This window comes from Parasteatoda tepidariorum, chromosome 9, assembly GCF_043381705.1.
Source record: "Parasteatoda tepidariorum isolate YZ-2023 chromosome 9, CAS_Ptep_4.0, whole genome shotgun sequence".
In the NCBI taxonomy this organism is placed as follows: Eukaryota; Metazoa; Arthropoda; class Arachnida; order Araneae; family Theridiidae; genus Parasteatoda; species Parasteatoda tepidariorum.
In genome coordinates, this window is record NC_092212.1 from 30,110,819 (window position 1) to 30,177,539 (window position 66,721).

The 66,721-nt window shown below is 28.1% G+C and overlaps 5 protein-coding genes across 9 annotated transcripts in view; 2 read left to right on the forward strand and 3 right to left on the reverse strand.

Annotated features, from left to right (window-relative positions):
- Positions 1–5,752: 5,752 nt before the first annotated feature.
- LOC107438273 (post-GPI attachment to proteins factor 2-like) lies at positions 5,753–6,753 on the reverse strand. Its single transcript, XM_043050389.2, has one exon. It carries the CDS (start codon positions 6,606–6,608, stop codon positions 5,895–5,897), a length of 714 nt encoding a protein of 237 aa, XP_042906323.1. The 5' UTR covers positions 6,609–6,753; the 3' UTR covers positions 5,753–5,894.
- Positions 6,754–6,962: 209 nt separating this feature from the next.
- Positions 6,963–23,090, forward strand: LOC107438292 (uncharacterized protein C19orf47). Of its 2 annotated transcripts, XM_016050533.3 has the most exons (10): positions 6,963–7,321; positions 7,764–7,966; positions 10,004–10,061; positions 10,139–10,213; positions 12,297–12,473; positions 14,439–14,506; positions 15,793–15,988; positions 17,600–17,770; positions 20,807–20,948; positions 22,657–23,090. In XM_016050533.3, the coding sequence occupies exons 1-10, from the start codon at positions 7,306–7,308 to the stop codon at positions 22,658–22,660; spliced, it is 1,110 nt and encodes a 369-aa protein (XP_015906019.1). In that variant the 5' UTR covers positions 6,963–7,305; the 3' UTR covers positions 22,661–23,090. The 2 variants fall into 2 exon arrangements, with proteins under 2 accessions (XP_015906019.1, XP_071041248.1); XM_071185147.1 differs by lacking the exon at positions 10,139–10,213 and having other exon boundaries at positions 7,161–7,321.
- LOC107438283 (steryl-sulfatase) lies at positions 22,399–29,407 on the reverse strand. The gene is made up of 5 exons (XM_016050521.3): positions 28,958–29,407; positions 27,029–27,151; positions 25,010–25,699; positions 23,965–24,246; positions 22,399–23,051 (listed from the first exon to the last, which is right to left on the reverse strand). The coding sequence occupies exons 1-5, from the start codon at positions 29,220–29,222 to the stop codon at positions 22,699–22,701; spliced, it is 1,713 nt and encodes a 570-aa protein (XP_015906007.2). The 5' UTR covers positions 29,223–29,407; the 3' UTR covers positions 22,399–22,698.
- Positions 29,408–29,743: 336 nt separating this feature from the next.
- LOC107438297 (upstream transcription factor usf) lies at positions 29,744–46,909 on the forward strand. Of its 3 annotated transcripts, none has more exons than XM_016050553.3 (9): positions 29,744–29,961; positions 34,005–34,064; positions 35,708–35,833; positions 37,153–37,199; positions 37,283–37,456; positions 39,197–39,340; positions 40,365–40,459; positions 41,819–42,057; positions 44,341–46,909. In XM_016050553.3, exons 3-8 carry the CDS (start codon positions 35,715–35,717, stop codon positions 42,047–42,049), a joined length of 810 nt encoding a protein of 269 aa, XP_015906039.1. In that variant the 5' UTR covers positions 29,744–29,961; positions 34,005–34,064; positions 35,708–35,714; the 3' UTR covers positions 42,050–42,057; positions 44,341–46,909. The 3 variants fall into 3 exon arrangements, with proteins under 3 accessions (XP_015906039.1, XP_015906030.1, XP_015906049.1); XM_016050544.3 differs by having other exon boundaries at positions 29,755–30,117; XM_016050563.3 differs by lacking the exon at positions 29,744–29,961 and adding an exon at positions 30,044–30,271.
- Positions 46,910–53,081: 6,172 nt separating this feature from the next.
- Positions 53,082–66,721, reverse strand: part of LOC107438310 (Bifunctional lysine-specific demethylase and histidyl-hydroxylase NO66) — a 40,403-nt gene continuing 26,763 nt past the window's right edge. For both annotated transcript variants that reach the window (XM_043050392.2, XM_043050391.2), the window contains exons 13-18: positions 65,495–65,578; positions 63,879–63,983; positions 60,849–60,990; positions 59,417–59,534; positions 56,087–56,288; positions 53,082–53,322 (exon numbers count right to left, since the gene is read on the reverse strand). In XM_043050392.2, the coding sequence (XP_042906326.1) occupies positions 53,212–53,322; positions 56,087–56,288; positions 59,417–59,534; positions 60,849–60,990; positions 63,879–63,983; positions 65,495–65,578 (762 nt within the window). In that variant the 3' untranslated portion in view covers positions 53,082–53,211. The remainder of the gene's footprint in view (positions 53,323–56,086; positions 56,289–59,416; positions 59,535–60,848; positions 60,991–63,878; positions 63,984–65,494; positions 65,579–66,721) is intronic.

Below are 66,721 nucleotides of genomic sequence, written 5' to 3' on the forward strand. Positions count from 1 at the left end.
ATTTTTTGTACGCTATTGCGACACTTTAATTTCGAATATCGCATTCAAATACATCATTTTTTTACACTCTTTTTGTGGGATTTTGATAGGGGTTTTTTTTTCTGGTAGTTATAACTACGCTTTTCCCCATGATTTAAAAAAAAATCCTGATATTTTAAATACTATAGCTTGACAGCACGTGAGTTTTGAATAGCGCATTAAAATAATTACTTTTTACTAGAGCTCCTGAATTCGCGTATCGAGTAAGGAGCCTTACTTTTTACATGCTTGATTTGTGCCGTTTTTAACATAAATATAAGAGGTTTTTCGAACGTGTTTCTTTCCCGTTATTGCTGCATTTTTACTTGTGATTTTGAATATCCTGATATTTCAACACTATATTGCAACTCGTGTAATTCGATTCTGTTTGATGTGTAAATTTATATTAAACGCGGTTCCTTTTACAAAAAAATTATTCAAAACACATGCCTATTACTTTAGTACCATGAACACGAGCAAATTTATCAACACACACCGAACCTATTCTTTTTGTTTTCACATGATTTCAAAATCACATATCGCGATTCGTATTTACGCGTTTTAAAAATCATACTAGTGAGTCTTTTCGCAATTTGAAATCCACAGATCTCGATACGTATTCACGCGATTTGAAAACCACGCATCCACTTTTTATTTACGTAATTGAAAAATCACACATAGCAATTCGTATTCAAACAATTTAAAAATAAAACACCGCTATTTGTATTCACGTGATTTAAAAACCTGGAAAGGAAGAACACCATCTAAGACTGATTCCAAAACTTATTAAGTTATTTACCCTAAGATTAATACACACTGCCTACAACAGCTTCTGTCAAAAGACTGTTTTCCACAATGAATTTGGCACGCTCAAAACTACGGAGCAGTCTTAAAACAAAATCATTAAATTTTTATTTAATGGCTCAAAAAAGTGATCACATGACCAAGTAGAAAAATTTTGCAAATTGCAGGATAACCATGAAGAAATTTTTTAAACCACTTTCTACCTACTTGGACCATTTTATATCATTTATGATGATATGCCGGGAAATGATTCGTATATCATTAAATTTTAACTAAAAAAAATGTGATCAAGATAAGTTTCGTGAAGTAATGTAAATTTTAATTAATTACCAATACATAAATGTATTAATTTTAAATAGTAAATGTCATGTTAAAAAGTATTGGTCATAAAGAGTTGAAAACAATTATCACATTAGTTTTTTTTTTTTTTTATTATTATTATTATTGAGGAAAATAGTTCTTTCAAAATTAATGTTTTCTTTCCTTCCTTTTCTTCCCTATCTCAAACCCCGCTTCTTTAATTAATTTAAAATAAATGTTTTAAAGTTAAAGAATATTCTCTACTAAATGTTGAATCTTATTTTCAGCTCAAGTTGTTTGGTTTTAATTTTAGTAATTTTTAACCCTATAAACTTTCTTTAAATCAAAGTATTTAACTTGCACTAATATTAGTAACTAGAATATTTATTAATTTTTTTTTAATTTAAGTCTATGAAATAATTTTTTAATGTTAAAATTTATGTTTAAATGGACCTTTATATTATGTAATGTATGATAAAAAAAACATGAATTTTCCCATAGTTTTTAATTATTTCAATTTATCTAAATATTATTTTCTGAGAAACTGAATCTGATTTTCTGATTCTGTTTTTTTTTCTTTCTAAGTAATCAGTTTTGCAGTTTCTAACTTTAAGCATTTAAAAGTATTTAATTTTATACCAACATATTACAAGGTTAACCGACAAAAAGTATTTAGCGCATAGAACAATGATGTTTAGATAACAATTACTACATATCTATATTTACTGTCATGTCTGTCTAAATACCTTGGCATGCAGGCTTTCGTTGTTCAATCTGCAGCGCATGTGCCCCTTCACTCAAAAAGGTTGTGCACCCCTATTTTATTATAATATAATAAAATATATTGTTTAATTCACATAATAGTGGGCTTATATAAAACCATCTTATTCAAAATTTGATGTAAGCCTTCTATTATATAAATTTTTTTAATTGATGTTTCAGTCCAAGAAAATTATTTAACTATAAAGCTTATTCTTTTAAGCTCTGAAACCTTTCTGAGCTATAGTTAATCTTCAAGGATCAATTATATTTAAGATTAAATTAATCAATTATATTAAACTAAAAAATATTTTTTAAATATCACATCTCTAGACATCACTTACATTTAGTCAATAATCATAATTTTTCCAAACAATATTTCTAAAAATATATTGCATGTGATTTGACATTTCTAGTTTATTTTTTTGTCAATTTAAATAATCTTTATTAAAAATATTTTTCAAAACAATTTATTATATAATTCTTTTAACTACCTTGTCTTGTTACAAATGTAAATAAATTCAAAATTTTATAAACTTTACTAATCCTGAAAAGTTTATATTTAAAAATATAATTTGAGAAAGCATTTTTTATTCATTGAAAATATGTACTAATAAATTCTTTGAATAAATAATCGTGACAAAAAGCTTGCCATTTATTTAATATTTCTGTTTAATAAAACCAAAGGATAAAAACTTCACAATTTTCAATTCTTCACACAAAATAACACATTAAAAACCATAAAAACATTAACGCATAGTAATTAAATGCACTTAAGTAGTTCAATGAAAAATTACAAATAAACTTATTGATGTAGGACATATTTAATATCATCCAATTTACAATTCTACTTATACAAAGGAATGAAAGTATATATATATACATAAAAAAAGTTAAGATTTTTATTCACAAAGGAATAACTAGGAAATTTGTATAGATTGGGCTATAGCCCCTTAGCCTATCCCAAATATCCAAATCTAATATAAATACATAGCAGTTTTCTATTGTATTAGTTATTTAAAACTGAAAATGCTGAAATCAAATAATAATTACAGGATGATAAAGAAAATGCTAACGCCGCCCCTACCAGTTTCACCAATGTATAAAAGGAACAACCAGCAATCTAATCTACATTGCTAACATTCTAAAAACAAATAAAATATATTACAAATACTAAACAAATGGAATAAGTAAATATTTAGAAAATATATCATTTATCAAAGGAGAAGACCAACAATTTTCATTTTTGAGATCCAGAAAAAGTTTTTTTGAAAGACAAGAAGATTATTAAAGTCCTAAAACTTTTGTCTACACAAACATCACACCTTGAGATTAATGTATTAAAAAGACTGATTTTAATAAGTAAATGGAACACTTAATGATTATAGTTACTTTGAAAATGGAGAAATTGATACATATGATACGATTTTTTAAAAACATAAACATATTAAACTTTTTTTTCTTTCCAAATTTGCGACTTTGTTAAACAGAACTTTGTTAAACATTCTTTAGCTTGAACATATTCATTGCGAACTTTAATATGACAAAAAACAGGATTTCCCATGTGATTTATATATATATATATATTTTTTAAAAAGATGGTTATTTTAAATTTCACTAACCCCATGAAAAAGTTTTATTATGGTTTAATTAAAAGTTTTATAAAAGTTTAATTATAACTTAATGTTGTCATACATAAATAGCAAGCAATTCATGGGAAATCAGATGGAGTTGTCCTAAAATATAAAATGAACAAATGGTTAAGAAAGAAATACTGGGCTAATAAAAATATATTAAAGAATAAAAATAATAAAGAAAGAATAAAAATATATTTCATTATTATAATAGTCTAATACGGAAAATATTTCTTAGAAGAGAACTGAACTGTCAATTGTTTTGGAACAACTTACAGAACAAACACTTAATTCTCTCATGCAGAACTCTCCAGAGCTCTTTGACCGAAGAAAACACTTAGCTATATCTACTAATACAGAAGACTGGTTTAAATTAACGAAATATGGGACTACAGCTATGGATATTGTAAAAACTAGTTTGAAAAAAGTTTACAAGAGAGAAGTAATGAAACAAAAATTTAGAATTGACAAGAAAAAATATATATACATTTGATAATTCGATTGCATTAATTTGTAATTTAAATAATTCATAATGTCATAAATTTATAGTTATCAATAAATAATTTGTTTGCAATATTTGTTAACTTTGTACCCCATGGCAGAATCGCAGCGACACGACGACATTGTCGCCGAATGTTACCGAGTTCTTGCAGAAAAATTTTAGTTTTCTTTTCTGCAGAAAAGAAAACTAAAATACATAAAATTTGAATCATGCACTTAAATAATCACTTTTTGGAATGCTCAATTTACACGGATAATATTGAAAATCGATGTAATGTTTCGGTTGTATTTATGGCAATTATTGACATTGATTTTCACATGGTTTTTAAGTATCCAGATATATTTTAAACAATATGGAAAATACGAATCGTGCATTTTTTTAAGGCAATGATTCTATAAAGTGTTTATTTTTTAAGGCAATGATTCTATAAATTTTTTGGCAGATATTGCAATTGATTTCTTCATAGTTTTTAAATCCAATATTTTTCATACGATATTATTATTACAACAGCCTAATCTTGAAACGAAACAAGCATTTGAGGAGTCTGATTAGAGCGATTACACCTACGAATTTCATGATTTTTAATTATTTTTTATTGTGATGATTACTTACAAAATGCTACATAGTAAATAATTAGTGCGTCCCCACAAACAAAATGCCAGAATATCACCCATAATATTAGAATAAAAAATTATTTCATGTTCAATAAAAAAAATTATAAATAGTTTTTTTTTGTTTGTAACCACAGCATTGTTGTTATTTTAAATTAGTAACATATGTGTTTGTTACTATTAAAAGTATCTTGCAGAAAGATATTGGGGTTAGAGAGTTTTGTCGCAGATAGTTTGAAAAACTTCGACCCCAGGGACTTTGTAATGGCAGAAAATAGTACTGAATTGTATGCATAATTTTTTTTTTTTACTGTTGAAATTGATGATGAAAGATAATGAAGATTTCAATTAATACAAAAAAAGTAAGAAGTATAAATTAAAAGCTCACATTCCAAATTTTTATAACATCTTAGATCTTTTTCTAAAAAGAAAATTTTTAAAAATAAGAAAAAATAAAAAAAATTAAAGGCAATTATGTTAATTACTTTAAAAAACTTATATTTTTAAAATTTTTGAGATGATCTTTGTGTAAATAACTATGCAAGAGTCCAAATCTAATTCTCTAGTGTACTTACCTCCACATCTCAGACACTTCATGGACCTCTAACATATAGCTATCATGCCATACACCATAGCCAGGTCACCCTTTGAGTCATGCAAATTTAATATACAATTTCAAATACTTTACTTATTTAGAGTACACACCATATACACATTTTACGATTCAGAAGTAAAGTTTCTGGTCTGGCTTATAGTTACGGCAGATTTTGGGTTGGTCTATATTTAGCTTTGATGTATAGGTTGAAAAAATGTCTTTCTTTTCTAATACACCCTTACCCCAAAATTTATTAATTAGTTAACAGCAGCCTTTTTTGGAATATTAATTCTTGTATCTACAAAAAAAATTAAATCTATTTTAAATTATTTCATTCATATTACATGTGCAACAAATTATTTGTTTGTGACAAAAATGGTTGATTTAGTTCTTGTAAAGATTCAAATTAAACTATTAAATTTATATCAAGATTCTCTACATGAAATTTATGTATTAAATTGATCATTATTTACTAGTTTGCATGTTCATATTTACATCCATATCTATCACATAATTTATCATTATTGAGAAATAGGTATTTAAACAAGATATAATAAATAAATAAAAAATTACATTATTAAATAAACAACAGTTCAACTTTAAAGATATTTAAGTACATGTTCAGACAGAGGTATCTTTTTTGTAATTAAGTATAAATAATTTGATAGACATTAGCATGTTGCAACAATAAGATATTGATTAGAAAAATCATAAATAGCTGTAAAATGATAGCATATATTTGAAAGTACCACAACATATTCTGACAATGCAAATAGTGTATACATTCCAGATTCACAATACCAATTATGTCGAAAATAGAAATAGACAGATAAACTGAAAGCAAATAAATTGATTGACAGCAACAATAATTTTAAGCGAACAGATTTTTTCTCAGTTTTTGTAAGCAAATGATGCATTCTGTACTTCAAAATCGCATAAGTTAAAGTCATAGATACCAGTGCAGACAAGACAAACATGACAAAAAATTTCTGGTGAGCAGGAAAGTTTTCAGTAGACGAAACAAAAGATAAGCTAATTAAACAGATTATTTCAATATTCTGAAATAAATATGTTAGATATACAATATTAATCCACTTAGCTTCATTAATAATATTTCGAAAATGATTGTAGTACATAAGTGCGACTAAGAATCTAGGAGCACAATGCAGAGCAATACCGACTTGCCACACGTATCTTTGTAGATTATAACTTCCAATAGCAGTACTGATTGAAGGTAAGAAATTCTGGACATTGCAATGAGTTCTAGTTGTCTCGTCGAAATTTTTCAGAAGTGACCAACAAACGCAAAAGAAGAAACTAGCTGATGGAAGTAGTGCGACAATAGTCCAGAATATTTTAAAGGGTATTTTAATTACATATCCCATTGCGAAATAATAGATAAAAGCTGGCAGGAACTAATACAGCGTATCCAAACTGTTAAAAAGATTTCTCCATCAAAAGTTAGAGCATTTATTATACAAAGTTTGCATATTTCGACAGATTTGCTTGCACTTTAAAAATTGGGTTTTGTAGCAAATTTCACGATACAGAACGAAAGATCTGTAAGAGCGATCAAAAAGTACATTAATTAAAGAGCATAACTTCAAAATAAATCGTTCAAAATGAACAGACGAAATCTAAAGTAGAAGTTGTAGTTNAAGCGATAACGATGAAAACGATGATGTAATCGACCAATCAAATGCCTCTATTTATTAAAAAGGCGGTCAGCCAAGCAACAGCCTATGTAAAAAATATTTTTTAGTAAAACTTGAATGAGTGTGGCTGTTTTTCAGTATGAAGCATTTTTTTTAAATTTAAATTAACATTATGAAGGAAAATTATTTAATTTTTAAAGTTGTGATTTTATTTTTTTTCTTAAATATTTTTCATAATTCGGCAACAGAGATCAATGTAGTCAAAGTTATTCGTATTTGTGTATTTTGATCTCATATTTCGGCAATTTGTTGCTAAATTCACAATTTTACGTCTCAAATTAAAATAAAATTTATCCGTTCACCTCTTTCTGACATGAATATTTGCATTTAACTGATTTATTTAAAGCTTAAAAAAAGGGAAACCAAAATGTCTAGAGTTATAGGTACGCTTGCATGATCATAAAAAACTTGTGTGTTTGTTTCTATATGATTTCTAAATGTGTTTTTTACTTCAAAGCTGATTTTTATGCTCTCATACTTTTCAAAATTATGATGATAAACTTACATTTATTTGCATCTATACTTTTATTTAAAATGTGCCTATATTAGGTGGGATCAGAGAGGAATACTGATTCTTATGAAAACATGTGAAATATGCCATCTCCTAGTTTAATTGTTTCTTTAATAACATTTCTATACCATGAAAAAGAGAAGTTTTTATTTTTTAAAGGGGCCAATATATTATGATGCAAACTTTTTCTGGCCAGCTTACCCTTGTTTTAACTGCCATATTCTTTATGTATGACAGTTATCAAAAAGAAAATAGTCATTACTACTTGCATACTAATTAGTGTATATAACTACTTAATTTATTTTTGTTTTCAGATACATCACAATGGATAACCTTCTTCTCAAAAGCTGGCTTGCCAGCAAATGTTGCTGCAAATTATGCACTTATATTTTCGGATAATCGAATTCAATTGGACATGCTGTTAGATTTGTCCAAAGAATACCTGTATGATATGGGAATTAAAATTATGGGAGATGTTATAGCTATCCTACGATACGCTAAAGAGTTTCACACTCAGGTAAAACCATTTATTATGCAGTTACTAGTAGTTTTAATATCGCTCAGAGCATTAATTTAATAGTTCGGAGTAAAGAGTTATTAATTTTTCTGTAGCATTAATTTAGTTTTAAGCTGCATTAGAATTTCTTGCTGCTGATTTTGCAACTTTGAATGTTGAAGTAGCTATTCTTTATTCAATTTTAAAGGATTTTTTTTAATTATAACTGTTCAAGTTTTTAATTTTTACTGTACTTTATTTTAAAAGCATTATGATTATGAATTAACTAAATATTATATTTTCTTCACTGAAATCTACTAATTAAAATATTTAATTTATTTATGAAAATGTATGTAATTTATAATAAAATTAAACTTAACTAGATTAGTAACTTAACTGCTACATATCAGACTGTCTCAAATTGTATATTGAAAATTAATTTTCTACTAGGAATTTAGTGACTAATATGAATAAATATAACTTCAATTCCGAAATTTGCTAAAAAGCAGAACAATTTTATCCCTAACTTCTCTAAATTATTATTTTTTAAATGTCAAAAAATGTTTCATTTTTAAATTTCTATGAGTGATTATTTTAATTTGAAACTCATTCGTCATAATATCATATTAAAGCGTTTTAAATTAAAAATAAACACATGAAAATGGTCCAAAAAATTATCAGGAAACATTGATTTATGGTGGGTTTGTCACAATTCAAGAACATTAATAAGTCATTCGTTTTAAAATTTCAAAATTTAAGAAAAAGCATGTTGAAATTGCCGAAAAATATTGGCTTTAAAAATACATTTCAAAATGACTAAAGAAATTATCAAAAAATTTTATGGGTTTATGATGGACTTGTAACTATACAAGCACTACAAAAAGTGATTACTCTAATTCAAAACTTGAGTATTGTCAGAAATATGGTCGATTTGCTATTTAGAAGTGTCAGTATGTCATTGTTCTGATTCAAAACTCGTGTATGGTTAGATCATTTATGGAAATTTTAAAAAAATATATAAATATCCGAAAAAAAGATAAATAACTGCTGAAAAAATTATTGAAAAATGACGTGAGTAATTATAAATGTAATTTGTTGATAGATATATATGTAACAGAAGAAGAAAAACTTTCTCTGGGTCCTTTATTCATGATCAAATTTTTTGAAACTAAAAGGAATTTTAGGTTCACTAAGTAACTACAACTTTCACTTCCATGTTGCTAAAATTTATACATTAGTCTTCCATATTGTATAACAATGAACCAAAATTTTCAAACTTGTATGTTATAAATTGAGACATACTATTATTTTGCTTAAAATTTAGCATGTGTATTACTATAGTTAATATCATAAAAATGTTTTGTGTAATTAATTTTATAATTGAACATCACTTATTTTTCTTTTATACATATGTACTTTGTACATAATTTCATTGTCCTGTGCTACTTATGTAGAATTTCAGCTTTTTTTTACTTTTTGCCAATCTTATCTCCGTATAAATGCCAAGTATAACTATTGTTATTTAGTTTTTAAAAAGCTAATTATTTCATAAAATATGCTTATTGCTTTTTCATTTTGTATGTAATAGATCTTGTAAACAGCTGAAATAAGTTCTGAAAGCAATAAAAAAGAATATGTACGTTTCTGAAATTTCATCAGATATAGATTTCTTTGCAGTGCACTCTATTGGAATTTTTTTTTTTTCTGGTAAATTTTGGCTCTAAGCATTTCTTTGTTATTTTGAAATTCTTTAATCTGTGTTAAACAATTGAAATTCAAGTTCAACCTGCAATTGATATGATAATATCCTTATGATTTTAGACTAATACTGAATACATTTTTTCCTTAGTATACTTCTATAGTAGTTATACTGATGTATTTATTGAAGCTCAGAAAGTAAGATTTAAGAACAACTATAATATTTAGATATGTTTAGAAAAAAAAGACATGAAGATCATATTGAGAAGATAAAATTTATAAACCTAAAAAGTAGAAAAATGTTAAATTAAGTTATTGAAATTTATTAATTTTGTAAAGAAAAAATGTAAATTTTTTTAGTTATCTAAAGAAAGGATGTTTGGCGGATCTAAAATGGTGACTCCTAACAAAACAGCAGGTAAATATAGTTTCTTACTTTACTTCTGACATTTGTTTCTTACATTTATTTATCTCTGAGTTATTTTTATTTATCAGTTGCTGAAAGAATGGTCGGGCATTACACAAGGCGTTTTGCACCTGTTCAACCGCCTCCTATTCATTCTAGACTAAGTATTGCATTTTTTACTTCCATGTTAATTTATTTTTATTTTTTTGACTATTTTAATTTTCATTGCAAAATAAGTTAAAATCTTTTGAACTCAAAATGAAGTACTAATTTGTAAATTAATTAGTATAATATTGACTTCAAGGGTTCTCTTTTAAAGTGTGTTCTACTGAAAAAAAACACCTGATTTTGTGCCATAATTCACTACAAAGAAAAACAATGATGTGAATGAGCACAAACAAAACTCATTTCTATTCATTATAAAATGTATCATCATATATTCCGGTGTATTACTCCTCTTTTCAAATCCCTAAAATTGTATGAAAATTTAAAGGTTGAATTATACACTGGTAATAAAATCGGAGTTGATTGTGACCCATCAATCAGTTATAAACAAAGAGATTGATATGAATAACTGAATTTATGCCTTACAAAAACTGTTTTTAATATGCTATATGCGATTAATTTTGAAACTTCTCATATCACATTTTCTCCATATAATCTCCATATAATAATTTATTATATAATTCTCTATATAATAAAATCTCGTTTTCTCTATAAAGAGCAAAAACTGAAAGAAGATAACTTGACAAAATTTTGTAGTGTTAATAACTTTTTTTATATATTTTTAAGTTTTGAAAATTTTCAGGCTTAGATTTTTCAGCAGTCAACTTAACACCGATATACAGAAACTTTTCAAACGCCTAATCAAATATAGAGGGTCAACTTATACATCACTATATATGATAATGAGGTGAACCTGGTTTAGATACCAGCAATGGTTGGTTGATACGAATTCTGCACCTGACTCCTACCCCAGTGCGAACATAATGAATCCTCAGTGGTAGGCAGATAATGGGTTTGAATCCCCTTGCCGTCAGGCTAACCATGGGAGTTTTGGTGGTTTTTCTCTCCGTGTAACGCAAATGCAGGTTAGTTCCATCAAAAAGTCGCTCCTGATGGCAAATTTCTCCCAATATGTGATCCAAGAGTTCCATGTCTTCTGAATTAGGTTCAAAATTACAAGGCAAATCCAAAATTTGGTCGGCTGTTCAATGATGGTTATAAAATAAAATAGTATTAGAAGACTGCTCTGTAATAGATTCTACCTCATCCTCATCTGATGGGTCCCTCAAATAATCATCTTCACCGCCATCCCAAATATTTGAAATTTCCCTCTTTTTAAATAAATTTTGCCATAAGCTAGAAATTTTATTTTCTTTTTTTCAGCGGTTAACTTACACACCCAACATACCAGAGATTTACTATCTTGTTTTCAAAAATAGGATGTCGATTAATACACTGTAATATTTTGTAATTCAAATTAAGAGTAAATTAGCCTGATGTAATGAGCCAATTTTTGAATGTGTTCTCCTTCCATTTTCTAACCAAAAAATTTATATAGAAAAATTACATAACTTGCAGAAGAAATTTTATTGTTTTCAAAATTAATTTCAATGAACTTTTAAATCACATTGCAGTGATTCCACTTGCATGCTATTGTGTATCAGATACACTAAAAACTATTGATAGGATTCAAAGAAAGCAAAACTGCGTGATTCTAAAAAGGAATAAATGAAAAATATTGCTCAATAGATTTTTTAGACAAAAGATAGTAAAAAAAAAAAAAAAAACAATTTTAAAAAATGAGAATTAAATTTCTTTTTTATTAACTATATTTACTTATTTTATTAACATACTATTTATAACCATATTTACTTGTTTACTTATAAAATATAACTATATTTTTTATTAACCATGTATCTTTCAAGTATAGTTTCATATACAGTGTAGCCACTTTTCATCCAATATAGATCGGAATTTTTATTGCCGTATATTAAAAGCCATTCTATTAACAATATTAAAAAATCAGGACATCCCATTATTTATTATAAGTAGCTTATAGCCAAACTGCTGCCAAGGTAAAATTGCTGTTAGGGTTTTAGTGCTGTAGGCCAATTGTTTACAAAGTGAAGTGCATTTTCTATTATTTGTGAAGTTAACGTGTAATTAAAAAAAAATTGATTATTTTTTCTTACAGCCTATTATTTAGCATAATTTAAACGTTATACAATGTCTTTTCAATAGCACCTCCTCAGAAGCCAAATCTGATTAGTTTAAAGAGGAAAAATACCGAAGACACTGTAGTGAAGAAAGCCAGAAGAGTTCCTGCTGAAGAAGAAGGAGCTTATAAAATTAAAATGCCATCAGGAACCACTGCAAAAACTCGTCAGATCTTACAGCAACAACAAAAACTCCCCCTGGGTAATTAAGTTTAAAATTATGTATTATATGTATGAATATTTTATTTCTATTGAAATCGTGAGATAGTTTCTTAATAAGCATATAACATTTTCAAAAATTAATTAATATCCAATCACTTAAAATAAAATTTAACTCGATACAAATTTAACCCTTAATGAAAAGTATTCTTATTTGCTCGAGATGATATTTTTTTTTATTATTTGTTTTATCCTGTTCTAAATTCCTTGTGATCGGGGATTTCAAGGTGAATTTAATTTCATTTCAAATTGAATTACATTATAATAAAGCGTATTATTTTTCAAAAGAGTATCAAACGCAAAGTAATGTCTGTATACAAAGAAAAATTGCAGCTAATAAATCCTTTAATTAAATTTAGTCATATAAATAACCAAAGAAATTTTTTTTTTATTATAATATTTTTCAATTATTTTTATGGTCATCCCATAACTTAGGATTTGATTGTTAACAAAAACTTACAATTTCAAAAGGTCAATGGGAAAAATACAGATTGATAAAGAAAAAGAGAACTATTGGCTTAAAAAATTGAAATGCTTCCAAACTCTAACAAAGAAGAATGTAGAGTTTAGTTGAAAGTTTCATAAGAATTAAAATTTTCCATGCGCATCTATTTTCAATTAAAAGTGGGCAGGTGATTGTTAAAAAACTTTGTTTTCATAGAATTGAGCTTGCATCCAATCAGCATTCTCTGACACAGAAATAAAATGCCTAGAGGTGGAAAAATGATGTTTTCTAAAGGCTATTCCAATTTTAAGTAAATATATTTTTGACAATCTCCTTCCGCCCTTGTCCACAAAAATAAACAAATCACTAATCCCCTCCATCCTTACATAAGAAAATCCTCATTCCCTTCCCTTTGTTTATTGTTTTTAGGTACCAGTGCACCAGTCCAGGAGGTGCACTCAACATTCGGTGCAACCGCAAGGACCAGACTGCCCTTACCAGGCTTATCAGCGGCCACCTTAAGTCCCTTTCTTTTGAGGGTAGTATTAAAATCTACCCTAACTGCCCCAGGTGCCACAACATGCAGGCTTCCCCCCAACATATACTGGACTGTCTNTTCCGCCCTTGTCCACAAAAATAAACAAATCACTAATCCCCTCCATCCTTACATAAGAAAATCCTCACTCCCTTCCCTTTGTTTATTGTTTTTAAACAATGAGAAAGATATAGTAATATCAATAGTAAATGTCAAAGTTTAAAAACTTTGACATTTACTGTAACAATCTAATTTTAGAATGATGCTGAGTCAACCTTGCCCGGCCCGAGGGTCGAACCAGGGGCCTGTGGCACGACAGCACGAAGCGCTACCGCTCAGCCACCGGGCGTCATTCAGAAAAAAAAGAGGAAGAAAACAGACTTCTTTATCGGCTCGGTTAACAGAAACCTTGGTTAACCAAGGTTCTACTGTAATTGAAATTGAACGGCCCCATAATAGTAGCTCACACACTATAATTACGTAAAATATTACCTGTAGTTTTGAAACATTCTAGAACATGATGGTATTACTTGCTTTGTGTCAGACATAACAGTGGAACTAAACAAATAGTGAACCCCTTAAAGGACAACTAATACCAAAAGCCTCTTGGAATGCATTTCAAAGTGGACATATACACATTGCATTCTTTTGTAAAAAGTTTTTCTGAATTATTTTTATTTATAACTTGTAGTTTTTCATTTTTAACAATATTTACAGGATATTTTGAAATCGGTACCCAAAATTCTTGTTAAATTTTCATACATGTTTATTGTTGATGCAGTGTGTGAACCTAATAATTTTTTTCCATGTGTGTGCATGTGCACATAATTTTTTAAATAAAAAAATATCTGTAAGTTAAGTATTTATTAAACTATATTTTATGGGTACATATTTGTTTTTCTGATTCTGCCGTAATATTAACAACTTTGATTCATATCAGCTTTCATTATCTTTTTATATATTTTTAGGGGCTAAAAGATCTGTTTTCTCTCGTCTTGGTGACAGTGCTGTCAGCAGTTCTACAGATACTGCTAAAGTAATATAAATTTGTTTAAATTCATCATGATAACTATTTTAGTTTCTAAGTGCAAATGGTATTGTTTTTTTTTTCATTTCATTTTAAACGAATAATTTTAAATAATGTAATCAAAGTATATGAAACTGACATGTTGTATCAATATGTCTGTTTCTAGTTTCTATACTATAAATTATACTTAAAATAAATCTGTCAAAATAAAAAAGGCATAAACAGTAAAATGTGTATTAGTTTTGATTGTTTTTCTATTTACATACTCTGATTGTATCAGAATTTTTCACCATTTAATAATGTAGCTTTCAAAATTGGCAAATTAGTACCTCACATTATTGAATAAGAAAAAGAGGACAAGAGGAGAATACTTCACATTCTGCAAATTTTCTCTAATGCATAACACATAAAGATGCAATGTGAAAGAAAAATGTATATTTTTCTCTCATTTTATTTTCAATTACTACAGTGTTTCCCCAACTTATGACTTTCGTGTACCCTTTCTAAATTTTTCGTAACGCTTTGTACCACTAATAAAAAATTAATGTATTTTTTACTTTAAAAAATTCACAAAAGTTAAAAATCACAACTGGCTGTTGACACCACTAATTATTAACTGTTAACTCTGCAAAAAGTAGCCAATAGAAAAATACATAATGGTAAATATTCATGGCTAGCTTTGTTTTGAAATTTGTTTTTGAAATTTTCGTTTGTTGCAAGAACGCGTACCCCCTAAACTGTTCCCGTATCCCTAGGGGGTACGCCTACCACACTTTGGGAAACACTGAATTACTATATTGCTCACATCCTGTAAAGGTTCCATTGATGAACCTAATTTCTTTATAAATTAGTCCCTAAAAATGCATGATATTCTACTTACATACTTAATTTTTACTACAAGTTTATTAATTACAAATTTGTGTTCATTGTAACCTTTTAACCCTAAGTTGTGTAGTCTACACATCATCTGACATTTTAAGCTACATTAATTTTTTTAATTCTTGATTTCAAAGCATTTATAATTAAGTACTACTAATCTGTATCCAAATATTGCCAAGATCATATGTAAAGATAGGTATATCTGATTGCTTACATCTAAATTTTGAAGAGTATATGGTGTATTTCTTTCATTTGTTCTAAAAACAATGTTAATCTGTGGTAGTTTTTGCCATGATTAATAATTTCAGCCCTAAAAAATATTCATGTTTTACTTGATTAAAATTTAATTTTTTTAAAAATTTCTAGGTATTAAATGGAATTCATGAAATTTATAAATGTAATAATTTTTTTGTTAGAGTGCAGTTAAAACAAATGCATCGTCTGTTTTTGAACGTCTTGGACCTAATAAAATGAGCTCAGATGAAATCCCAACTTCTACAGTATTTAGTGATATTGATTTGCAAAAGAGGAATACTCCCCTTCCTTACAAAGGTGTCTTAAAAATGACTGTTGGTAAAAAACGAACAGTTGTTTCTACTTCACCAATGAAAGGTAAAGTTTTGTATATTGATATTCATTTGTATGAACAGAATTGTTTAACTAACGGAATTTTTTTTACTTTTTTATTTCTTTTCTTATGCTTAATAATTACACCAATATTAACTGTGTATTAAATATTGCATTTCTTAATCTGAACATTTGCTTTGTTTCACATGTATCTAAATTTTTTACTTTCTTAATATTTTAATTTTTGAAACTTGTTCGTCTTACCTAAACATCGTCTAGCAGTTTAATTTATTCTTAGTAATAATAATATTAAATATTATTGTAGTATTATTTAAATTTGTGAAAAGAAAAAAAACTTCTCTCTCTTTTGCGCTTAAGATTGTCAAATATGCTTGACTTGTCTTACAAAAAATTATTTATCTGTATGAAAATATTTATATTTTAATATCTTCAAGGTTATTATTTATTGTCATTAATATCAAGGTCATATATATAGTTGATTATAACTTACATTTTTTTATTATTACTGTATTAGTTATTATAATTATCACTGAATATAAGTGGGTTATCACTATAATATATCACTCTAAGAGTTTATATATCACTTTTAAACCTTTGAAAACTACTGAATGACTAATGATTGATCAATTCTTNTCTATTAGTTATTATAATTATCACTGAATATAAGTGGGTTATCACTATAATATATCACTCATAAGAGTTTATAAGAGTCACTTATAAGAGTTTATATATCACTTTTAAACCTTTGAAAACTACTGAATGACTAATGATTGATCAATTCTTGATGAAAGCTCAAATTGTTTTATTTATATGGCATATTTTTTTATATACATATTTTTAGTCAACTTTTTTTTTCTTAAATAATCTGTTGTAATCTGAATAATACTAACTTTTTAAAATCCAAATTTCTGTTAAATCAAGGATTAATGAATATGATAATAATATTCTAAGATTATTGTGATTGATAAGAAAAATCTATGATGACTGATCTACCTCTACCTCTAAAAATACTAATACCTCTTAAAAAATATGTAACATGTAATAAAAGTCTAATACCTCTTAAAAATGAGCCCTGGGCAACAGCCCCATATGCCCCTGCCTTAGTCAGGCTCTGTCTGTCGTTATATATTTCTGTACTCTTTTCTGTACAGTTCTTTGGTTTCGGAAGTTGTAAAGATGACTCAATCACCGTACAATGGACAAATCTCTAATTTCTTAACTAAGTTTGCTAAAAAAAAACTAAGTTTAAGGATATCAAAGACTTTAAAAATATAAAAATTGAATGAAGAGTTTCCCTAAAGGAGACTCTTAAAGTGTTTCTGCCTTAACAACTGGGTAACAAGCTGCATTACACCAGGAGGAGATTACTTCAAAGCATATTAAATTCGTTATGTAATTCTTTTTCATATTTTTGTTAGTTATTAGATCAGTCCTAAAAGTTAATAATAGCTCGTTGTATTGCATTTCAGAACTTTGGATTATTTATATTACTAGTTTCAGTTAATAGCTTTTAGGCTATCTGTTAATGATTTATTTTCTCATTATATATGTTGAATCATGTGTATTATGTAATAAATATTTAATTTGTTTTATGTTTCTTATAACACAGTTGTTGATATCTTGTATCTCTTTCAGGAAATGTACGTGCCAGAACTGTCATAAAGCCTCGCCAAGAGAAACTTCCGAACATCAATATCACTAAAACTATTCGAATAAACCAAATAAATTCAATTCTTGCTACCAGAAAGGAATCAGCTCAAACTTTAAAAAGGCTTGGAGCAGGATCAAAGTCTCAGGGTCTTTTTGGTAATTTACATTATTTCTTATGTTATTTTTTTCTCTGAACATGTATATATTAACTTAATATTTTTGATTCGTAGTGATGAATAATTAAGCAAAAATTAATGATATAGTGAAGTTATTAACTTCATATTATTAATTTGTAGTGATGAATAATTTAGCAAAAATTAATTATATACAGTGTAACGTCCCATATCCAGACGTCCCTTTCCCGGAAGGGTCGATTTCCTGGACACTTTTTAACAATCAAAATAAACAAACATCTCTCCATCTTCCCCTTTCCTTAAAAAAAAAAAAAGGTCTTTTGACACATTTTCTCTTTTTCTAGCTTGCACTGAACCTCTGATTTATGCATCGAACCCATAAATCACCAGAAAGGGGAAGTGAAGATCTACCAAGACCATTGAGTGACCGTTAGTGACGCTCCTCCCTTGGAATGTAGGAAAAAGAGGGAGATTTGTTTTCAAAAGACCGCAACTGAGTCCCCTCCCCCCCTCCTTTCCCATGCAGGTGGCTAGTAAAAGAGGCATTTCCTGGAACCTTTTTATTGAAAGAAGAAATACTGTGGAAACGGGGTAAGCGTTAAGGTGGAGGGGGAGTCAAAATGGAAAATTTGAATAGGTCTAAAAGGATACACGTCCTTGAGAAACAAAACATTCGTTCTTCCCCATACCATGTAATATTTAGGAGGCGGGGGGAGAGGGGGTAACGTTCTTTCTTTAGCAGATTCTTTTAGTCATAGAAGAAAAAATAAAGAGAATCTGATCAGCGTGCCCCGCCTTTATGCTTGATTGATAGCCAATGATTGGAGAGAAAACAATAATTTGTTACTTCCCCACCCTCAACTTAAATGATCTCCTCTTTACACTTATTTTCTTTCATAAATAAGGAGGAAATGAATTTTTCTCCTCCTCCTACCCACCTTAATGAATGACGGGAATTTCCCTTTCTTGCTTGAATCATTCTAGTTAAAAATGACGGATTATTATTTTCATATGTCAATATTTTTTCGTTTTCTATATTTTAAGCAATTTTTTATTCTAATATTAAAACATTATTCCCTTTAAAAATAATGTTTATTTATTTTTTGTTTCTTAGATATAGATCATTTAAAGCTTTGTTCCAGAATGACATNTTTTAAGGAATAATTTTTTTTTTTTAATATTTCATATTTTATTGATTAGATATTCTAACATTAAAACATTATTCCCTTTAAAAATAATGTTTATTTATTTTTTGTTTCTTAGATTTAGATCATTTAAAGCTTTGTTCCAGAATGACATGAATTTCCCCTTCCTGCTTGAATCGTTCTAGTTCAAAATGGCGGATTAATATTTTCGTAACCTTTAATTTTTTTTCGTTTTCCATATTTTCAGCAATAATATTTTTTTTCTAATATTTTATATTTTATTGATTAGATATTCTAATGCTGAAACATTATTCCCCTTGAAAATAATGTTTATTTATTTTTTGCTTCTTAGATTCAGATCATTTATTAAATCATTTTAAGCTTTGTTTACCTTGGGGGGTCAATTATACGGAAAAATCTATTATACGAACTTCTGGAAGTCCCACCGATTCCGGATGCGCGACTTTACACTGTAGTGTAGTTATTAATTTCATAAGTTTATATAAGTTATTTATTGTTGTTGTTGTTTCTAATGTAACTTGCCACACTAGCAAGCCTGCTTGGTGAAACCAAGCAAATTTAAGGCAGAGGGTGCGTTTGTTTTTCAGTGACGCAATCTATGGCCAAGAAATCGTCTTCAGCCACACACACGTCATATCCGTTTATAGGGCGGACCCATTCATTCATCCACAGATTGTAATTTTTGACCTGGATCAAAGCACGATCGATCTTCAATACAGTACCCCCAGAGCTATTGATTTGTTATGGAAGCATGGAGGACTTTGCGACTCCACAGATTTAATGTGCATCAGTCACGGGGAGTCTTCGTCTGGCGTGTTTCGAACCCACAAACTCTCGGGCATGTGCCCGGCACCCTACTGAATGGAAGTAAAAAATTTTAAAAAGAATTATCCTGCATGGCTTAAAAGGTGAATGAAGAATTTTTTATCATCTGAACTATTACGGCAAGAGTTGAAAGTGATATCTAATCTAATCTAATACGGATCCTAGAAAGGTTAGAAAACATTTTTAAAGAAATTTTAGGAAGGTAAGATCTTTTGTTAGTCTATTGTGCAAAATGGCTAACAAATAGAATTGAATATACTTGCTATTGTAGTGAAGAAGCAAATTTATGACAGATTCAAAAAAAAGAAAGAAAAAAAAATCAAAAGACGCTGGAGTTCCAATTAGTACATTGTCAACAATTCTTAAGAATAAAAGTAATATAGCAGTATTTTTTGCTTTGATGCTTTAAAAAAAATTATCTTCAAAGTTAATGTCCAAGAGCACATTTGAAGCCAATTGTCCATTTAGAAAGGGCAATAAATAAAATACCATCCATTTCAAGTAAAGAAACATTAATGGAATCTTTTTATTAAAGAATTATTTCTTGTACATGCTGTTTTTTATGGGTTACTTTTTTTAAAAAAAAAGTATGTAAAAAAGTTCTTTATTCTGCTATTGGCAACAAGTAATTTTTGATAACTCAAGTATGGATTTTTAAAATTAAATGACAATGAAGTGTTAGTAGCAAATTTGTCAAAAAACTATTGAAGCAACTGTTTTTTTTTAAATTCTTTTACTGAATTATGAAAAATTTGTACACTGCCTTTCAAAGAATGGCATGGTTTTGTTAAAATTAGTCCAATATTAGTCATGAGTAAATATTTTTGTAAATTATGATGCTCATTCTTATTAAAACAAAGAGTTGAATTAGTGTAAATGTAATAAAAAAGTTTCAATTTATTCTGTATTTCTTGCACATTGGTAATTTTTTTCAGCAAATATGTGTATATGAATGATAATCTTGGTACTTTTACCTGTCAGATTTTCATGAAATTATATTCCTAAATTAAACTCTCATCACCAAACATGTTTTTATGAGTAACGTCAAATAATTTTATTTAAAATAGGTGGAGCTATATCTCATAGACTTGGTGTAAAAGGCAGGTTAGGAGGTCAAGTTTCCAATTCAAATGCTCGAAACAAGATATTACTTTCAAAAGTCAAGCTACCAAAAAAAGGCTCCTCTAATGTTTTCGACAGGTTAGGAAGGTAAAAAGAGTTCCTTACTTATCCTATGTTTCTTCAACAGTATCTATTTCTTGTTGATTCGTTTTATTTAAATTTGCTATTATTCTTTTGTTAGTTTTCTATATCTCAAATTAAGTCAAATATTCATTTCCATCCAAACATCTCAGTGTATGTAATTTTCAAACCATCAAACTTTATCACAGCTTTTCTTGGCATTATTCATGTTCATAATATAGACAGGGTGTGTAGCATTTTTAAAAAGTGCTTATTTTCAATTTTCTATTTTTAAAAGCCCTTAAATGTGCTTTTTTCATTGGGTGTTTTTAAAAATTGCTTAATTTTCCCTTTTTCAAATTGAGATTTTTTCTTTACTATGTTGATTTTCGCTACGAACTATGCAAAAAAAAAACAGTTCACATTGTTCTATTCAACTTTTTCACAATTAATTCAACTCCAATCTATTTCGGCGTACCGTCGGTCCGTAGTGTATGAACTGACAAAACAATACCTGACAAACAATACCAAAAAGTCAAAAACAATACCAAAAGTTTTTTTTGACATGACGGTTAAAACAAGATAAAACCGTCAATTGTCAAAAACTTTTCAACCCTGCCTAATTAGGATATTTTTTAAAGTGCTTAAAAATATTTTTTGAGTGCTTAAAAGGTGCTTATTTTTTGTTTAATAATTTGGCTACGCACCCTGATAGATTTTCGCTGTATCAGAAATACCTAAAATTCCAAGATAATTTTAAATGCCTTATCATTAAAATCTTGTTGATTTGATCAAGTAACTGTTTTTGCTTTTGCACATATCCTTATAAATCAAACAATATCTACTCTCTTCTGTGAAGCTTCGATAATAGGAATATTTATCTTAAAAAGTTCCAGTTTATGTGTTTTTAGTGCTTTAACTATAAATTATAGTTTTAACTAAACTATGTGTGCCTATCATTGTTAACTAATCTTATAACAGGTAATGCTTATTTCATTATATTTTTGGCCAAATGATTTGTTCTTGTATGTCATTTCTTATAAATAATTTCTCTAAAATCTATTGTTGGTATTATTAAAATGGAAAAAACTGAATAAAAATTTTTAGGCTTTTAAGAATTTCCTCGAAATTGTATGCATGTTATGCACTCTCTAGAGGTTTTAAAATTATTCCTAAAAACGCTTTTACAGAATAACCTAGGTTGGATTTTTATTAAAGTTGCTTCTCATCATTCTTAATTAGCTTAACTCATAACTTAGAATAGTTTGCCTCTGAGAATTATCAAGCCTGTATTCATAGCCTATATCCATAATGTCAAATACAGAGAGAGAAAAAACTTTTTTTTGGGAACATTTTTCTTTTTTATTATTTGGTACTAAAATGCCCACAATAAAAAATTGGGAGTTATGAGTTTTGATAACTACTCAAACATTCTGCTATATGATTTATTCTTTTTACTTGGTCAAGAACTCAGACATAAAAATAAAAGTTTTTTATTCTCTAAATAAAATACATCAAATTTATTGTATAAAAAAATTTCTTATTGGCAACTATTTTAATTTGTGTACTTTATTGTAAATATATCACAGAATGCTTAATTGATTTTGATCTTTCCATCTAATTTTTATAAGTAGTTTTAAAGATTGATTAAAAAGATAAATTACACACATTATTTAATCAAAATATAATTTTTAAACTGTAGTCGCAATAAATCCTTTTTAAATCTCTTTCTTAGGTAGTTTATCTGGAATGTACAAATTTACACTGGATTTTATTTTTACTGTACAAGAGACGATATAGCATCTTTTTCATTGCATCTGCAATATGGAAAGTTGCAACAAGGCTGAAGCCATGGTTTCCAGATAGTATTCGAGAAACTGAACTGGCTTGGCACATATTCAACTTCTCTCTCATGTTTTAACTTTGCTTTTTCCGCATTTGATAGAATTTTATAGTAATTCTGATTTATTTCTGATGAGTTTTTCTCCGATGGGTCATCTGTGATGTCATACAACAGTGGATTTTGGTGATGAACAACATGATCTCCAAAGCAATGGCACACATATTGACATCGTTCAGTTCCAGGAATAAATTTCGGTGTAGTCCAGTGTATTTTCCATACTTTTTGTTCTGTAAGAAAACATTGTTTAATAAAAAATGTCCCATTTATATTTGGATGTGATTTCTTTATGTAGAAGTGTTTGTTTGATTTTCTCAACTTTGCCGTATGTTCAACTTTATTGTATTTTTTTACTGGATAAATTGTTATTGAAATTTTTATTTAGTTTAATGGAATTGTAATAAAATTTTTTATTTATAACAGCAATTTAAGGGGGGAAAACATTTAGTGACACTTAACATCCTATTTAAATTTTAAAACTTTATTTTTTTATGTCTAAACGGTTTCCTAAAGTACAATATGAATAAAACAAAATTGAAACATGCAAAATAGAATGAGAAAAAATAAGAACAAGCTAGGAAGAAATATGTTATGTAATACAGACGAAGCTTGGCCCATGCTTCCCACATATTTCGCTTTCCCTTATGTGTTGTCTTTTAACGGTACAATCACCAACGCTATTCTTCTTAGATGGTTAAAAATACCCATTTAGATAGGCCCTGGTATCTGCTAGTTTTAAAAACTTTTGTTCAGAAATTGTACCGACATTTTGGAAATATATTAAAGTTCTTCGGTTTGAGCAGAAAAACTACTCCTGGTGATAATGAAGCAGAAAATGAGGCTTTGTTTCATGTTTAAAAAAAAAAATGTCTCAAACATCACGTATGCTGTTTATGCATCAGTTGATAAAAATTTAAAAACTTCTGGAGTTGTAGGTTGGATGAATAGTTGCAAAAACTGAAGAAGTGCTAAATAATATCAATGAAGATGGCAAAACAGATCAAACCCAATGCAAACTATTTATTGGTACTGTTAGTAACTAAGACTTGTTAACTCTTATTTATTTACACTGAAACCATGTTATATAATTTTAATGATTTTGAAAGACCTATGTTGTAACTAAGAACAATAAAAAAAAATTACCTTCTTGTTGAATATAAGTTGCAGCATGAATAGTTTGCCCACAGTAATGGAAGAGAAATTTGTGTGGAGTCTTAGTAACTCTGTCTGTTAACATAGGAACCAAAGATTTTCCATCTATCAAACGATCTTTAGGTGGAGATATGTCTGCCAATTCTAAAATAGTGGGGAAAATATCCATTTGTGATGTTGTAGAACTTATTTCTCCAGTTCTAATAGCACCTGGCCAAGAAATGATACCGGGAACTCTAATTCCACCTTCCATGCCACCCATCATTTTGCCACCTAAAAGTTGAAAGTCCAAAGATTTTTCCTTTAAATAAATAAAGATTAGTGACGAAAATAATTAGAGGCCTCATTGAATGAAAATGATTAACCCACATCTTATTAAAAAAAAATCACTCACCATATGTTAATAATTATATCTAATAAATAACACAACTTTAACAGTTAGGAATAATTTTAACTGTTAAAGTTTTGTTCATTTCTGGCCAGTGTTTTCTATGTTGATTATAATAATGCAGAAAAATGTCAGAATGAAAAAAATCCAGTTGATTTATAAAAATTAAAAAATATTTTTTTCGCCATATTTGAAAAGTTAGTTTAACACCACAATGTTTTTAAGCTCATAAAAATTGAGAATTAATAATTGAATTTAAGATAAAAATTCTCACCAAATTGCTTATTTGCTAAAATTAATAACCTTTATTTTAAATATTTGTATATTTTATAGTCTAGTCAATTATTTTCAACAATATATATAAGCATTTTGATTTCAGATGTTCAATTTTTGTTTTGTTTTTTTCCTTTTAGATGAAAGAATTTATTCAAAGTTACATAATGTGGCTGGCATCTAAACTGTGAACGAATGTTCACCTAAATGTTTATTGACTAATAATTGCAGGTGTTTATAAAAATATGAAATTTTTCCTTCTTCCCTGATCAATAAACATCTCTTGCAAACTTTAAATGATAAATGTAAAAAAGTATAACTACCAGTTTTTGAAAGCCAGACAGTTATATTGTTCAAAGTGTATCAAATCCTTACCTCTAAGAACACCATTATAACCTCCTTCTCTCTGCCCATCTCTCCCTATTTCTTCAATATGTCCTCCATTGTCAGATGAAAAATAAATGAAAGTGTTATTCAGCATATTATATCTTTCTAAATCAAGAACTATTTCACCGACAGCCCAATCCAGCTCCTCAATGTTGTCACCATATCGTCCATGCTTACTCTTCCCTGCAAACTCATTTGAACAGAATAAAGCAGTATGAACATGAACAAATGGCACGTAAAGAAAAAAAGGATTTTCTTCTTCAGATTGCTTTTCCAGAAAACTTCTCACTTCCCTTACAAAACGCTGAGTCAGTCCTTGTAACTGAACTGGTTGTTCTATCACATTTAAGTTCTGCATTAAAATACCATTCAAAGTTTTCAGGTTCAATAAAAATGTGACAACTAATGCTGGAGTTATCGTGAACAGTAGCAGGATAAAGATTGAAAAATTTTTGTGTTTTTTAAAAAGGAATATGAATAAAGTGAATCCAGAAATAGGAACGAGTGATATATAGGAATAAAAATTAGGTACATAAGCTGTGATGACACTTTCACCATCATTCCCCAAATCTTTAAAATTGGACAATGGTAAACCATAAAAGTAATCAAAGCCATGGTTTAGTGGATGGTGACAGCCATCTCCCTTTTTTATACAATCATTTCCCAGGTGCCATTTACCTGAAATGATAACAAAATCAGTATTCCTTACATAATTCTAAAGAAATACCAAAATTTAGTATGAATATATTAAATGTCATACCAAATGTGAATTTATATCTAAGATGTTATAATAAAAATGCTTAGAACAAATCATTTTTGAAGTGTGCACTATCATTTGTTCAGTTACTGAAGACTATCGAGTGTAGTCAGTTTATTAATCATTACCTGTAAATTTCAAATGAGCTCATTATCATTAGTTCACCTAGAGAGGGTTAATAACTAATTTAAGAAAGAAAAAAAAAAGATTGATATTTACAGAATATAATTTACTACTTGTAACGAAATTGCTTATTGTTTTACATTAAATACTCAACAGAATGAATTTTATAACTAGTAGCTTGAATAAATTTTTATAATAACTTACAAATCTAGAAAATGTTCTAGAACTAGAATATATTTTTCTAAAATATATATTTATTTGTATGTTGCGGATAATTTAAATTTCAGGTTGTGACACTTTAATTTTCAGAACCACTTGTGAAATAGTTAAAATTTTAATAATACTTTTAAAATATTCCACAAACTCTTATTGAAAGCAACAAATTACTGTGTTAATATGGATGCCTCATTCTCAACCCTATTACCATGGACTTCTCCATACAGATTTTCTTTGCAAACTTTAGAGTTATGTGAGCATGTTTTTCTCCAAAGTTATCATCAAAAGCTGTGGTAGCTCAGGGGATAGAAAATTCACCTTCCAATGAGGTAACCCAGGTTCGAATCCCAATGGTGCCTGGTTGATAGGAATTCTGCTTCCAGCTCACACCAACCACAATATAGACGAAAAATATGTAGGTCATAGGATCATGGGTCAGACAAACTGTGGGAGGTTTTTGTGGTTTTACCGTCCATGTAACACAAATGCGAGATATTTCTATTAAAAAGTGGTTTACAATTACTAGTCTGTCCCAATACTCGATCCAGGAGTTCTCTTGTATTTAGGGCTGGGTTCAAAATTACAAGGCTACCGAGTTGAAAATTGGTAGTCGCAAATTCAGAATTGAGTCGGCTGTTCAACGCCAGTTATGAAGTAAATAAAAAGTCAACTTCACTGTATGGGTGCTATTGATATGTCTCAGTATGCCATGAGGGAAAATAACTTACTCCCTGAGGTTGAGGAAAAGGAAATTAAGTTTTATTATGTCAAAGAATAAATCTTTTTTTCCCCTTCCTATTGAACCTATTAAGTCTTTATCTAATTCCAAATTAACTCTCTAGATAGTTATGGAATTAAACAAAGCAGTATTTGGACATTTAAAATGAAAATATTTTTTTATTTTATTCTACCAATAATAGCTGTATTGTATTCTTTTTTCTTCAATGCTTTGGCAATGGTGATTTCATTCTCTGGAAGTCCTCCACTAGCTGCAATAAAGAAGAAAACTTTGTTCCTGTCAGTACTCTCCATTCCTAAAATAAAAAATTACATTAGAAAGTGAACCTCACTGTTAGAGCAGTTAAAAGTTGTTTTATATAATTAACAAAATTATTTCATTTCATTAGAAAATTGCAATGAAAATATTGTATATCTTTGTTAGGAAATAGGAAATGAAAGTGTTTTTCTTCTTTTGAACTTGTTAGAAAACTTAGAAGCAATTTTATGTTCATAACAAATTTACTTAATTCTGTAACTGTCAAGTACAATTCTAGTTATGAAGAGGACCTGTTTGCTTTATTGCTCAAGTATTGCAGGCATAGATATGTCATTTTTGTTAGATAGGTGGACCATGTCCTCCAAGTCAGTATCATTTATATGTATACAACAATTTTTTCTAATTCTTAATAAAATAAAATTCACTATTTAAAATTCAAATCAATGAAATAAACTACTTCAAGGATGGTCAAGTGCATTTATAATATGTCTCAGGTCCACCCAGGTCTATAACTAGTCACTGTAATGTGTTAAGTAGTTTTAATATAGGTTTCTGAATTTATTTTTTGAGAGGAGAGAATAAAAATTATATCTGCAATACAGTTACTATAGTTCTCTAACTTACATAAAAAATTGAAACTATTTTTCTATGAAGAAACAGCACTCAACAGGTATGTTTTGAGCAATTTTCAAAGGGTTAAAAGATACAAATAAAATTTATCGATGAAATTATTCTTTATAAAAATTTAAAAAAATTAAAAACTGGAGACAGATTGAGTACCAATATTTTAAACCCTGATCTAATTCTTAACAATTTAAAATCAGATTGACAAAGTTAAAATCTGTCATGGACTTAACATTCTGATGTCTTTAATGAAAAGGCAGTAATCAAATTCTGCTTTTATTATTGCTTTTTTTATTAGATTCCTATTATTGATTTTATGGTATTACAACACAGTTAAATGATTGGGGATATCTGCATCTAATATCCATATTGTAGTCATTTGATTTTATGTACTAACTATGTACCAAAGGATGTTTATACTTGTAAATATTGTAAAAAATTCATATACTATACTTCTTTTCACTATATAAATATATGTATAATAGTGTCATGCCCAGGAGTCGTTACAATTTATATCCTTTGAGTTGTTTTAGTTAGTAGTCTGTTTTAGTTTCTGGGAATATTTCAGCATTGTGATGTATACCACATTAATCGCCAGGCTTTGGCTATTTCTGAACTATGACCTGCAAGTAACTAAATATAAATTTTTTTTAAAAAACACCATAGAAGGGGACAGATTTGCAAAGTATAACTTATAGCCACCTCAGGGTAAACTTTTACATGCTTTTTTGCAAAAATTTGCAAGATTATAATACATTTGGTGTTTTGGCGAATTAAGTTATCATGACCGTTCACAATGCGGAAATATTCTCTTTTCGCATGCAACTACCATGTTTGGGGAAGATTTCCAAATTGTGATATGCAGTAGAATAAAGCGATCAGAGCGAAACTAACGAGTAACAAAAAAGAAGGAAAAAAAACATCACAGAAGGTGACCAACTAGAAGGGTATAACTTGTATCCACCCCCAGGCAAATCTCTAATTTTTATTAAAGAAAATTTGCAAGTTTAAAATCCATTTAACGCCTCGGCGATTGCAGTTGGCATGATATATTACGATACGGAAACATCCACAAAAAAAAAATAATGTTTTCAGGCTGGCACCTGTTTCTCAAAATCTGTTTTATCTCGAAACTAACGGACTGCTTTTATATCTTTGGATAGCAGCATTCTAATCATATTTTAAGTCAATTTCTTTTGCGTAGCTTTGTGCTACTCACCAGATCGAATAGGATATCTTCCGGTAAGAAGGGCCGCTCTGCTAGGAGTACAGACAGCAGCAGCAGTTAAATGGTGAGTTAATTTTAAACCATTTTCCGACAATTTATCAATATTTGGTGTTTTAATTGTATGATTTCCAAAGCAACCAACATCACCGTATCCTAAATCATCTGCAAGAAATATAACAAAATTTGGCAAACTCTTAGCTGCAGTTGCTAGCCTAAATAAAAAGTAAAAGCTTGTAAGTATCACTTGTGTCTTCATTTTTAAGTAATTGTAAAAATTAATTCTACTTATTTGCAAATATTTCCTTATTACAAAAAATAAACATTTTTCATAAAGATAAGCTACATAGAAATAAAGTATATTTCAAAAATTTCTGAGCAGACAAAGTTCTTGTTTATTTATTTATAGCTTAATGCTTTTTTTATTAGTTTTCAACGGTCTACTTTTGTACTATCAAAGCTTGTTCTTGAAAGCTTTTTTTTAGGAAACTTCCGGTCAGCTGACGCTGAGAAAGTCAAGAAGAAGAGCGTCAGAAAAACATTTACCACTGCTGACCTGCATAAATCATGTGAATAAAGTGCCAGGTATTTGACTTAAACAACGAATTTTGATTTTTAAATTAAAAAAAAGTTATCTCATGTTTCATTTAGCCAGCCAAATGCCTCACCAGCTAGCAGAGTCAGACACTTAGAGTGCAGAATTTTTGAACTAAGCTAGACACTCATTTTAATCCATATTATCATTCAGTTTTGACTCTATATAAAATTATTAGAATCTTTGTTTATAAAAAGAAAAAAATTCTTTAAAAAAAGTGGCAGTGGTGATGAAGATATAGTGCTTAAGGAAATACCAATCTAATTCTGTATTATTTATTTAATTGACTTTTTGTTCATTTAATATCATTCCTAAACAAAAAATTTAGCCACTAATACCTAAAACTATATAATCGACTCTCTCCATAGAATTCACTCATTGCCAAATGTGTCTCTTCGACTTGGTAAGTACTTGCAAGCGCCATATTGTCACATGTTCATTTTTGCGACTCACATGACCTGTTGTTTGGCCCCGTGATCACTACCACATTACTTCCTGGCAAATTCAAAATATTTACTCCTGATCACATGGATATGCTCGATGAAGAATTAGATGCCAGGTAAGTATTAATAATGTGTTTTCTAAAGAGCAGTTGAATATTCAGAGCATAAGCAATCACACTTCCAATGCAACCATCACAAAAATTAACGTTCATGACGATTGGTGATCGTAGCAGGAAGTACTGGTTACCATGGCTTTTAACCTTAAAAAAAGTAATAAATACTTATCTATACTGTAAAATGTAGTTTAGTAAATAATGTCAACAAACTTTTAATTCTATTGCATATAAATATGATTGTAATGGATATTAAATGTATATTTTTGTAGATATGTTACGTGCCTGTTTCTGTTAAAATATTTTTGGAACATAAGTCAATCTTTTTATTTATGTATTAATTAAAATTTTCGGATGAAGGTGAAGTATTTGTCGTATTTCTGCGAAAACCTGATCATGCCGTAAACGCTAAAGAAGATTAAATTCTATAGTGTAGATTTGTTTCAAAGAAGTAGTAGAGTTTGTATGTACCTGTTATAAGCTGGCTGAGGATATCTAAGAATTAAAATGTTCAATTGATTTGAATACTGAAACTGTTATCACCCAGGCTCTTGAGTACATAATTATGTGTGTTCGACATTGCATTGTGTTGATGTGTTTGCCAAGTTGATATTGCTTTGTTAAGGCATTCTTGGTTAAGTAAATAGGTTGGTGCAAATTGCTGATTTCTGCTTTCTATTTCTTACTTCAAAGCTCCAACCCTGGTGGTAAATGTCTACTATTGGCTGTGAAAACTCTTAAACTAGATATTTCAATTGAAATGCTCTTGACTGCTCATGTCTTACCAAATGCTTATCGTGTATATCTTAGGTCTAGGAATAAATGTTGCATTATTGAAATAGCAAAAAGTAAACTCATAAGAAATGAAAATCCATTAAATGTGAATTAAGACTTCTACTCTTTCACTAGGTACACACTTGGTTATCCAAATATTCTATGGGCATTAATTTATCTCTGATAATAATGAATTTAAGTCATGGTTGATCAAATTAAGTTCTCAAATTAGTGTTTTACTAGGTACACACTTGGTTATCCAAATATTCTATGGGCATTAATTTATCTGTGATAATAGTGAATTTAAGTCATGGTTGATCAAATTAAGTTCTCAAATTAGTGTTTTACTAGGTACACACTTGGTTATCCAAATATTCTATGGGCATTAATTTATCTGTGATAATAATGAAATTAAGTCATGGTTGATCAAATTAAGTTCTCAAATTACTGTTTTACTAGGTGCACACTTGGTTATCCAAATATTCTATGGGCATTAATTTATCTGTGATAATAATGAATTTAAGTCATGGTTGATCAAATTAAGTTCTCAAATTACTGAATTGCAATTATTATAGATCAGGGTCCTTTCGTAAAGTAAAAAATATGATAACTGCAGGCCGACAAAATCTACTTTTTAAAAGGTAATAAATAATTAATATTGTAATGAAAGCAGCACACTTTGTTCTTATCGCTTAATGCAAACCATTCCAAGTAATTTAACATTTATTACACAAACCATCTGGCGCCTCGACTATTGTAGTTGATTGCAGGCAGATGGCAAAATTTCTCCTTTAAAAATTATTATTCAACTTAAAATCAATGTTATGCAGATAGAAGGTGAACGGAAATAGTCGATTATGATTCTGAACCCAGGGTGGGAATTCTCTTTGAAAATGGGAAAACCTTATAATTCTTAGAATTGAAAGGCACAGTTTAAAACCTAGACTTCTTAGAGAAATTTGTCCTTAATTCTGGAAGTTTTTGCAGTATCAGTAATTAGGAGCATTGTCATAAATATTCCAATGAAAATTTCATCACGCAATTTTATAACAAATGTTTCAAACTGCTATTCGCTTTTATGCAACTAATTATGTATATTATTTTGTAATTAAAGTGTGGTTTTGTTCATTTATTTATTCGTCATCAGTGCTATTTTAATAAATATTCTAAATTTTTCTTATATTAATAAAAAAATTTCATTACTTTTTTTTCACCCCTTTACGATCGGTTAATTTTCAAGAAAACGGTCATAAAAGTGCCTATTTTTTTGTATTAAGTATTTGATTAGTGCTGCAACTAGTTTAAAATAAACTAACTATCTACAGTTACCTTAAAAATATCCTGGTACCAGAGCTCATTCTAGACAGAAAAAAGGGCAGGGTGCAAAATTTAAAAAAAGGGCATTATTATTCTAAAAAGGCAATAATTTCGTTTTATGGGCCTCACCCGTTCTATTAAAAAACATTGTCAATTAGTAAAATAATTTTTTTTTTTTAACTTTACTAAAAGTAGCAAGGCAATCATTAATTACTAATTTTTATTAATAAATTAACATATATATCGAGTTAATGAGCTAATTAGCTTAGTAATTTATTTAAAATGCATGCATATATTAATAAAATAATAAATGTATGTTTTTAAGTGTCTGTAGTTATAATTTAATAATTAAAATGATTAATAATAATTATAATTTAATGATAGTGGAAGTAGCTGTTAACTTTCAATGACAAGTGCAACCAGGGGGTGTGATGGCTATTTTTCCTTTCCCATATAAATCTATGTATTGACGCAATGACAAACTAAATAAAAAGAGTTAAAAATAACAAAAGTTTAAGAAATCCATTGTAGAGTTTGGGGAAAAAGTAAAGGGTTGAGGAAAGAAAGGGCGAAAAGGGTATGGAGTATATTACATCAGGGCACTAATTTACTTTAGGGGCAACAGGGTAGATTCTTTTGACTAAAAAGGCAGCAGGGTGCTGCACCCTGTTTACCCTGCCTAGAATGAGCTCTGCTGGTACTGCTATCAGGTGTGTAAAATGATAAATAAAATGTTTTTCGGGCAGAAGAAATGAATTAGTTTTATTCTTATTGGTGTGTTGCTACTGAACACTCCAGCCCCTCAATATCACGGGAGCGAGAAATAGCGGGCAAAATCTCACCCCATCATTTTCACAGGAGCGAGAAGGTTACGCCAAAAAAAAAATCCAGCTTTCATTAATTTATTTTCTTTAAGGATAATAAGCATGTTTGAGAACTTCCTATCTAAATTTTACATTAAAATTAATGATAAAAAATTTTAATATAAATTATGAAATATCATAACTTTAGGCATGAAATAATAAGTTTTGCTACTTTAAATCATAAAAATTTGGAAAATTTTTCTCATTTTACTAACTATGTATTATATTTATTTACAAAAAAGATATATTACTATTTTAATATAATAAATTGAACAATATTTTTCTATTAAATGTTTTGATTAAAATTATTGCAAAATAAATATCTGAAATTTGTACTGAACATTCTAAATATTTAATGCTAGAATTTTATAAAATTTACCATTTTAAGTGATTTTTTTTCATAATGTAAATACATGTTTTTTATCAGCTGACACAAAAAACATCCTTTAAAATATTAAGAAAAATATTTCCATGAGCATGTCTTCCCCACTTCTTCGAGCAAATCCACTACATTAATTATTGTTTTCCAAGTCTAAAGATTTTTAATTTGTAGCCAAACAGAATGCTTATTATTATATTTAAAATGGAATAGTCTTTGATTTGATAAAATTTTATTAATGCTCCAGTGTTCAACCCTTTGAGCATTGATTATCATTCCAAACGTTAAACTGCAGGCTTTTCCTATGTTATTTAATAGAATTGTTCTGTGTACCACTCAAATTTTGTTACAATTTTGGCTAAGGGCTGAACACTTGAGGATTAGTCCTATTTATTAACTGCTTTGCAAAAAAATACACAGTAAAATATTATAAGCTTAGTAAAAATCAAGTGTATCTCAGTGTTTATAAAAGTGTATGTGTTAAAAACCTAATTTTTTTATTAATTTTTTTTTCACTTGTGAAATAATTATTAAAACATTCATTTATTTATTTTCAGAGCAGCACGTGCCATCAAGACTGAAAAAAATTTCCTGCAACAAGTTTATGTAGATCAAAAGTATGCTTTCTCATTTTTGATTTTATTTTTTGTTTGCAAACAACATTTTGTCACAGTTAATTGCTGAGTTTATTTTAAGTAAACTGAGCATCAGTCTTCTCTCATCAGAGTGTCAGAATATTTGACTTTGGCGGATTTGTTCTTTATTGTGGTCATTAACTATCAATACCTGATCAGACCAATTCCAATCACTATAATAATGGCTTCTCTAAGCCAATTACTACTTTTACAATTACCCGTTAAGTTTTTTTCTTTTCTTCTCATTTCCACCTATGGTTCAGTTGTCACCAAAACTTTGCAACCACATGGGTGCAAGTCTTCCTTCCCCAGGACGGATTTCCGTCTTTCGAAAATGTCCGCGGACGGAAGTAAGACGGAAACAAGACAGACTCGAAGACGGAAATCGGAATTTTTTTCTTCTTCTGTCCTTAAAAATATTTTTTAGGTCTACGTTATTGGTCTACTTTCTTATGTCCTGTTGTTATTTTATCAAAAGACAGATGAATAAGTATTTTTTGTACAGTATTTAAACTTGATGTATTATGGTAAAGCTTTCTTAGATAGTTTGCATATGTTGAGGGGGTATTGTGTATGTTAGGTATTTCAGTCAAAAAATTTTCAGTCTTGGCCTTTTTTCCAACTTGCACCCATGGGCAAGATAGTGCATTATCAACATGGCAGAGAAAGAAAAATATTGTAGGTTCAACTAATAAATTTTATGTAAACTATTGAGTAGTGGCACAGTNGTCAATAGCTACGTAACGTGAAAAATTCTCGTCCATTTCATTTTCTTCATTGCTGATCATTTCTTCGAAACAGTTATGAGCCCCATCTCCATCTCCATTGAAGCTTCACGTTGACTACATTTAGGAAACTTATCATAGTTTTACAACACTTCGAATTTATCTTTAAGACTCAAATCCATCCTTTTCAGCATGCTGATAAAATTTAACACCAAACGAACTTAAAAATGATATGCGTTCTAACTATAATTTACTCAAACGGCTGAAATAATATGGGACATGCACACAGACAGTTTTTGGAAATCTATTCATATTCTCTGTTAAGATAGATAACAAAAGAAACTTCTCTCCCTTCTATGGTTCATTCAATAAAAAGTAAGATAGGAATTCGACCCATGTTGAGTGAGATAGGTTTCTCCAAACTTCATTCAAGTCAAGGAATTAACATTGATAAATTGATTTCTATGAACTCGCCGCTTACCACCCACATTTTTCCTTAACTCTTACACTATGTATATCGCAGAAAAGTGCTAACCACACCTGTTTCACAGGTTTGTGAGTAACTGTTGCTTCTTCTAAAAAAATCTTTAAACTTCGAAAAATAAAATTTTATAAATAAGAACAAAAAAAGCTGAAATATTGCACCTTTGATTTATTATGAAGTCAAAATTTTGATTTTAAAAAGCGGCAGCATTGATTTTATTAAAGGATGTTTTTAACATGCATTAATATTGTAATGATTTGGTTCTTGCCGATTTGATTTTATAAAGCGGCTGATTTTATTATCCGGTGATTTTATTAGCGGCGGGCACTGTATTAATGAAGTGTATGCTTCATTACTAATGAAGTGTAATAATACACATTAAATTAATAAACTGTAATAATAAATTTTCTTTTTAGAGTTGCAATGGATGTAAATGGAGATGAGAATGCAAATGCCGGGCGATGGGAAGTTGTAGAGGTCATACAAGATATGAACACAAATAGAAATATTCATTCTGATATTATTTGTTCTGATAGTTTAGGGTAAGTTTGAGTGAAAAGCTACAAAACTGTTCATTCATTTAGTTGAGCACCATATCAAAGCTTACATTCATGTAATTTATAATAGGGAGATAGATAAGTCTTTTTAACTTATATTTGAGAATATATGCCAAAGTTAAAAATTTATGAGATAAGGATAATTATAAGGTGTAAAGTTAAAAAATTGTGAAGATGTAAATAAAAATTAGCTAATAAAATGTATTTGCTGGTCACTAGAATGTCCACTATTTCCTATCTTTAAAGAAAATAAGAAAAAAATCGCTATTTTTAAATTATTGACAACTTTCAAATTTTTATAACATGTTTTAACATAAAAATAACATGTTTTTCTGTAAGTAACATGTTTAGAGGTTTTCAAATTGATCATCTTTGGATTAAATGTACAGCTATAAACCTATCACAAATATTTCTGCTACGGAATATTCTTGATATTTTGTCACTTACCTTGCCCAATGATTTTTTTAAGAATTATTTTTCTTTCACTTTTCTTTTTCTTTCTTTCTTCCTTCTTTTTCAAAGGTCTTATGAAGTTCATCGTTATCTCTTGTCTCCAAGATGGACCAAATTGAAAAAACTGTTTGATTCAAGTTTGTTGATCAAATTGATCTCTTTTTCTAAGTGTAAGAAAATTAAAAAAGTGTACCTTTCACTATTTGATGTTGAATTTAGATTTCAGAAAATGTTTTGTAGACCAAGGAAACATACCATCTTCCAAAATGAATTTGTGGTATATTCCAATCAAAATATTTATTTTAAAACATTGTCCATTTTTTCTACCCTGTACATAAATATGGAGAAGTAAAGGATTTAAATATTTTTGTTTTCAATTTATAAAATTTACTTTGTTTTTAATTGACATATTTTCCTTGATCAATAACTATTAAAGTTTTACGTGTTTTACTTTAATGGAACATCAGACTCACTTATAACTCTCTCCTGAGTCATTCACTAATGTTTCTGAAAAAGACAAGTGTATTCAAAATAAAACAAATCTATATGTGTAAATAGGGTGTTATCAAGATTTAATTGTTTATCCAAGTCAATGACTGTAAATTCTTATATCTAAATATATAAATAAAATAAATCAATGGTTTATGTTGTACTTGTTATGTCAGGTATTTTTATAGATAATTTTTTATTAAGTTACTAATTAATTTACAAGTTATTCTAAAACAGAGTTAGCACTCCGTAGACAACAATGCCTTTTTCTCCCATTAATTTTACAAATTTATGCATTTCTAATTTTCTGAAATATTTTGATGTTTGTTATTATACGAATCTGAATGAGATTAATTTTATAGTTCCCAAGATAAAGTAAATGCAGATGATCCTCCAGCAATTACAGATGGTAATATACTGATTCTTTTCGCTATACTTTATTTTATCGACTAAATATAGATAAGCATTTTAAATTTTTTGATATTATTTCAGGTACAGTCACATATCGAGTTGTCCAACTTTCGGCAGATGCTTCTCGTGAGGATGCTCCGGCTACTCAAATAGTTACTACATCTGCAGCATTGGTTGGAGGACAGCAAGTTGCTCAAGCAATTATTGCTAATCCATTCAATACAGCTAATGGAAATACCAGTCCTGGAGCAGAGGGTGTGTTTATATGTTCAGTAATTTAATAGTTCTGGGTTATATTAAATGCAGTCAGAAGCCTATTATAATATAAAAATAAGTAAAATATTCAAATTTTAAGAGAAAGACAATTCTTACCTGCCTTATAAATATTTAAAAAAAAAAAAACAATTTTTTTAAATTTAAATGTAATAACATATTAAACACTAAATATTCTTGAATCTACCAGGTATATTTTCTTTTAAAGTTAGACTTATCGAATTTACATTGCATTAGTTACAATTTAAAAAAAAATTGTAAAAAGACCATGGGGTATTAATTCTAGGAATAAAAAACATAATACTTTTTAAAGTCAATCAGATTTTTTATCATTAAAATACATCATTAATGTCTTGAATAAAAGAGGATAAAATTTTCGAAACGAGGGGAATTCTCCATGAGATACTAAAATCTCAAATGCATTAAGGTTTTAAATTATTTGAAAATTGTATTTGAAAAAATAATTTCTTAGAATTATAAGTTTTAAAATCAAAAATAGGTAGATCCAGAATAAGCTTCAACATGATTTGCTGTTACACTTTTGAAGCAAATAAGATTTTTGTTTCTTTTTACGAGCCCTTCTATTTGTAGCTTATTACTATTGTTTACTGTTGATACAAAAATATTCCAAAAGGAAGTGATCTATATTTTCTTTAAAATATTCTTCTCTATTTTCGCACTAAAGAATTCTTTTTCATATCATCATAATGTTATTTAGTAAGTGTCTTTATGCATACTTTAATATTTTGATTTATAGCATCTTTCTCATTAAAACATTCTTTTTTGCTTCTACTTATTACTGAGGGATAATTGCTGAAGAAAATTTTTGCAGAAGTATATTTTTTATTTTATTCTGATAATTTGTTTTTAATGAAGAGCTGTGGTAAAAAATTTTATGCAGAACTAAATGCAAAATATTTGATTCTCTAATAAATTAATAAATATATTTATTGCTATGCAAAAGTGTATGAAATTGGTGTGTTACTGATGTTTCTTTGCTTGTAAGTGTAATATATAGTGGGAACACCAACCGGGTTTGCTTTTGTTGTTTTGTTCTTTCTTTCTTCATTTGTCGAAATCAGTCATTATGCTGATTGCAAGCTAGCTATGTTTTTTCTTGGTGGTTTTAATTTATAATAGATTTTTCTTTTACCAAGCTCTATCTTCAATAACTCATATTTATTATTAAAAATTATTGGCTATTCTAAACATTAACTATGAAAATCTAAAAACTATTTTCATTAGCTGGGAAAAAATTCTTTTGTAAAAATGATAAATGGGAACAGTATGAGTTGCAAGTACTAAGAATAAATCTACTAAAAATTTTAAAAAGCATATAAACTCAAAAAAAAAAAAAAAAATTATGCTATTACTATTAAATACTTTTCATACCGTTTCACCACTTTTTCAAATCTTTTGTTATTTTCCCCTGACTTATTTTGTATGCTTAAAAAAATTACATTTCAGTGATAAAAAAAAATTGGATTTTTTGGATTTCCTTTACAGCAAATTTTAAATAAAAAAAAAAAATCAAATCACTGATAAAATTTTGACATTGGTGTCACAAAATATTTTAATGGGGTATCATCCTTTTTCAGAATAACCCAATAATTTTAGTTTTCCACATTCCAGTTAAAAATAAATAAAAAATTTGTTGTAGTTAATTGTATGTTAAAATTTTATTTGTTCCTTTCCTTTATTTTTCTTTTTAATCATTTGCAGGTCCTTTTTATGTTATGATGTCACCACAAGATGTGTTACAAACCGGTCAACGAACTATAGCACCAAGAACTCACCAGTTTAGCCCAAAATTAGAAGGTGCTAGAACAGCCAGAGATGAAAGGCGTAGGGCTACTCATAATGAAGGTAACATTTAAGAGATTTGCATAGCACTTTTCCGATTTATGATTAATATTCACAGGATTCCTGACTTAATACTTCATGTTTTTCGAATTTTGATTTTTTTATATGTCAATTTTATCTCAACTTGCGAGTCACACATGTGATTGCGTAGTTCCCTCAACAACTGCATTTCATGTATAAATAACTGGTGCAAGCAATTTTAAAGTCAAACGGCATGATTTCTATCACTGTGTTGGAAAAATCACATATCGTGAATAGTATTTACACAATTTTAAAATCCAGCATCATGATTCATAAACGCGTGATTTAGAAATCATGCATCTTGTTTTGTATTCAGGCAATATTAAAAATTACATCACAATTAAAATTTATGTGATTTTAAAATTTAGTTTTAAAATTCATATTCTCGCAATTTGAAAGTCACGCATCATGATATATGTTTTTGTGATTTAGAATCAAACATTGTGACACATATTTTCATGTGATGTAATGTTAAGAGTTGACAATCTAATTCATGGATATAAAGCAAAAAAAGGGTAAGTTTTGCCTATAGCCTATATATAATTCAAAACATATTCATAATATTTATTTTTATGTTCATGCATGTAGTTAAAAACTAATTTAATTTTTCTGCTGCTATTTTTATTATTAAATTTATTGTGCAAGGATTGTCCATGTCTATATCAAGGATTGAATTCTTTAACTATTTTGTTGTAATGTAGGTATTTTAATTTCTTAAAATAATATGACTCATAATTTGATGCATTTTATTACCTTTTACTTTAATATGTAAGTATTAATTAGATTAAAAAATGTTTCTTAAATTACTACACTGAAATTTTCTTGCCATTTGTTGCATTCTTGAGTAATAACATTTTATTTCCAGTAATCAACGTGTATGTTTTTTGAAATAGTAGTCCAATTTTATATGAAATATCAAATGTAAAAGTGTTTGAAAAGAAATCTTAGAAGTAGACTGGACTCTGATAAAAGTAAAGAATAATAATAACTATTCTTCTATTTTCAGTGGAAAGGCGTAGAAGAGATAAAATTAATAATTGGATTGTAAAATTATCAAAGATTGTCCCAGACTGTACTTCAGATCATACAAAACAAGGACAAGTAAGTGTTTTTTTCTTTCCTGTTTCCTCTTGGTTGAAATGTGTTGGAGTGTTGGTTGAAATGTGTTGGTTGTGTTGTTTTTAATTTTATACCATAAGAATTCATAAATGTGATGAAACATTTCTTTGCATTATGCTTAGTTTCTTTTAGGAAATTTAAGATGAACTTTTCTGTTAACATTCTTTATATCAAACTTTGACTTCTAAAAAATTTGCAAAATATGGTAAGAGCGTTTCTCAAAAGACTATTCATTGCGAGCGACAGATGAAAATGGGTAATCGTGTAACATCAAATAATGAGACGGTAAATATTAGGAAAAGTAATAAATTTATAGGCTTGAGAAGTAATCAATTTATATTAAGCATAAAAAATTTACTGCAAAAATATTTATGAAGAAATTTTTTTATATTTTATTTTCAGCGGATAAAACCGATCAGTTTGAACAAACACTTATCTTTTTTACGCAAGTGTTATGGTTACAATAGACCTCTGGTCGACGTGCCTTACTTGTCAGAGCTGCCCAATCTTTAAATCTAAATCTTATGCAAGTGCATAACGGAAATGCGCTTACTATGTTTCAGTTTTATCGGTATCATATATACTTCAATTTCTGCAACCTTCTTTACAAGCAACATCACAAGTTTTACAATTCTTATCAACTGATGCAAAAATATCAAACATGATGTTTGAAACATTTTATTTTTTCCCCCATTTTATTTCTTCATCATTAAAATAAAATAACAAATGGTGGTTAAATTTCTAAAGAATAGGCATGAAAATTGGCTAGTTTCAACAACGATCTGAATTAGTATTATTAACATCATACATCTGTTTGATTGGGCCTTAAAGCGAGATGATTTATATAGGAAATGAAAGGTCCTGGAGTGAGACTGAAATGTAAAACTTTTTCTCCAACAATTGAGACATTTATTAATCATAAATGTACCCTTATACAGTTTAAAATTAAGCTTCCTAAAATAAAAATAATTAAAAGTTTTAAAAAATGTTTGTTCATTATCGCCATTGAGTTTTCTTCCTTTCACTCCTCTCCCCTTAAAACCATAAGATTTTTTTCACAGTGACTTTTCAAGGGCTTCTCATATTTTACATATTTTCAAAAAACTGTCGGTTTTTTGTTATTCTGTCTTCTTTTAAAAAAAATTAATTTTTACTCTTAGCTTAAAGCTCAAAAAAAGAATTTCAGCAAACTTGTATTATTGTACTTTATAACATCAACCTGAAAAATTTTTCATACATTATTTAGTGTTTTTTTTTTTTTTTTTAAATTTATTTTTTGCTTTTTCAAACAAAATTTTATCTTTTCCATATTGTTACTGCAGTCTTTCTTTTCCTACATAGTTTTATTCCCAGAGCAAGGGAGGTATCCTTGCTAAAGCTTGTGATTACATTCAAGAATTAAGAAACTCATGTGCCCGTCTGCCTGATGTGCTGAAAGAAAATGAACGCCTCAATATTGATTTAGATAATCTGCGTCAACAGTATGAAGAGTTAAAGAATGAAAACCAAGCACTTAGGGTCCATATTCAACAACAAGGTGGAATAGCTGTTACAACAATCAATAGTACATAGGATATGAAGTAAGTAATTTTCTATGCTACTTCATCCACGTACTTTTGCTTGCAGCTGCAACAGCATATGTACCAGTCAAAAAACTCTCATTGCGTCACTGGATCAGCATTTGTACGGGTGGTTCTCTTTCCCCTATATTCAATGACCACCATCGAACCTGTCATTTCTTCGAGAACCCCCAGGAATTAGGGTAAAAAAAGTTTAGTAAAAAAGTCTGCATGCTTTCTATTTGATTTGGTTGAAAGATTTTTGTCTTTTATTATCAATTAGCGAGTTATGAGAGGTGAGAATTTCTTCCATTCCTTTTGTAGTGCTAGTTATTTTTCATTCGATATATTTTCAACGTCGTTATTTTTCCCGGCCTTTTGATGCAGTTGTTTTGTTTGTAACACTTCATATTCTTTCAGAAACATAAGTAAACTTTTTTCTTACATTAGTACAATTTTTAAATAATTATTAAGGGCATTCTTGTCTTTTATTAAAGGAAAATATTGTTACTTGAAAAAAAAATGAGTTTTAAAAAAATATAACTTTTTTCTCTTCATGTGTCAAATATTACAAATGAAGTAAGCCAAAATATGTATAACTATGCCAAAATATCTGCCGATTACGATGCACGCTACAACCCTGCCAAGGAACATGTCATACAAATTGCAACAAAACGTTTCCTATTCATAACTAGTTAAAGTAGCTACCTCCCACTGAGTAAGTGGGATATGAATTTCTGCAAGAAAGCGCCGTAAGGAGAGAATTTTTTCATCAGACTAGCCGCAGCTGAAAGGTTAATAAGAAAATACCTCGCTGCAATTTAACTTGTCAAGGGTTTGCAAAGTCTAGCTATAGGGCTGTTCTATCATTTAGAAGTGTATTTGCAGACTTTAAAAGCATATAACTCAGTTAAAAAAATTTGAGCACTTCTAATAATTTTAGTTAAAATTAGTATTGGTCTCAGTGTAAAGGATTCCAAGCCTTATTTTAACACAAGTTATTAAAACTTCACGATTCTCTTTATTGAGTTATAATTTTTTAAAGTTTTCCAATATGTCACTCATAAATGGCGGAACTGCTCTGTAGTATGTAATGTTGTGCTTAAAAACTACTGTTTTTAAATTTTTTTATTTATTTATTTTTTTACTTTAAGCAATCATAAATGGAAATATTTAACGCATAAGAAAATTATGCAAGAATATTATGATTAAAGGTTAACTTTCAAATGGTCGATCATTGGTCAAAATGACCTGATATTTCCTCTGAGTGTGCATGAAGCATTGGGAAATTGTTTTGCATAAGAAAAAATTGTTCCAAAGTTGACCAATAGATGGTACTATACTCATCAAAAGACACTTAACCAATAATGTGATTTATTGTTGTAGCATTCTTCTGTTCAAATCAAATTTATGTCGACAAAATGTGCCACCGCTGATAGGAAAAACTTTGTTTTTTACTGTCTTTCTAACAGATAGAGTTAGAAAAAATCAGACGTTTTAATTTTAATCCAATTTTTTTCAATTATTATTTAATATTTGAATAAAATGTGTATTAATAACATGCTTATTATTATTAAAAGCAATGTTATAACTAAAATATTTACTATTGCCAACTAAAATGGTTGAATTTATTTAATAAGGCCACTCTTATCCGTATCAGTTTTTTTTATTTATTAGTCTATTTTGAATTTCAAATAATAATTTACATACATTTCTCCTCTTATTATTATTATTGATAAAACCAGCATTATTTATGAAATTATACTTTTAAAAAAAATTTTAAACTTATGAAAAATATCATAAATTATATTAATCCATTAAAAAAAATTAGAATCAAAATAATAAATAAATTTAATAATAAATTAAAAAATCTTTTCTTTTTTTTAAATCAAGTGATTTGAATGATGCTAACCCTGACAAGCAGTAATTAAGCATTTTTTTTTTTTTTTTTTTTTAAATTTTTCTATTCCAAAAGAGAAAGAAGAAAAAAACAGTTCCTCTCGAGTTAATTTAGTATTATCTGTAAAAAATTTTACCTGCTATTTTTGAAACCCTCTGAATGGTTTACTAAATTTAAAAAAATATGGATTTCATTGAATCATTTCCCTAAACTAACTAAAGCATTAAGAAAAAGAAATTACCCAAATTTTACCAGGAAAAAAAAATAATTATAAATATTATTATAACACTGGTATTTGCAATCTTTTTTGTATCCCAATTTGTTAAAAACTAAAATTATTAAAATAGTGTTAATTAGATTATATACCTTTTCTATAACAACTTCTTTCTTCTTTTTTATTTCAGATATTGCTTGATGTCTTGACATCTTTGCCTTCTAATGAAAATGAATTGTTTTAATTTCCCCAAATTCATGATCACATATATCATAAACTGCTAAAACTATATATAAAATAAGCAAAGTGACTGCAGTTTGTATTATTGTTATGACTTTATAAAACAAATGCATTTGTTATGCATTATATATATAAATATATAAAACATTCATTAAAACTATTTTGTATTCAATCTGAAATGTTTATTGAAAAGGTCACTCTTTCTCTGTTTTGCCCATATGTAGATTATATGTAAATACGGTTGTAGATCTTTCCATCATTGCTTTCACTGAAAGTAAAGGCATAGATGTGTATAAAAGTTATATAGAAAGTTATATGTTTGTATTATATTTGTTTTATATTCATCTAAGTCAATCAGAGCAAAATTTTATTTAGGAAAGTGCATTTTTTAATGAATTTAAAAGTTATTATTATGTTTTTTCTATAGTTAATTTATATATTGTTATTTTTTATCTCTTTGAAAATATTTGTGTTCTGATATGACTATGCCAATGATTGAAACCAAAAAAATTTGTTTCAATGAGATTTATTCATTCATTGCCCTTTTTTTATATTATTATTTTATGCTTATTTTTGAAGTCACTCTTTTAAAATTTAAATCTCTACTCAGTTTTTAAACATAGATAGCTAAACTTTTCTCAAATAGACTTCCAGCCATATCAGGCTGTTAAATAACACTTAGACATCTTTTAAGAAAAGAAACTATAAACTTTCACTCTTATTTTTAAAAAAAAAATTTGAAGAGTACTTCCACTAAGCAATACGATTTTGTTGGATGTTAAGGAAATATAAAATGTGCATATTTTTCATTTGAGTCGAACAATCAGTTATTCAATAACATAGTTTTAAGTTATCTAGGTTTAGTAAACCTGGCCATTAAAAAAGCAAATTATCTACCCTTAGCTAAAAATCTACCCTATTTTAATCTTAAATCTAAAGATATCTTTTGTTATTTAAGTACTTTGTTCACTGAGCTGCCGCCACTTGCGTATAAATCGAAATCTTGAACCATCTTTTTCTTTAATACAGCCTTCATTCTTTTGAATGTACGCTACAAGTTGTTAATAGGTCTTTTGTGATATGCTCATAGCTGTTTTTAATACTGTGTGATGGAAGAGTTTTGTATCTGAATGATAAACTCTCAATTTCATCCCACAAGTGCTTAATAGGGTTGAGATCTGGGCATTTTAAAGGCCAGGAAAACAAAGTGAAGTTTCCATCACATTTCTTATGCTAATTCTTTACAATATCAGCAGTGTGGTGAGGGTGTTATCCTGTTGAAAGTACTATACTCCCCATTGAAATTTATCATCATTACATAATGTACTCCATCGACGACAATATTTAGGTATTACGTCTATACAATCTAAAAGTAATGATTTTAAAACAGGAGATAAGCCCTATAGTAGTAAGAGTGAGATACTTCTTAGCATTAAACTATGAGGTAGTCATTTAGTGGCCGCTCAGCTCAGAGTTCTATTAAAAATTTTGATTATGATAAATTAAACTTGACAGAAGTGAAAATGCTGTTAAATTTATAAATCTCATTGTTGAATATGTTAACATGTAGGCTTTTGTGATATTTCATATAAGTTGGATTAGAATTAAAATTCAATTCTACAGCATTCAATTCTTACACAATTTTCTTGTGTATTATTTAGTTCCTATTCTTTAGTTTTCACTAATTGTAGTTATCTAACTACAATTAGTGAAAATTACTTAAATATGTAAAATAGACACTAACTTGCATATGGTGTCTCCATATACTTAAGATTTGACATTTCAAATATGAATATATGTATGCGAAATATTTGATGAATAATTTAATTTTATTGCTAACTAATCTTATCTATTGCTTTTGTACTCTTGGCGATGTTTGCCTGACTTCTACAAATGTAATCATTTGACTGACTTCTACAAATATAATTATTCCTATTCCTTTAAAATATTTCATGAGCTTTTATTCTTTTGTGTATCTAAAACTGTTCTTTTCAAAATGTTATATCCCTTTCTTCTGTGCAAATTTTCCTTTTATATTAAGCTTTTAACTGTATTAATATTTCTAAACTAAATATTCAACTTCGTAAAATATTTTATATAGTTGCAAACAAAATCAGTGATGCTTTTTTTTTTAAGAAATTTAATAATGTTTATTTATAGTTAGCTTTTTTTGTTATATTTTGTGATAGAGAATGGTATTTCTGCATTTAAAATGTACACAAGTGACTAAAAAAGTTTTTTCAGTGCCTTTCGAATTCCACCCTTTCTGTAGATAAATGTTATTCAAATAACGTGAACTGCTAAACCTGTAAAATAATTTATAAATATATACATGTTGCATATAGCACTACGCTAACCAATTCATGTTTTCAATATTAAAAAGAAAATGTAGCAATATTTCTTTGTAAATTGTATAAAGACAGAGAATTTGTATAAAGTTATTTGCTATGTTCTATTCTGTGTTTTGGAGAGAGTTTTATTTGAAATTTATTTGAAAAATAAAAAATAAATACTTGAAATGTTAATTTCTTTTATTTCATCTAACATATTGTATTGTCCTTCAACTAATTTTTTATATTCATTTTTAAGCACAGTAGAATCTCGATAGTTCGAGTTTCCCATAAATCCGAGCTAGAGAGAGAAATCAGTCTTGCTTCCAAACAATGACCAACACACACACAATACATGGAATGATTTAGGATTGGCTTTACGATGATTACTACAACTGAATGTTGAAAAACAAATTTGTGTGTTAAACACTGAAACATGTGAACATTGTGTTTAAACAAGACAATTATTTTAAAGTACAACATGATGCAGTAATATAGTAAATATTGTAACTGGGTGTGATGCAATATATGTACCCTGATCCTCTAATGTAACTAAATTTTCTTTAAAAATAATATTTATTAAATTTTAAGCTTTTGAGAGTTAGAGGTAGGCTCGGTCCCGTCCATCTCAAATTATCAAGACTACTGTATATTCAATCTGCGATATAATGGTTCCCACCACCTAAACAAATGATAAAATAATTGACAGCATTCCTCCTTCAATTTCATTTAAAATATGTATTTATTGTTGGTAAATCCTTCATCCAATATTCAAACTAAAATTTTGACTTCTGTGGTTAAAAATGAAACTTGAAGAAGTATTCTACAGTGGAGCCCTTTTATAATGATCCCACAGTTCGCAAGCTTTCAAATTAAACTCCCAAAAATATTTTTTTTCTCAAAAAAGTATCAACGAAACAATTAAGTAACTGTGTAAGTGAGATAATTGTGCTTGAAGGTTCAGAGCCAGTTTCTTAACGTTCGGTTAAATTTTTTTTGTGAGGTGATGATGTAAGTCCCCTCGTTTTCTCTTTTTTGTTTGACAAGGTAGGAGGAAGGGAAAGCAATTAAAAAAATTTTGATGATAGACCACAGTCTAGGGTAGAGGCGACCTTGAAGCCAAAATTCTGTGAGTCGATCACTATTTCAAAGTTTCATTAGTTGAAAGTTCGAACAATTCCTCCTGAATCTGAATCTCTGCTGTTTTAATCTTCACAAAATGGTTCATAACCCCTGGAGGGGTTTTCAGGGATAAATCATCTATTAAACGGTGAGAAAAGTCCAACCGTGAAGACTCTTGGTGTTGACAATATTCTTTAGTATCAGAGGGAATTTCATCATTCTTTTTAAGATCCGATTAGATTGGAAGTTGTCTGAACTTATTCCGCTTCCACAAAATGAGTTTATTTTAAAACGGCAGATATAACTGATTTTGTAGTGATCAAATTGAGTTCGTCGCTTTGAAGTTTTAAATTAACACCATTAAATTTTGCAAATAAATCCTTCAAGCATGCAACGTCTATCTTAAATTCTAACAATCCGTCTCTCTCAGACATACATCTCTGACTTCGAGGAACTCAAGCACAGAGTCGAAAATATTCTAAAACCTATTGAGACAGACGCCTTAGGAAAACCAGAGAATCTCATTATGTACTAGCAAGCGATTGAATTTTTTTTTTTTTACACAGTTTTTGAATAATCGATCGTTGAGAGCATTACTGCGAATTTTGTTCACAGCAGAGCTCGACATATTTTGCAATGACTGATGCAAACAATCACTGAGATTTTTTACAACTAAATGCTGTCTGTGAATTACGCAGTGAACAGCTAAAATATGTGGTACCACCCTCTTTAAAAAGGTGATAAACCCACGATATCGACCCATCATTGTAGGAGGTCTATCAGTGGCAACATATTTGAAAGAGGAATGTTTTTCTCTTTAAAGTAATCTTAAAAACAGATCTATCGATTTACCTTTGATATCTTCAATCAAGCTTCTTGCAAAAAGCATTTCTTGAATAATTTTTCCGTCCTTCACAAACCAGACGTACGCCAACAGTAAAGCCCCATTACTTGGTAAGGTTGACTCATCAACTTGAAGGGAAATTCGTTGGATATCAAAAGTTTGCACAAGGAAACTTCAACTATCTCATCAATTCGTCACCGCACTGTATCGTTGCTTAATAAGATATTTTTGATTATATTAAATGCGGCTGGATGGTGTAAAATTGTTTCTAAAACTTCCTTGCCAGACGGCAGAGTCAACGCTTCACCGATGTTAAGAAAGATTCCTAGATTTAGCAATTAATTTTGATATATTATAAGAGGCTATCAAACTATCGTCGCATTTTTGTGATGAGGTTGCTAGTGAGCCTGAGGCCGAAAATACCTTCTAAAACTTATCCTCGATGTTCGTGAAAAATGACAAATCTATATTTTGTTTGTCAGGATGAATTTTTTGCACTTTGTAACAAAGTAAACATTTGCGTAATTGAGAGTTCTTCTGCGATTGAACAAATTCGAACTTCAAGTATGTGACACTGTATTGCCGACACTTCTTTTTGTTAACCGACATTGTTTGTGGCAGCAAAATACAAACGATGAAAGAAACCCATATTCCTCAAAATTAATAAATAATTTACGATAAAGAACTAATTTGAGCACGTACCTGGTCAAATAAACAATGAAATCGAATCATAATCTGGGGGAAAAACTGAAAGGAAGCGAACGATAACCATCCTAAGAAACAAGGGTCAAATCAAACATTTATACTGAAAGCGCATGCACTTCGCTAAATAGCTTGAATTTGACAAAAACAACTGACTCATGCTTCGGATTGAAGAATGGGTGTTACATAAGTTCGTTTTATTGCTGGTACAAATGCTGAATCGGATGAACTTAATTTGTCAAATTAATTTTTCTTCAATGTTAATTTTAGATTAATTTTATTTATGAAATTAATCTTATTCTAATCATTTTGTATCGAAGTTTTAAAATTAAATTTGAATGACCAAACATGCTCATCGCCCCCTTACCGCTCAAAACAAATTCAGCGCCCGTCAGCATATTCCCACCGCCCCTGTTGAGAAACAATGAGTTAATACAAAGTCTGTTGCAGTAATTTTGAGCGATTCAGAAATTTCCGTTTGTTTTTTTGGAAAGGATTTTATTCTGCATATATTCCTAATTCAAAAGCTACTTCTATTAAAGGCTGGCTGCAAATTTCGGATTCAATGCTTGTTTAAGGGCCATAAGAGACCTATTCTCCGATTAAAATATAATAAACAGACCAAGATAAGGAATTAATTATAACACTTAAATAGAAAATTTCGAGTGGTCTTTCATATTTTAGAGAAAATATATCACATTTGAGAATTCATATTTTAGTGAAATATGAGGCCCACGATACCGAATTATATACCGAGTAAATGTTACAGGGTTCCTACTTTTTTAACAAAGCAAAAATTAAGGACTTTTTTTTAAACAAAATTAAGCACTTTTTTTGAAAAATTAAGGACCTTAAGACTATTTTTAAAAATAGTATGATTGTTTATCATCGAATATATATGCACCGCAAGTTACAGTGCCAATTATTTACCTGTCTTATAAAAGAAAATCAATAAATAATAAAAAATAATAAAAATTTTTTTAAATTTAAGTACTGATATAATTGTATTAATTAACAAGGCTCATCAAAGTTGGACCAGGCAATTTTTGGCAAACCAGGGTAGAGTTTTTTAAAAATATTTTTCAGATTGGCATGGGTTAACGACATCTATGAAACAAATATATATTCCATTTTTAATAATTTAATTGAAATGTAAAATTAGGATTTACAACTTTTTTCGTATTTTTAAGAAAAAGAGTAAATAAAGAAATTTGGGAAAAAATTATTACAAGTTTTTAATAAAATGTTTAATTTAGATAAAATGAATTAATACTAAGAATTAGAGATATGCATGAGAGTAGTTTTTTTTAACTATGTTAACTTAACTTAAAGTAGGTCCTATTTCAAGTAAAAACAGACCATACTAATATCTAACCACCTTAAATCATTCCACTTTTTTTTCATTAAGCTTAAAAGAAAATTTTTCAAGTCATTGCACTAAATTTTTGTATGAAAATTTTTATAGAATAAGATTTATAATTTCTTGCTGATTGTGATTATTTGACAAGATTTATAATTTTCAAACCAATATGTTTATTTGTTTTCAGTGAAACATAAATAAAAGGGTCTAAAACGATTTTTTAAAGGTATCAACACATTTCTATGGCCTTTGCCTGTAGCCCCTTCACACATATCCCTTATTGTCTCTCTAAAATGCCCAACTCTTGATGCACGGACTAATTCTAGGTAATAAAAGAACAAACTTTTGTTATAAAAAATCGAACTGAAAAATTGTTTCTATCAACTATAGTGACCCTGTGGCAGAATTTTTTCAGGCTTTCTGTGGCCAAACTTCCCTAGCACTAGTATTTTTCTGCGAGACACTTTTAATTATAGCAATTACTAAATTAAAGTAACAGAAAAATTGTGTTTACAGAAAAAAGTATAGAATAAAAAATTTTAAAAGTTTTTTATAATTATAAATGTAGTATTTCTTTAATTCTAATATTATAGGCGAATTTTTTTAATTATAAATGTAGTATTTCTTTAATTCTAATATTATATCCTCGCACTTTTTAGGACTAATTATTATAACACACACTAATTATTTCCTCTTTCGAATTTTGTAAATCCATTACATAAATCAAAATTCGTAAATAAATGGAACGATTATTAATTAAAATTCGTATAAAAATTAAAAATCTTAAAGCCTGTGGCAGTAAAACCCGAAACAAAGATCGACTACGAAATCACGCAAAAAGGACTCTTTAAAAAAGAGAAGCTCAAATAAGTGTTTTGGTTGTTATAATAAATAAGATTGTATTTAAAATATCAGATTTCAAACTTTGTGGAAATCGATTGCCAAAAAATCGATTAAAAATAATTGAATCATTACATCAAAAAGTAAATACGTAATTCGAATTTCCCCTATTGTCTAAAATATATCGGAACATTTTAAAACCGGAATATCAATAACTGCCAAAAATACAATCAAACACCACACAGTTTTATGATACTCCTGACGTAAATTGAGTTTGTTAAGTTCTGGGCCAATGTCACCTTGTCACTGTAATTTTGTTACAGGGTATAGTAATGCTGAAAAATTAAGGACTTTTGAAAACCTTATACCAAAATTAAGTACTATTAAGGGCCCTTATTTTCCAAAATAAAAATTAAGCAGTTCTTAAGGACTTTTAAAGACCCTGTTACTTATAGCATCATTTATTGAGATTGAAAAGTATTTTGATCTTTTAGGCTTAAAAAGTTTTTCAGAGAATCACTAAGAATAGGTTTCATTATATACCCTAACTGTTAACTGTATTTATTTGATGTTAATATTAAAGCAAAGAACACTTTGCTTTAATATTGATATGTAGAAATTTAAGTATTATTAAACTCCTACTTTTTTTCTTTTCATATACATATATCAATAAATATATCTTTTCATATCAATGTATATAACGTTGTTGAAGGCTGAAGGGTCAATATGGAACAATGAAGCAGCGAGTTCGTGTAGGGAGCCAAAAAGTGGCTAGTACGTGCACGATTTCCCCCCAGTCTTATAATGTTTCTAAAATAGAAATGCCACAGAATTAGAGCAATGCAGTTCGACTTCAGGAGAATCCACGTGAAGCAACGAAGTGGTGGCTATCTGAAGGTGGAAAACAATGTGTAACTGCAAAGCTGTGAGTCCGTGTAAGTGGATCAGCTGGTTGCAACAGACGACTAGTTATTTAATAAAATATAATCATAAAAATTTATTTTCGATGGAATTAACTTTGGATGAATGCATTTTATACTTGTGTGCCAATATTTTTCAATTTGCTTAAAAAATTCAAGGTAGGGCGAATTACGCAAAAAGTATTTTCAAAATTAAAAAGTCCTAACTTTGGACTGCATTCGAGTAATTTATTGGAGCCATATTTTTCAAATTGTAGCTATTCCTAATATTTTGAGAATCAGAAATTAAAGTTTGTCGGAAAAAAGGTATGCTTATTCAGAGAAAGTATGTCTTTGTGTCAAATTTCGTGACTTAAAATAGTGTCTACATTAATTAGAAGATTTGGGGTCACCGGACCATTAAGATCGAGTTGTAATTCATGAAAATTACATAATTAAATCAAATGTTACTCAGGGCGTAGCTTTTCTTTTTTTGTGCACAGTATGTTACACTTCGTAATTAAAATGGGATTAAAAATATTTAATTTTTATACAAATCAAAGTCAAAATTTTTAATTGATTTAAAAGAAAATATACAACAGTTATTTTAATTTATTAAAATCTAAGTAAAAAAAAACGAGAAAAAAAAATCGATTTTATACAACAACTTTTTAGTAAAACATAAAAAGCACATGAGTCATTAGATTTCAGAATGTTCAGGCTATTAAATGTTGCTCTCAGTCCCCATCCAATGATAATCTTCCTCGGATCCAGGTGGTAAAGGCTCTTTGGTCATAAGTAAACCATTTTCATATAAGGAAGTTGCAAAAGATATCTGAAAATGAACAATAAATAAAATGAAAAAAGTAGCTCAGAATTGGCTATTTTACATAAAAATAAAAAATTTTTCACCCTTACGTTAGTAACCTCAGAGTGACCTCTCAAATCAGATTTCAAATCTCCCTGATTTTTCCCGGTAAAAAAATTTTAAAACTTCCAGGTCAGAGGTTTTTTTTCTTCTTCACTTAGTGCAGAATGGGCACTTAAACTCCAAGAAAAATGTCAATATTCTAATGAATATTATTAATAGAGATGTAACGAATATTTGGCCACTATTCGGTATTCGGCCTAGCCGAATACTGAAGTTATTCGGCCGAATAATGAAGTTATTCGGCCGAATATGAATATTATTAGATATTTAGCTGAATAAATTCATAATAATAAAGAAAGATATTTTTTTACACGTGCTTTTAAATATATTTAATCATGAATATTGCAGACTTACATTTCACTGCATTAATTATTAGAAAATCTAACATTTACTCAAGTTAAGTTGTATAATACATAAGTGTATTTAATAATGTTACATAGATAAAAATGTTTTCTTGTTGCAAATTTGTTATCAAGTTGTTAAATTTTTTTTAAAATATAGAAAGTTTAGAAAAGCAAATTTGTTAATATTTATTTCATTTTTAATTCAAAATTTGACAATTATTTAATTGCAAAATTAAATTTCAAAAGTGAAACTTTTTAAAAAGTTCTCAATTTTTTGGGTTTTAATAATTTTTCTGACAAAAAAGAAAGTTAAGAATACATTTAACAGTAGTAATGAGTTCTTATTTTAAATAAAATAGCATATAAATTACAAGTATAACTATAACTAAAATATGCTATTATTAATTATTTAGATTTATAAAAGCCATATTGCCTTGTTATTGGCATCAAGATATTTAAATTATTACAAAAAATAAATCAAGTTGTTAAAATTTTTTTAAATATACAAAGATTAAAAAAGCAATTTTGTTAATATTTATTTCATTTTTAATTTAAAATTTGAAAATTACTTTAATTACAAAATTACAATCAAAAGAGAAATTTTTAAAAAGTAAGTATTTGGCAGAATATTCGGTATTCGGCCCCATTACTATTCGTTACATCACTAATTATTAAGAATGTAAGTTCTTTAATATATATTCTTAAAAAAATAATTACATAAATTAAATTAATTTTAACAACTTAGCGAGATTTTGTTAATCATTTGATTAATTTTTATAGCTTAAAAACTGCAGGGTATCTGCTACATTTTAGATTTTCAAATTCATGACTTTACATGACATTACGAAGTTATAATTTTCTCCGACAAAGACACAACAATAAATTTTAAAAAATCAAAATCTTTGCCTTTCATAAACTGCTTAGTCATTTAGTAACCATCATAGTATTTTATGTGGCATTCTTAACTAGTTGAACAGGGTAATAATGGAGCAAGTCTTGATGCAAGCAAAGTATTGCTAAGTTGATATTTCGACCGTTTGGCAATAAATTTCTGTCGAAAAATGGGTATAATGATTGATCAATTTAAGAAACTTGAGGGTAAAATTGTTTAGATTTTCTTTACAACTCCCTGATTTTTTTCAGGTTTCTATCCTAATTTTCTTGACTTTTCCAAGTTTTTCACAGAATAAAAAAATTCCCTGATAATTCCAGGTATTCAAATTTTTTCAGGTCAGTGCCCACCCTGAACCTCATGTGTACCCAGAATGTGTTTAGTTTTTTTTCCTTTTCCATACAATGCCAGCAAAGCATGTGAAAGAAATGTTTATGACAAATCGACAGCATTTATTTACAAATAATTTTTATAACAATGATTTATTCCCTATCATAATTCCAACAATTAACAAGCCTCATTAACCTGTACCAATTTAATGCATAAAATCTTAAAATATTTTATAAAATATTGAAATGCTAAATTAGTTTTTTCATATATGGCCAGTATAGCATGATAATGCAACAGATTTGATTGATCTTTTGATACTATAGAAATTTCTTAACTATAAGTTACATGCAATAATAATTACAATTTGAATGTTTAGTGAAAATAAAGCACACCACTGTTAAAAAGTTAAGCATACTTTTTCATATGTGTCCAGTTTAAAAGTATGCTTAACTTTTCGACACCGGTGTAGAACTAGGTAATATATTTTTAAGAATATATGGATTATTTTTAATAGGGAAAAAAAAAAGAAAAAGAAAAAAAGATTTTAAAGTTGTTCGGGAATCAGGTTTTGTAGTTTATATATCATATAAGCAATATATTATAACATTGTCATACATGTAAATGAGTCATAGATGTATGTAATGTGTAGTTTGCACTAACTAAATGATAAAAAATTTTATCACAATTTTAAGATACACTATCCAAGTAGGTAAAATGTGTATATATATATATAAACAAAGCAAAGAGACAATAAAGAATTAAAGAAAAGAGAGATTAACAGAGAAAATTAAGAAAAAAATAATAAGTTTTATTTACTGCACATAAATTGCAAGACCCGTAAAATAAGTTAAAAATGCAAAAAAAAAACAATATTTTTAAAGAGAAGAAAAATTATTATTAAATAAAATATTTTTAAAAATATGAAAATTTGTTAAAAAAAATTAATTTTAAAGAATTCAAAAGCCTGAATACAAAATTAGGTAAAGATATAATCGTGTGAGCTGACGACAAGATTATATCGTTCACTAGTTTTGTTCTTTTGCTTTTTAATTTTTTCAATATTTTCCTTATATTTCATTGCATTTCTTTGTAAATATATTACCTTATCCAATGTATCCTTCAGAGGTATATCTCTCACTTTCACAAAGTCTGGATATTTATTAAGGAGAAACAAATATGAAGGAACTGCTTCCATTTCAAATTCCACATAAGTTGCTAATGATTCTTCCTCAGAAACTGGCCTGGGGTCTCTTAGATTCTCAAGAGTATGATATAATCTTGGATTGTTGTCATCAATAATTAATCTAAATCAAATAGATAGAAATTTGAATTTTATTTCAAAGCCTAACATGAAACATTTTTTTTTTGGCTATTAACTACAAGTTGGATTTAATGCCAGTAAAAAAATCCTTTTTAAAATTAGGTCACACTAAATTTTTTTATATTTATTAGGCTCCAACCATTTTAGTTGAATAAATTTCTTGCTACAATATAACAGATATAATTTTAATATAACTAAAAAAAAAATATTAATTATATGATTATTAAGTTACATTGTTATTATGTACAAGAACACTTACCACTAAATGCAAAATTTCAAATGTTCTAGTCTATATTTTGTGTGCTTATTTTTTGAACATTTTATTTACATCATAAGAAATTGCTAAATATTTCTTTTGAATATGAAGTTCTAAGAAAAATATATATATATATACATATATCTGGTGAAAAAGTGATACTTAAATAGAGTTATAATAGTGTCAAATAGAGAAAATATATATGGTAAAAAGAGATACTCAGAGATATCAAATAGAGAACAAATGTGAAAATAATGTTAAATATAAATATTTTAAGCCTTATTTTAATTATATCAAGTGAAATCAGAATAAAATGCAAAAGAAATTTCAAAAAATGCACTTCAAATCTTTAACACAAAAAACATCTTAAAAAATTTGATGACTTAGTGATTTTTAAGTCGTGAATACAAATCTCAATGTGAATTGAATTGAATTGAATGTAGGGTTTAGTGGCGCAAGGTCCAGATGAGGACATGCTGCGCTACAAATCTCAATGTGTGATTTTTAAATTGTATGAATTGGGATTGCACTATGTGACTTTTAAATGTCACCAATGCCAATTACAAAGTGTAATTTTTTAAATCACAAATGCAGTTAGCGAGTAGTTATTTTTAAATTGCAGAAATATAGATCACGTTGTGGGATTTTTTAAATCGAAGGAATGAGGATCATGATGGGCGATTTTTAAATAAAGCAAATACATATTGCGATGTGTAATTTTTAAAACTGCACAAATGTGGATCGCATTTGTAATTTATAAATCACATTAATACAAATCCTGATGGGCAATTTGTTTATCATGTGAACACAAATTGCAATGTGTGATTTTTAAATCACACAAATACAGATCAGGATGTGTGGTTTTTGAATCACATGAATATGGATCATGATGTGTGAATCTGATTCATGAAAATCATGATTTTTCAATGACTTTCCAGGTATGCGGATACCTTGCGAATAAAATAGTAAATAATTATTAAAGTTAATTTTTGGTATGTAATTTTTTTTGGATAAACAACTTTATAATTGTGTGTAAAAATGTTTCAATTGACTTAAATTCTTGTGAAACAGTGAAATGCGAAAAAATATTAGCATTATGGAATTAAAAATTTTGATAACTCTACTGACAAAACTATAATGACTATAATTGCTGTTGCCACTATTTATCCATTGAAAAATCAGATATGCTTATTCAGAGAAAGAACATTTTTGAGTCTGATTTTGTAATCGTCTGCAAGAAATTATTAGCATATTCGAGGTCAAATACTCAAACCATTAGAATGCAGTCCTAGCACATGAAATCTAATCATTAAATCAAAAGTTTTTCAGGATGATTTTTTTCCCCAGCTATATGCGTCCATATGTATGTAATATATATATTTCAAATTTGCATATATATGCAGAAATTTTTCTTAACATAAAAACTTTGATCGATTTTTATCACTCTAACAATGTTTATTTATTACCTGAAAGTTTCATGATAATTATGAAAAAAATTATCTAATGAATCCTATGGTGATTCCTATCCTAGGTGATTCCTTTTATTAAAAACTATACATTAATTTTTAAAAAAATGTGTATAGTCTCAAAGTTTTAAAATTTTTAATTTGAATAAAAACAAATTACTCATTTAATAGAAAACTGAAACCAAAAAAAAAAAAAGTCACCAAAATAGCAAAGACGACAAGATAATTAAATGATAATTTCACTGGATAATTTTTTTTAAAAACAAATGGTTACATAAAACAATTTCAATGCCTAATAATAGATTGAAATACACTTGTAGGAAAAATGCATATGACCATTAAGCGAAAAAAAAAAGAAAAGAAAAAAAACTCGGGAAAACCCATTGTTCTCTGGGAAACTCACAATTACTTCCAGCACTTAAAGAGTTGAAACTGAAATTATCAAAAATAAAAGTTGTAAGGAACAAAAATGCAATTGTTAGATGATTTTAAAAGGATTATCACCTTTTATTCACACTGAAAGGTAAAATGTATGGGGTTTGTTTGCCCCTTTCGAAAATACAATTCCAAATTATTTGCACAGAAAAATATAAGCAGACACACCAGCAATAGCAAAAGAAAGACTCTATTAAACATCATTGCAATCCCCACACACGCTTTTAAATCATCAGTTTCCAAGCTATAACATAGTGAGTTCTGATAAAACAAAGAAAGACTTCATACTTGAAACACTTAATTGCTTAGATGGCTTTTATTTTTAGATGCATAAGAGGCTTTTAATTTTTAACTCCTTTTTAAGAGTGAATTTTTTATGAACAAATATTTTTGTGACTACTTTGATATAACAAGTTTCCAAATATTCCTCTTTTAACCCGAGTTATGCTCAAATTAGAAAAGTTATAATTACCGTAATTGCAATTCTAAACCAATATATAGATACTTATTTTTTTAATTAGTTTCCTTGCATTGTTAAATTAGCATACCAAGGATAATTAGGACAAGGTGCATATGAAATTTTATCAGTACAAAATATTTTACCTAAAAATACAAGACATAAATCGTTAACTACGATTCAACTTCAAAAGATTTACGGGTCTTATTAAATAATTTAAATTAAGTTTAAACATTAACTCAAACCGACCGGCCTGTGTGGGGGTCAGGGAACTGGCCTTGCACCAGAAAGGTTCTGAGTTTGAATCTCGGGCAAGGCATGGATGTCCTTTCCTTCTCTGTACTATCAGTCCTTACTGTGGGAGCAACATTGGCCCACTTAATATGGTGCCCCTGAAAGAGTGGCAGCAAATCTGCCCTTCAGATGTCTGTATGACGAAAGGTCATTCACCAGGTGGGCATTGGAAAAAAGAAGAAAAACAGTTTAAACATAAATACCTTTGATTTCTCTTTTTTATCAACTGAACTTCTGTACCCTCTTTGATCAATCCTTTTAGATTAATCGCTCCATGCCTCCAGTAACTTCCATTACCATGTAAACTGCGCTCTTTTTCAACTACAAGAGTTTATATTAGTATAAAATATAGAAGTTAAGACATATAATTATTTATTTTATACATGAAACTATTTGAATAAAAATAATGATTACAATTGGAATGAAAAGAGAAAAAAAAAATAGTGTGTGGAGTCCCTCCGCGCGGAAGAAGTTAAACTTCGTAACCTGCGACGTTAATTATTAACATTGCTTACAATTCGCAATTGATCGCATCATTTAATTATAATTTTTGAGAGGAGAAATACATAACAAAATCTATAACATTTACAATGGGATTATGATAACTAAAGTAAGATACGAAATGCTTGAGTTCTATTTTTTCAATATTTCTTGCAAAAACTGCATCAATGGTAGTTCCCCCTTTGGTTGTTGGATCATTCCTACCATTTATCATTTCCAATCCAAATTTGTCTTTAAGGAAGGTTAATAATGTTTCAGCTTCAGGTAACGAGAAATTCACATTAAAATCTCCTGCAAGGATCACAGGCCGTTCACAATAATCAATTTCTTCACCAGTAACGTTTGCTAGAGCTAGTGAACCTGCAGTGGATAGTGGCAATAAAGATTTTTCAATAAATAATTTCATATCCCTCATGGCTGCATTTGGTGAAATATAAATGGCAATTAGAAAAGAGAAAACATAACAATCAATTGATATTCACAAGAGATGTAACCTTCATTTTTTACAATTGTTATCCACTGAGTTTGAAAATAAAAAATACTACCCTATTAAATTATATGTGTACAAAAACAAACTAAAAAATTATTTATAGAAAAACAATACTTTTATGACTTTTATTAATTTTATGCTAGTGAGGACCAAAACAATATGGAGATGTATGAGGGAAAACTGGATCCTACCACGTGATTTCCCGGCCAATAAAAATGAAGCGTTAAACGTTTAACGCAAGCTTGTTGGAAGTCCCATAAGAAGTATAACTTCAAAAAAAGAAAGAAAAAAAAACTGTTGCATAAAGGATTAAAACTGCTTGTAAGTTAATATGTATGTTCTACATTTTTCCTTATAAATGCAAATTAAAAAATTATTTTTTCAAAACACCAGTATTTCTCAGATGTTTTTTGCTACTAAAAAACATATTTTTCCATGTTTTGATAATTTAACATATTTACAGGTTTGGAAAACATTCAATAAAACAGAAATTGTCTCTGTTTCAAAATTAAAAATAATTATAAAAATTAGCAAAAATTGAATGCATAATTTTGAAGTAGCTAATCATAAAAAATATGATTACATGCAGAAGTTAATATTAATGCAATAATGTGCACAGATCGGACAATTAAGGAATAACTTACTTTTGGTAAATGTAGGTGGTAAAGATGTTTCAAGGAATTTTAGAGAATGCAGATCAGCAGCTTCATCAACATCAATGTATGTCATGGCTCTTTTGGCAAGTTCTTTGATTTTATTTATAAGTCCATATCGTTTAAATGCTTTCTAAAACAGCAACAACAAAGAATTTACTTTTTAAAAATAATACTAACAGCAATAAATTTTTTGAAAAAAAAAGTTAGTAGCAGTAGAAATATTTTTTTTCCATACAATTGAAGATGATGCAACAAAATGAAAAATTATAAATATTATGCTTAATATATTAGAATAAATTAAAAAGTAAGAAGAAAGATAAATAGAAAAAAGAATCAAATATTTATTTAAATTAATAATTTAATCTTTAAATTCAAGCTAAACAAAATAATTTAAAAGTAAATAATGAAAGGTAACTATTAAAAGATACTTTTAGATTTAAAATACAGTGCAAGTCATATATAGTCAGATTGATACACCATGGAAATTTCAACATTATGAGTCAATTAGATAGGAGAACCTATGAACTTACATTAAAAATAGAGAAAGAGTACGCCAAGTAAAAAAAAAAGTGAATTTTTGTTATAACTAATTTTTGCTGTTTTGTATCTTCTCAATATAAAAATACCAAGAATAAAACATTGCAAAGAAGTAAGACAATAATTATAAACAAGTTGAACTTGCATTTATCTGAAAATTTTAAAACTGAATAAAAGTTATTTGTTTATTAGATCATATAAAATAAAGCAACAGTAGAAAATGTATGCAAGTTTTACAGGTGAAATTAAAACATTATTTATTTAAGCAAAACTGTTTTGAAAATTTTATCAAACACATCTGCTTTTAATAATTTAAATAAATGCAATAAATCTGATATCATCAAAAAAGTAATTGCAAAACAAAAAAGATGTGATTGCTGAATGAAGAAATGATCTGAAATTTTTTAAGAAGTAATGGTTAGATTTAGATTATGTATTTTTGGTTTCACTATCAAACTAAAATGTCTTTTCTCAATGTGTAGTTTCATTTTGCTTTTGTAAAAATATTAAATAACGGACTATTATTTTATACACAAAAGTAACATTTATAAAATGTAAAACGTGAAAGAAAAAAGTTTCTATCTAATAATGTTTTTGCTCATCAATACATGAATTAATTAATGTATTATGGAATTTTGATTTTAAAAAAAAATCTCACTTTCTTCTCTTTTTTGCATTTGATGAGTTGTTGTTCCAGTTTTTAAAAACCATGAAATATGTAGCACAAATTGAAAAAAAAAAATAGTCTTGTTAATAAATAATATCATATTAAAAATAACAGGATTTTAAGAAAACAATGCAAAAATCAGTAGCAATATGTGCCAAAAAAATCTATTCAACTTTTGATAAGATCATTAATTAAATAGTAAACACTCAAAACTTAGATTCTAATTTCTATATCATAATAATATCGTATGGAATACATTGGGATTTAACTAATGCAAGAGAAAACTAGCAACTGTCATGAAAAATAAAAACCAAAAGAAATACTGATTGAGTGTAAATCCAGCATGTTAAAAATAATTGCTCAAACATGCGATCCAATATCATGTACCATAATAATAAATAAAAAATAGTGGGATATTAATATCCATGACTGAACAAATCCATGACAAACAGAACTGCAAAAAACTGACTGAGAAAATAGCGGCAGTCAACTCAAAGAATTACTAACCAAATGCCCAATTCTAATTCTGTGTGTCATAGTAATTACATATGAAAAATAAGGAAATTTTAAAATATCTTGGAAAAATGCATAGCAATAATTGCTATAAAATGATAGAAAAAGCCGCATGGATTTACTACGGTATCGGTGCAAATCAAACGAATAAAAATATGATTGCAAATTTTGCACGGTATAAGAATAATATAGGGTTCGTTTTTAAATACCATCAGAAAATCAACAGCAATAATGGACAAAAAATTTATTGAATTACCACATAGATTAAGATGGAGACTAGTGCATTAAAAAGTGACTACTTAAATGCAAGAAATTCGAAATTTCCACGTTGTAATATCATATTAAAAATGTTTATTCTACTTTATGCAGTTAAGGACATAAATATATGGTATTGAATTGATAATTCTTGTTACAAATCGGAATTTCTAACAAAATAGACAATTGTAGATAACCTCATACTGTCTAACATTGATCACAAATTAGGCTTATTGCGTCTGATATGGTTATTAAATTTTTTTTTCAATAAGCAAACAATCATAAATAGTTGGAAAATTTTTTTGCGTTATGAACTTTACACTTTTGTTATATTTATCCATGGCAATTAATTAATTCATCTTGAACATAGCTATAATTAACTTAGTTTAGACTCACTCCCGTGTTCTCGAACTTAATTTGAAGTTACGTTTCACTCTTACAAATCTGCGTAAAAAAAAATAAAACGTTTTGTACATGAACGAGAATTCTGGGTAAAAGGAATATGGGATGATGATGGTAAGAGAGAAATAAATCAGCAATGAGTTTTACGGAAGTTACAAAATTAAAATTTTAGATTACCAGTACTATCAAGAAAACTTTATCAGAATATGAATTTTTAATTCGTAGAAGTATATGAATCAACAATCTTGAGATATGAACTAGCTGTTAAATCACAAGCCACCCAATAACGTAAAAGGAAGTAGATTGTGGACATGGTGAACTTTGCCTCATGACACAATGTGTATTGAAAAGTACAATGAAACGATCTCATAAGAAGAAAATTCACGCCCATTTTTCAAAAATTTGACTAAGAAGTCAAATTTGTGTTTTGGTGCAAAAACAATATATTTGTTTCAGTTTATGTCAGCTTTTTTCATTAGGCTCAGGTGTGCGTCTCCTTTATGAAGCCATTTTTTAGCATTTGTTTTTTTTCATAACTAAAAATTTTTTTGATAAAATTTCAAGCAAACCTCACTACAACTGCAGCCAGACTTAATGGAAGTTAAGAGACATTTTTTTAAAAGAAAATCATAACTAGCACTTACGGACTCAGCAACACAGGTACCTATATAATCCATATAGTCTTTGGAAATGGATTGTCTAAATGTAACATCATTCAACATGGCTCTTTCCACAGCTTTACTGGTAGCCTGGTAAAAGTTAACAAAATGTTATAAAATAAAAAAATAGGAATATGAGTAATACAATGACTCAATTCTATTGCAATAAGAAAGAAGAAAAAAAAGAAGAGAACCTACATTTAAAAATTTTACAAATTTCTTCAAAAATGATCAAATAAAATGTTTTTATATTCATCTAAATATTAAAGACTACAGTAAAATCTACATAGGATAGGCACTGTATAAAGTAATGTTCTTTTTAAATTAGAAGTCTCAATCTCACAACATAGATTGTATAAACTGGACATTGTTTTACAGGAAAACAGAAAGTTAAAAACAGCAAGAGTCATAGAAATTTGTTTAAGTAGAAAAACTTTTCTCTTATTGGTGCAATGATACTCATTCATTTTTTCTACAAAAATGTGCAGTTGGAACATGAATGACAAAATTTAAACTATTCAGTTAAATATTTTAGTGAGTTTTATAATTTAACAATATGCAAGTAATCAAGAAGGGTACTGTAATTATAGTATTTCAGACTTATAATATAAGAACACTAACGAAGGAAGAGACTTTAAAATATTAAGCTATTTAAAATATTTTTTTATTATTTCAAAATAAAATGTAGAAATATTGTCCATTATAGCAGACTTGCAATGTGCAACAGAAAAATTAGATGCAAATAGAAAATAAAATAAAATTTTAAATATGTACATCTTTAAAATTGTTAAAATATTATTCACTACGAACCAACAAATACATCAAGAATACGTGTTTCACATAGCAATCAAATATTTAATTTTTATTCAGTTGTAATAATAATCCTTTCTTAGAAACTTTCTTTTCAAGTTTTATAAATTTTATTAATTATTTTAATGTGATTGAATCTTATTCTTTACATTCAGAGTTGCCATTTTCAAAAATCATAAGACTGAACATTTTATTTGAATTTGTAAAATCTGACCTAGCCACAAGTGCCGCAATATTTATTAAAACTAATAATATTTTACATCATAGTGAATTGATAAAGGTATGTTGTGGATAGTGGATTAAAAAGAACCTTTAATTGAATTATTACATTAAATATACCTTCTATTAAAAAAATTACAAAACAAAAAAAGTTATCCAAATTTACTGTCAAATGTTGAAGGAAAATACTATGACATCCAAAATTAAATATTTTTAACAATTCAGTCAAAATAATAACTTTATTCCCTTTTTAGCATTAACAAATACAATTTTTAATTGTATATGTAAATGCTTGCTCTTTACGAAATCAAGATTTACTAAGAAATTTATCTATTTAAAAGAGGTTTTACTTATGATCGGCAAAGCAAATTAGAAATTCAGATTTCTTCAAGATATTAAAATATTCTTGTTTCGAAGTTTGTGGTATCAAGATTCAACAGTATACATTTTTACTGTGTCTAAATGATATTTTAAGTAATTTATAATAATTATTAAATGATTTAATTCTAGGACAGCAAGAGAAAAGAGTGAACATATACAATCTTTAGAAGAAAAAAAATAAAACAATTTACTGTAAGGAGAAAATCCCCCCAAGTGTTAAGCTGGTTGGTTGAAAAAGTTAAATGCAGAGAATGACGATCAGCATCAGTAGCTGCCTAAATAAGAAAAATATATCAGTTAGGATAAATATGAATTTTATTTAACTATAAATATTTCATCAAAAGTAACTTATAGTTCATACAGCATCAAAAGTAATATTTCACATGAAGTACTGTTAACTATGATATCTTTCATGAAACAAATTCTTAAAAAATTTAATAAAATAAAAATCATTCAATAACAAATCGGTTGAAAGTTAAAAGTTCGTTACGATCTATGCAGTATATAGAAAGGTGCAAACTTTATAATCTAGCTTTAAGTAATCAGAAGTACATAATATCTAACAGTTACTTCAGGAATAAAATAACACAAATATATACTCTTAGCATATACAAATTCAATTTAGCGGAATTTTAAGACACATACACTACTTAATTCTATATAGGTATATAGTATTAATAAAGTTTTGCATGAATTTACTATTAAATAAAATGAAGTAACACATAGATAAGGGTACAAAATTGAAGATTATACATTGCTGAAGTTTTACACTACATTATGAAGAGATAAAATTGATTAGGTGCTTGAAATCAATGCTCTCTAGTCTCTGGTTAAATTAGAACTGTATTTTTATCATTATGTATTTGAATCACAAATATGAATGGTCACTATTGACATTGCTCAAGCAAAAATCTTTTAGACAGAATGACATTAAAAAAAAAAAAAAACAGGTTTAACCAAGTTTCTAGATTTTAGTAATTCATGTTAAAAGAATAGAGAGTGAAAAACGAACACACAGATGTACTTATCGAGCTATCTAATTTACATAACATTGATGCCAATCACTTAACGTTTGATATTAATTATTCAGAATTAATTGAAAAGAAAAATATATGCTACCGAAAGAGGTATAATCAAAAACCCCAAATTTCGATCATTAACGTTAGCTGATCAACACATTTGATTGACAGAATATAAAAAAACTTTTTAAGTGAATATAAAAAAAAAATTTCCGGAACGATCGAAACCCTCGCTATTCCGGATAACTGATTTTCCGGTTTTCTGAATCGCAACAAAAAGCCGTTTTTTAAATTGTGAAACCCAACTAAAAAAAAAAAAAAAAAAAAAAAAAAAAAAAAAAAAAAAAAAAAAAAAAAAAAAAAAAAAAAAAAAAAAAAAAAAAAAAAAAAAAAAAAAAA

Coding starts and splice junctions, on each gene's coding strand:
- LOC107438283 (XM_016050521.3), bottom strand. CDS start 29,222: ATGAAGACACAAGTGATACTTACAAGCTTTTACTTTTTATTTAGGCTA. Junction 25,700..27,028: donor ATACAATACAGCTATTATTG/GTAGAATAAAAT, acceptor TTATCATTTCAG/GTAAATGGCACCTGGGAAAT. Junction 23,052..23,964: donor AACTTATATTCAACAAGAAG/GTAATTTTTTTT, acceptor GTTTTCTTACAG/AACAAAAAGTATGGAAAATA.
- LOC107438292 (XM_016050533.3), top strand. Junction 7,967..10,003: donor CTAAAGAGTTTCACACTCAG/GTAAAACCATTT, acceptor AAATTTTTTTAG/TTATCTAAAGAAAGGATGTT. Junction 10,062..10,138: donor GACTCCTAACAAAACAGCAG/GTAAATATAGTT, acceptor TTTATTTATCAG/TTGCTGAAAGAATGGTCGGG.
- LOC107438273 (XM_043050389.2), bottom strand. CDS start 6,608: ATGGGATATGTAATTAAAATACCCTTTAAAATATTCTGGACTATTGTC.
- LOC107438297 (XM_016050544.3), top strand. CDS start 30,086: ATGGATATGCTCGATGAAGAATTAGATGCCAG. Junction 39,341..40,364: donor TAGGGCTACTCATAATGAAG/GTAACATTTAAG, acceptor TTCTATTTTCAG/TGGAAAGGCGTAGAAGAGAT. Junction 40,460..41,818: donor ATCATACAAAACAAGGACAA/GTAAGTGTTTTT, acceptor TTTCCTACATAG/TTTTATTCCCAGAGCAAGGG.